The 60,948-nt window shown below is 43.3% G+C and overlaps 1 protein-coding gene and 1 pseudogene across 1 annotated transcript; both read left to right on the top strand.

Annotated features, from left to right (window-relative positions):
* Positions 1–7,711: 7,711 nt before the first annotated feature.
* Positions 7,712–9,617, top strand: LOC148477904 (uncharacterized; annotated as a pseudogene).
* Positions 9,618–11,994: 2,377 nt separating this feature from the next.
* Positions 11,995–35,685, top strand: CD3E (CD3 epsilon subunit of T-cell receptor complex). Its single transcript, XM_088456002.1, has 6 exons — positions 11,995–12,156; positions 19,225–19,251; positions 29,915–30,133; positions 32,710–32,871; positions 33,121–33,164; positions 35,543–35,685. The coding sequence occupies exons 1-6, from the start codon at positions 12,108–12,110 to the stop codon at positions 35,594–35,596; spliced, it is 555 nt and encodes a 184-aa protein (XP_088312128.1). The 5' UTR covers positions 11,995–12,107; the 3' UTR covers positions 35,597–35,685.
* The last annotated feature ends 25,263 nt before the right edge of the window (positions 35,686–60,948 follow it).

Here is a 60,948-nt window from a genome sequence, read left to right as displayed (position 1 = left end):
AGTTCACTATACCTGCCTATTATGTGGAATGGGACTGCAGTATATCTTTTTGTACATACATAAAAAAAAAAAAATATTGGGGGACCCCTATTTGGGAACAAACTTGGGGGTACCACATATGGCTGTTATAATATGTCATTGTTTATATTGTTCTTTATTTACTATGTTGGGGCTCTGGACCCCACAAGGGTAACCTAGAGTCAATAGGGAAAGAAAGGAGTGAATAAAGCAGTGGGGAACCAGCAGCAGGTCACATGACAGAACCGGCTGCAGCCAGCAGCTGGTGGCTTAGTTGGACTCATACCGACATTAATATGCACAATTGCGCTGTTAACTAGTCGCATATTAGCGAATGCATAAGACTTTGTATGAAACCGCTGTTTTTATTAAGCTTTGTGCGCACGCATCTGCCCCAAGTTAACTAGCATCCTTATATCAAACCCCGCATACTCACACACTACATATTCACATATAAGGTTTAATAAGCTTTAAAGTATAAGATTTAAGTTGGTTCAGTTAGTTTAAATGCTGTGAAATAAAGATATTTGATAACTAAGGTTTTATACATGCTAAGAAAGCCGTGTTTGGGTTCGTACTGATGCATACTCTTTCAACAGAATTCCGGTACTATCGGTGTGGAGATTGCATCATGCATTCTCAACTTATGGACCGCAGAATCTACAAGCAACAAAATGTATATTTTATGAACAACTGTTAGGATGCAGCATGGGGGGGTGGGAGGGAAAAGACCACCAGTTGTTAGAGGCTGGGTGAGTCTATTTGAACCAGCCTGTTAAACGCTCTGTAACAGATGCTTCTCCCCTGGGAACCAATGGCATAAGCAAGAAACTTCTCTATTGTCCTGTCTATTCTGGGGGGTTAAAAACATGTGTGCTCAAACACTGGGTCTTTAGTCTTCTTGCTGAATGCTGATTGATGGAGGTTTTCTTTCTGAATGCCGGGATCTCATCCAGAGGCCCTGCGTATGTATACTGTACTTGGGTCTGTATAATTCCTTTGTGCTAAATTGTACACAGATCATAGCATGTAACTGACTGTACTTTTACTTGAATAATACTTTGTGCTTTAGAACCACATGCTCTAAGTCTGGAGTCTCTATTTACTGTATGACTGCATACGCAAATTATGCGTCATCCTTAGAGGTTTATAGGTAGGATTTTAGAAGGTACAGGCAGGGGTATATAGAGGTTCAATTTTAATTTCGTCAGATGGGGGCTCATCGAGTGAAGTAACTTATCTACTCACATGGCACATACGGCTATCGATATCTCAGCAAAGGGTGGAGTGACTACATACAGGGTTTTCCTGTAACCGCTTTGTGCTGAAAAATCGCTATCCGTTTTCATGTGAGCAAAGGAAGCTGACTAGAATCCAGGGCCAAGAAAGGAAAAAGTTTGCTTTCCTTTGTTGATAGAACCTAACGTTTAAAAGGGGTGCCGCAGTATTGAGTACGCGGCTGAGTCTCAGTTTTGTGCACAGTAAAAGACGCACTTTTGCATACGCAGCTAAACAGTCATTATACGGTTGTGTGGTAGTCGCATTATTTTGTATGTGGCTGGTCTCACAATAGAGTATACGTACTTCCGGTTGTGCTGCCATGGTGTTTAAACAAAGCCATTGAGGTTTACATTTTTCAATTGTTAGCAATATCTGGGTTAACGTTTATTTTTCTGCGCAGGAAAAAGTGTGTAACAGTGAGTATGTGTTGGACAGTTAAGGGTATCGTGTGATCCTTAAGGGCTAGGTGCAAGGGTTAGTCTAGCCACTCGGTAAGTAGCTTTACCGTTCTATACACAGTAGCAGGTGTACATGTTGTCTTTGTTGCAGAGAGGTGCGTGGGAGTGGCCGACATATAAACTCCCATAGGTGTGGAAGTTGCCTTACTAAATCTTATCCCGGTGTGGAAGTTGCCTTTTTCAAATCTTATCCAGGTGTGTGGGCGCCGCCGACTTAAATCGTCCACAGGTAAGTGAAAGTATCTTGATTGTCTTTCACCAGTTTAAATCTTTATTGAAAAACGTAGGATTTTGTCTCAGTATGGGAGCCATGCAAACAGTAGAGATGTTAGACAATGATGTGCTGCTAATGGAGGCGCCGATCGGATCGGCCCGTCGTATTATGCATACTAAGTTCGGTACTTATGCAATAAGGTATTGTGATGTATGGTTTAAAATGACGATGAAGAGTGTTAGACCGTTTCCCAGAATTGGTAGTTTTGATAAGGATGTATTAGATAATGTCCGGGATCACATCAGTTTGATGCGCTCCCGAGAGAAAAAGGTCAAATATTGTGACTGTTTAAAATTGTGGCAGCATGAAGGGGATGCGTGGCTTAAAAATGTGCAAACGACGCAAACTAGCATCGCAAGCGCATTGCCAGCAAATACATCCGCGACGCTAAATTGCAATACGGGCGAGCCGCAAAATGGCGCGCATGTGCGGTAAGGTAGCATTGTGGAGAGTATTGCTAGCAGTTCACGCTCACCTCCCCACCTTATGTGGATGGAGGTGCAAGTACAGTTACCAAAAATACTCATAAAAATGTAACAAGCAATTTGTACCCTCTCTTAAGCAACCATAAAGAAAATGTTTATGATGTGGATGATGAGCCTGTTGTAATGTCTGCCATTTCCCATGCTGTGCAAATGATAGATGCTGCATCACCACAATCACGGGTGGTGCCGCCATCTTCATCGGTAACAGCAAGGGAAGTGTTAACACACGCTGCACCCGTAGAGGAAGTTGTTAATACCATATGTAGCAGCAGCAGATTAAACCCCCAGCCAGGTAACCAGGTCAGAGGTAGCAACGCTACCGGTCTGCATTCCATTCGGACGATAACTGTTCCGAATCGAAATGCAGATGCGAATGGTGTAGTGCCCACAAGGGAAATGGTATGCATTGTCCTTGGACAAGAGCAGAACTAAATTCCATCATAAATGCTTTCCCCGATCCAAAAAAGGAACTAGCCAAATGTCAAAGATTTTTGAGAAATTTGTGTAGTTCACATGAGCCAACTAATAAAGATTGGCGTGTGGTGTTAAGGGCCTGTCTGCCACGCAATACCGACGTGACAAAATTTATCACGGATTGTGTATTGGATGGTGACGTTCCCTTAACAGACCAAGTAAACCAAGGTAACATTTCCCGGATTGTAACTTAATTGGGTATATATTTTCCAGTAGTAGTTAACTGGAACAAAATTTTCACAATTAAGCAAAAGGAGAGTGAATCTGCAGAGGATTATTGCGATCGGGCTCTGCAGGCTATCACCCAGTACACTGGGATAGAAGATATTAAAGATAGCACTCACCACAGGGGAATGATAGTCACGGTACTCATGGACGGTCTGAAAGACGACTCAAAAGACTCGGGTTCAGACCTCACAACCTGGCAGGAGGGGAGTCACAATAGATAACCTCATAGAGTCTGCCATAGAACATGATAAAAATATCACAAAGAAGAGAGAGACCCAGAGCGAAAAACTAATGGTTGTCAGTATCCAAGCTCTGGAAGGAATGACAATAACATCACAGCCAACCGACATACCTGCTCCCACACACACACCTGCACCTGAACAATTACACGTCCTCACCAATCCCACACCACAGCAAACACATCCTTACCCCACATACCATACACAACTACAGGCCTTATACTACCCACAAACTTCATACCTCCCACAATACCCTTATCCTTCACATCCTTACCCATACCCACCATCTTTCCCTCTTGCTCAAATCCCACAACAATCTTTTCATCCACCCCGTTCAAAATTATGTTTTAACTGTCACCAAGTGGGACACATAAGTAAGAACTGCAAAGTGAAGAACACCACACAGGAACACGAGTTTCCCATGGGTTCACAGGTAACCCCAGTATCTTCTCCCAGGCCTTATATGACTGTTTACAATCTTTTCAACCTATCAATGGATCTGTTCTAATGTAAAATGTGGACGATTTATTGTTGTATTTTAGGTCATGTTTAAATGATATTAAACTGCTGTGCTTTATCTCCCACTCATAGGACACAAGGTTGCTAAGGATAAACGGCAGCCATGCCAGGCTAAGGTCGACTACTCGGAATACTATCCAACCCAGTGGCACAGGCATTATTTAGAGCAGTAGCTATTAATAACAAGATTTAATTGCAAGAACCTGTATGCAGATACTATATTCCTAGAATTATTAAAAATGATAGGGGGACTTATTTTACAGGTGACGTTTCCAAGAACATGTGTAAGGTCATGGGTAACAACACTAAGATTATCCCAGACTGTCTTTACCATTATTTGCCCCCCTTTGAGATACTGTTCAAACAGGCAGCCTCATGTGAAAATATGATAATGAGGTTACTGTGCAGGGTCTCACGAAGATGAATGAGAATAACCAAAATTGAAAGTGTTATTAACTAACATGTCTAATGCAAACTGTCATGATGTCAAATCTGGAGAATTTGTTATGATCCAAATTTTTTTTAGCTCAGGTTATGTGACTGATCGGTGGAAAGGTCCGTATCTGACGATACAACATCCTCAAAGGGTGGCCGAGGAAGATACGTGGGTCCATTCCACTCACTATAGGGAGGTTAACCAACCGGTGGAGATACAAGGCGGAGACAAGGCCGATAACGTGGACCTGTCGATTGCGAGCATGTGCCAGAAGGATTAAAAAGGTGATGGTGAGATATCTGAGCTAAAGAAATGTGTAGATCAGTGCTTCCAGCAATGGAGTGGTCTGCTGTGGTCATCCTAGTTCTTTTTTTTTCCAGAGTTTTTGTCGTGATGATCTGTTTGGGGATACTCAGTGTCTGTGATGGAGGACCGATTGAGGAAATGGGCGCTGATGGCAGTGCTGATGGTGATGGAGTGGAGTCAGGAGGAGTGCAATGCCAATCAGGGGAGTGTCTGACCAATTTTAGTATTGTAATTGTTATGTTATTTGGGAAGAATACTTCCAGAAGTTATGACCCTCACACATGTTGAAATGCTTGGTATACATAAAAACACACCATCACCATATCTTCACACGCAATATGAACACAGAGGCAAGAGATATATGATACCTGGTGATGTGCATAAAGCCACTCAGTTAATTAGTGAGACAACTGGCTTTCAAGTTTTAGTCGCACTGGATCCCACCAGAATTGCTCGGGGTACATTAAATTTTAGATATATTCAGGAACTTGCTAAATTGATAGATAATATCACCGAGATGTACGATGACACATTCAGGTAAACAGGGAGATAATTGCAAGCGTACAAGAAAGAACTGGTGCAACACAGGCTAGTGTTGAATTATTTAACTGCTGTTACTGGAGGGTATTGCGTAACATTAGCCACCCAATTTGGAGTAAAATGTTGCTCCTATGTCACCAATGATACCAGCGACCCTAAGAAGGTGATAGATCGGAGGATGGATGAAATTCTGCAGCTAAAATGGGAGTTTCGTAAGAACCATAATGCTTCAGTGGCTGAAGTAGGGGAAAAGACAGAAGGATGGGTCCAGGAAGTGATCGCCAGCATAGGCAAATTCTTAATCCTTATACTGATTGTCATCATAAAAATTGGCATATGTGTCCGGTGTGTTCCTATTGTGTTGAAGTGTGGAAAATTTAAAAATAGAGTAAAACGAAAGAATGAAATCATGATGGTGGCCAGTATGAATACCGAGGTAAATACAGAACTGCATTACAACCCTTAGCTAGGAAATACCATAATTTAATGTATTATATTTAGCCATGCATAAAAATGTATTATTGAAATGTTACTTTTAAAACACCTCGGATAATGTAAAGTCTAAATTCCCCTTGAAGACTGCTTTTATAAGACTGGTGCATCCCCATACCTTTCACATGATCTTCCAAGATCCGCGGTGTGCGTATAATAGTAGTTTTATGTCCCCACTCAGAGACACATTATTGACGGATTAAGAACCACCTTGCGCCATCCCATAATAACACTAAATAATATATAAATGTAAGCCTAAATTAAATTTTAAGATCAGATTGTGATAGCATGTTGTTTGCTATCAAAGGGTGGACTGTCAAAACTGGATTATTGGCTGAGACAAGATCAGTTTAAAATTGAATCGCAGAGACACCATCTTGCGACTGGCCGCAAGACACCATTTTGCGAAATGGCCGCCTAAGCGACATTTTAGATAAATTCACACTTTAGTACATGTGGCGATAATACTATTAGCATCATGCGAATGCATCTGTGACCATCACCATAGGTTACGGTGATTCACCAAAAGCCTATTTCATTACTTTACGTATTATAAAGGATATATATTTCAGAAATGGCTTTACAGTATGCCAAAATTGCATTAGCTGAATAGAGCAAATGGCCAAGTGACAACTAGCTTGTGTAGATAAGCTTCCTGGAATAACGTCTGCTCCCACTCCAGGTGGTCCGGCTAGAATACACACCTTACATTAGCAGGCTTCCTGCAATGACATGATTTCAAAGACTAGAGTGTCATCTTAGGTCTGTCTCTTGTAACTGGGCTATTTGCATTCACACAAGAGACTGGGAGAAGAAAGAGTTTTTCTTTTAAAGCCTGGGACAGGTGGGGGGCTGCTGACAGAGGGGGCATGTGGAACTATCAGGCTCAGCATGTCACACTGCTGGATGTTCACTTAGCGAGATTTAAGTGCATCATTCCTCATACACACATTAATACGCATAATTGCGCTGTTAACTAGTCACATATCAGCGAATGCAATAGACTTTGTATGAAACCACTGTTTTTATTAAGCTTTGTGCGCACGCATCTGCCCCAAGTTAACTAGCGTCCTTATATAAAACCCCGCATACTCACACACTACATATTCACACATAAGGTTTAATAAGCTTTAAAGTATAAGATTTAAGTTGGTTCAGTTAGTTTAAATGCTGTGAAATAAAGATATTTGATAACTAAGGTTTCATACATGCTAAGAAAGCCGTGTTTGGGTTCGTACTGATGCATACTCTTTCAACAGAATTCTGGTACTATCGGTGTGGAGATCGCATCATGCATTCTCAACTTATGGACCGCAGAAACTACAAGCAACAAAATGTATATTTTATGAACAACTGTTAGGATGCAGCATGGGGGGCGGGAGGGAAAAGACCACCAGTTGTTAGAGGCTGGGTGAGTCTATTTGAACCAGCCTGTTAAACGCTCTGTAACAGATGCTTCTCCCCTGGGAACCAATGGCATAAGCAAGAAACTTCTCTATTGTCCTGTCTATTCTGGGGGGGTATAAACATGTGTGCTCAAACACTGGGTCTTTAGTCTTCTTGCTGAATGCTGATTGATGGAGGTTTTCTTTCTGAATGCCAGGATCTGGTCCAGAGGCGCTGCATATGTATACTGTACTTGGGTCTGTATAATTCCTCTGCGCTAAATTGTACACAGATCATAGCGTGTAACTGACTGTACTTTTACTTGAATAATACTTTGTGCTTTGGAACCACATGTTCTAAGTCTGGAGTCTCTATTTACTGTATGACTGCGTACGCAAATTAAGCGTCATCCTTAGAGGTTTATAGGTAGGATTTTAGAAGGTACAGGTAGGGGTATATAGAGGTTCAATTTTAATATTGTCAACTTGTTATATAGAGGTAGCAAAGTTTAATAGAAGAGGAAGCTAATGTGTCTGAAACTACAATTTAAAATATTATCCCGGGCAACGGACAAGATGTCACAGGATCAGCACACTTTGGGAGACTCAACCCATCAGAGTACCGTCGTGACTCAATTAAATCCCATAACCCTACCTTACAACTTTGGGGCTCCATGGCTCCCAATATATACAGGAGATGATCAAGATTCGGACGGAAACTCCTTGAGCGAATTCAAGAATAAAATGAGAAGTATGTTTCGCTTGTATCCACTGACAGAAAATCAACAGGTGGAGATTCTCATTGGACAGTTAAAAGGGTCAGCCCTACGAGAAGTCACCTTCTGGCCTCAGGAAAAACGGCAAAACATCAATCAGATCTTGCAACGGCTAGCTGATACATTTGACATCAGTACTGTGTCCGAACTGAAGATTAAGTTCTATGCCAGAAAGCAACAACCGGGAGAATCCTTACGTAACTACGCTTTAAGTCTTCAAGAGGCCTTGCAGAGGATACAGGCCATAGATACGGCTGAAGTAAGAAACATAGATGAAATGTTAATTAATCAATTTATTGAAGGGTCTAAAAGAGAAAGCATTAAGAGCCAGTTACGTCTATTAAGGCTGCAGCTTTCTAGGAGTCCTTTTCTGGATTTTAAGGAGGCGGCCATCAAGGTGGAAGGTTCTCATTGGAATAATGAAGTGACGTTCCCTGAGATGCCCGGTTTTCAGGAGGAGAATCGAGACTCCAAGATGGGAAATCCCTCTAGTATGAAAGAAATGGCTACCCAAACTAATTCAGCATCAGCCCCTGACCCCTTACAAAAATTTAAAATACAAGTGGAAGAATTGACCCTGGAGTTGGCGGAAATGTGTAAGGTATTTAAGAATTTCACCAAAAATGCCACAGAACCAAGAGAAGTTACCTGGCGAACAGAAAGAACAATGGCCCCTAATGACTGGTGGGAACCTCCTCAGAGGAATGGGAGGAGAGTGACTGATCATTTTGATTCACAACCATCTGCAGCCAATGTTAAATCAGCCATCGCAAGAAGAATTTCAGGCAAAGTCATATGGTTCCATGTGCGACGAGGCTATGGATTTGTAAAAAGGAATGTTACCAAGGAAGATGTGTTTGTACATTATACGGCTATCAAGAAAAACAACCCTAGGAAGTACCTCTGTAGTCTGGAAGATGGAGAGACTGTAGAATTTGATATCGTCAATGAGGAGAAAGGTCTACAGGCAGCAAATGTTACTGGTTCTGGTGGTATTCCAGTTCAAGGCAGCAGATATGCAGCAGATCGGATGTGTTATTGGCGCTATTCAAGTTGCAGAGGTTCTCCACATAATTACCAGCATAACTACCAATTCCACGGATATGGAAAGGAGCCTGAAGAAGCGGAAAGTGTGGCAAAAAGAATAAATTCACAACAGCCTCATCAGACACATCGCTACCCACCATATTATTTACAGAGGCCATATGGATGCAGACTACAAAATCTTGATAACCAAGTGAAGAGTGAACTATTAGAAAGAACAGATGAACAAATTGTGGAAGAACGGAGTGAGAAAGCGCAGCAGAGCCAGCAGGATGTACTCAGGCCACAACTTCCTCCAGAGTCAGTATATGAGAGTAAGCCTGTAGTGGAGAACATTGATTCCAGTAAGGCCTATCTCAATCAGGCAGATTCAAATGCCGTTGATTGGGAAAGAGACACTGAAGAAGAGATTCACGCGCTTGTGGCAGAAAGGATTGGGACTCCCTAAACCCAATTGCCCAGTTTCAGTTATATTGAAGTCCAAATCTAACATTCCTGCAGATACCCCTAGTGTAGCTAAAGCGGCCGTGACGTATCTTTTTCCAGAGTGGCATCGCCCAGACTGTGAGTACACAACAGTAGACTCTAAAAAGGTAGTCTCAATTTTGCAACAGGCATTGAGAAAATCTGGAAAGAGGAATAAGGGTGCTAAAGTTTTCTAAACTATCCTGGTAATTGTAACTAATTGTGATCTACTTTGTGCAATGGAAGAATGTACTTAAAGTATGTGTAACAATGTAAAGTCTAAAATGTTGAAGCAATTACTAGAGGTTTAAGATGCGTGAGGACACGCATGTTTTAGTGGGGAGGTATGTGGTACCCCAGATACTAGGAGTACCACTTATAGTAGTGTGCCCTTGTATAGATGTTAAAACATATATTAGAATTGTATATACTGTAAGTACGGTACTATGGCTGTTATAATATGTCATTGTTTATATTGTTCTTTATTTACTATGTTGGGGCTCTGGACCCCACAAGGGTAACCTAGAGCCAATAGGGAAAGAGAGGAGTGAATAAAGCAGTGGGGAACCAGCAGCAGGTCACATGACAAAACCGGCTGGAGCCAGCAGCAGGTGGCTGAGGTGGACAGTTAGGGCAGTTACAGGGGGTCCTGAGGAGGCTGTCAGATGGAGAGGGGCTGCGCAGCTTTACTTACCACTGTCCAGTAATCGCTGATCGTGACCGGGACGCAGAGTAACGCTAATAATTGGTATGGTGATCTGAAATCTTTGGACCAGTGACCCAGACTGACGGTCTTTTGCTGCGGATGCTGAGAGGTGGAGGCAGATCGAGGCGGCTACCATCAGACAACGCCTTGCACACTACCCAGTGTACCCAAACATACCCGGAGACCGAGGGTGGTTCCCGGTGAGCAACACTGAAGGAGATGGGTAAGCAGGAGGAGTATCTCCCTGATCCCTCACCGAGACATACATACCCATTATAGTACTCTGAGGAAAAGTAATTACCCTATCAGACGGCACAGGAATAACGCTATCTACATATAGATAATTACTGTACAATATAGCTGCTGCCAGTTACAGAGACTAGTCATCTTATCTTATATGGAGCTAACCAGTACATTGTGTTCAGGAGAGAAGTGGGGTTCTTCATATGCCTTAGAAAAGGATATATTCACTAAGCAGCGGTAACCCCATAGATGCAAGGAGGAAGGAGATCCACCACAGATACATTATATACTAATTGAACTTTGGAGTAACAGTTCAAGAGTCATTTGGTTGCTAATGTCACTATCTTACCTAAAGTATCCAGTTGTATTACTAAATGGACAAAATGTTGCAGAACTTGTTATATAGAGGTAGCAAAGTTTAATAGAAGAGGAAGCTAATGTGTCTGAAACTACAATTTAAAATATTATCCCGGGCAATGGAAAATAACTATAGTACAAGAATAATTGACTTAAAATCAGGATATAATTCCAGAAAGTGCACCGCCTCTAAAGAATTAACTGGCCAGCAACGTGTGTAATGTTTTGACTTGAACCAGTATACTGTACATTGTTTAGGTAGATTATATGTTACAGAGAGCAGGATCTGGTCTGATGTGTTTGAATCGTATTGTATGCCCTGACCTAACCATTTTTGGCTCCACAGCCCAGAGAGGAGATTGTTCCAGAATAATAGAACTTCAGTTATGTTGTGTATTTTATGTGCCAAACTGTGATTGAATGTATTGATCTAATTCATATGTTTAGAAAAGTATACACACATGTGTTCAAACCTTATCTTGTTATCAAGATAATTGTTAATAAAAGAAATGTGTTAAAGTACCAATTGACTTGTTACATTGGGAGAAAAATGTGAGACCGCATACATCATCGAAAAGTAACTTTTAGCAACATTACCATTAGGTGTAGCTGAGAGGAGAATTGTCAAATTATCAGAAGCTTCGTAATACTCCACAGTTTTGGGGTATTACAGATAGGTAGGAGGTTACTCCCACACGGCACTGACCACACCCATACAGCACTGGCCACACCTTCTCCACAATAGTCCCTTGACCATTTTCAGCCATAGGCCCATGTGTCCCTTAATCTGGCCTTGTCCGGTATTCGCTGACTGCTAACACCATCTCAGAATTGCTCAGTTGCCCTAAGGACTGTTTTTTTGCTGTAAGGAATATAATATAAAACTACATTACAGAGAGGTCTACTATATAGACCCCATGGCGAGGTAATCAAGTAAGTAATGGTAAAAATATCTAAAGCGCTGCTCAAGTTGTTTACGCAGAGTTTTTTTTTTGGTCCGGAAAGACCTATTTTTGAAATTAAGATCGGAAAATCTGTGTGGTTGTAACTGTGGGTTCGCTTTTGCGCATTTCTGAGTACTTCATCGCCTCTGTGAAAAGCAGCAGGTGACACTGCTTGGCAATGTGACTTATGCAGACGGGTTCAGTGACAGATCGAGGGGGGAAGGGGTGTCTGAGAGAGAAAGAAAAAAGTTAGAAAGGAAAACCAGAGACAAGGAGGCAGGCACATCAAACAGAGTCAGTTGATCAAACAGTAAGTTGAATATGATGAGAAATTGAGAGCGAGTTGTAAAGAAGAAAGAAGAGGACCATAGAAAAGTATAGTTATAGATTGGAAAAATACAGAAGTTTCCGAGGACTGACATTTTTGCCAGTGGATAATGAAGCCACGGATCCTTCTGTCTTTTCTGGTGGCTGGGCTGTTTTTTGGTGAGTAAAGAACATGGAGTGACTTGTCGAGATCTAGAATACATATCAAAGGGAGGATAAACTACACTTTTTCTTAAAGATTTATATTTATCATAGACATAGACGTGTACATGTAATGGACACAATTTAAATGTGTAGGGGAGCTAAGCATTCATTTTAGTGGCATCTAATGGGCAATATATTTATATTTTTCTTACATGTGTAGGATATATGGACATTTAACTATATATATATATATATATATATATAGATATAGATATATATATATAGTATCCTCATTGCGAGGTTCATATGCATTAGTAGCATAGTTATATTTTATAGACTTTCTCTTCATTAGAGGGTCATAAAACTTAATTTACTTTAACCATATATACTTCCTGTAGAGCTGCAGTTCCTATTTTTTTTTGCATATTATATCTTAGAAAAACTACTTTGTATAAGAATCTAGCAGTCATGGAAGAGACTAGCAGTGTTTCTAAATAATCAACAAATACTTAAACCTTCTTTAAGTTGCAAAAAAAGCAATTTGGGATCCAGTCATTTTAGAACAATAGAACATTTTAGAACAGTAGAATTTACAAATGTGTGCGATAAAGCATTTTGTTGTATTTGGCAGGCAAATATTTAAATTCAGTCGCATGAACCACATAAATCTAGGCGCCACACTGGCAAATATAAATAAACTATTATTAACTTTCAAAAACACATAAGTAAACATTCCCAAATTTATCAGAATAGATGTAATCCAGGGTAAGGCTTTAAGGGGTCTATGTACTAAGCATTGGAGAGAGATAAAGTGGATGGAAATAAAGCACCAACCAAACAGCTCCTAACTGTCATTTTTCAAACACAGCCTGTAAAGTTATAGTTAGGAGCTGACTGGTTGGTACTTTATTTCCGTCCACTTTATCTCTCCAAGGCTTAGTACATAGACCCCCTAACTGTTGACGGAAGACCTTGTATTCTATGAACCATATACTCTTTGCCACTAATCCTATCAGACACTGCCTGAGACTGCATGGAACCTTCCGTTGACTAATATGGCTGACACAGAGAAAAGCTGGATGATAAGGATTCTTAAGGTTTCTTCTGTAATCTTATACAGAACCATGGAATTTGTCTGTGGCCTGAAAGTGAATGACACTAATAATAATTCAAATATTGTCAACTGTTTTGCCCCCTCATTGTATGGTATTTTATGCATTTAACATTTTCATCAATATAACGCCTATTAATTAATATCAATTTAACGCCTATTAATTAATCATATTATACATGAACAATTTATGGAAAATAAGAAGAGGAGTAAAACAAATAAAACAAATTATAAAATAATTTTTAACTCATCCACCATATTTGACGAAATTTTCTCTGGTGAAAGTTAGATTTGTGGCATGTAAATGACAATATCTCAGAATTAACTTAAATGTTGTGTCATTGTTTTAAAAAAAGGTCATATACCCAGTGCTGTACCAATAATAATATCATGACTTAATTTTACAATTGTCTACACAGCATAAAACACACAAATGTGGAGCGCTAATGCCTTTAGTGGAGGAAAACTTAAAATATCACCATAAATAATGCTAAATAAAAACAATTACTAAAGATAAATATATATCCGTGTGTAAAAATGACAATTTTATTGATACATTTTAAAACCGGTATACCAGTAGAGCTAAGAGCAATATATTACAACACTGATCCAATAGTTTGCATAGATAGCAAATGGTGACCCCACCATAGGTGCTAACAGAGAAGTATATATTATAAACAGCTGTAAGAGGAGGGTGTAAACCTCCAAGCTCAAAACCAATAATAAGCACAATAAAAGGAGAAATAGCAATAAATTATTCAGGGTCTATATAAATAGAAATATTTCACATACGGCTTGATACTAAAATATGAATATGTAATATTATTATTATTATTATCATTTATTTATATGGCGCCACAAGTGTTCCGCAGCGCCTTACAAAGTACATAGACAAATAAGTAACCATTGACTTACAATACAATACAATACAATACAGGACATGGATAAACATTGCTATATTAGCGACCTTTACGCCCGCATAAGTAGCCAGGTGTTAGTTGCCCTAGTGGGGAGTAAGAGATAAATTAAATTACAGTAGGGAGAAGCACAAGAGGGTAGAGGGCCCTGCTCGAAAGAGCTTACATTCTTTAATGGAGGGGAAGACAAACAGGAGTGACACAGGGTAGGCGGGGAGGATGGAAGATGTAGCAGCAAGTTAGGATGAGAGCTGGAAGGCTTTAATGAAGTAGTGGGTCTTAAGAGCTCATTTGAAAGATTGTAGAGAGGTGCAGAGTCTGATAGGGAGAGGGAGGGAGTTCCAAAGGTGAGGAGCAGCACGGGCAAAATCTTGGAGGTGGGAGTGGGAGGAAGTAATCAATTGGCATGAAAGGCGGCGTGTATTAAGTGAACGAAGAGAGCGGACAGAAGAGTGAAGGGAGATGAGATCAGAGATGTAAATGTATTACAAAATACAATAGTTTGTAAAAAGTAATAGGTAAAATAGTTTAAAAAAATACAATACCCTACAGCTCTAAACAAAAGTATAAAACTGAACTGCCAATTCCCTGAGTGTATGGAGGCTCCATAACTGCAAAAGAGTGGATGTGTAACTGTTCCTATGGAACTCGTGTGAGTCCCTCTATAAATACACCACCTCAGAGATGATAGTATTGCAGCAGGTTCACTATGTCCAGATAATTAGACAGCCTATCCACAGACAGCTTATTCAGTATTAGCCACAGCACAGAGGTCTTGTGAGTCCTGGTATATATATTTACTAAAAGATGATTTTTGACATTTTTTTTTTTAAACAGTGTCAAAAAATCATCTCTATAAGTATATGTGTGATTTAGACCCTGAAACACTTTTGGGTCCTAAATAAGGTAAAATGCCTATTTCTACTTGTCCTGTTACGTATTATGAGTTAAAGATGAGAAAAGACGCTGTTATTATATTTTATTCATAATTAACAAACTGTTGACATTGCGACTGTGGACAAAGCATACACATTCCTCCCTGACTATATGTTTTACATTACACACCCATTAAAAAAAATTTAACATTTAGGGGGCCATTAATATTCATTTACATTTTTATAGTATAATTATATGCAGTAAATGGGCACTGTTTGATATATTCATATCCAGGATCACTGGTATACTGTAGCTTTACGCCACATTGTGTATATGTTAATTATCTTAATGCACATACATAGGGGCCTATATATCATTAAATATTTGCATGATATACCCCAAAAACAGCCATTTTCTGGGGGTACTCAAAAATATTAAGGGCGGTATTTAATTAGTTTCACATCGGCGAGAAAGTTTCGCCTGCCCAACTTTTCACCTACATCGCGTGTTTTGGATGCGAAAACTTATCGTGCGTGTCCCCGCTTATCACCCTATTCTATTACTAACCAGGCAAAAACAGAAAGCGGCGAATGCAGAACAGGTGGAAAGTACTGTCAGAATAGGGGAAATGAGGGCCTGATTCAGAGCCGGACGCTATTTGCGGACGCTCACTCAGGAAAAGGGGCTAGCTATTTAAATGAAGTGCTCGCTCTTTGCGGTCTGTTGACGCCTCTATGTCTGAGCGAGCGAACAAAACATGCGGCCGCTATTTTGAGAAAAACGCCCCCTGGCCGCTCGCATCATACGTCATGTCCGCTATTTATTAGATTAATCGAGTACATCGAAAGGCGTATGAACTGCTCGCTATTCTTGTGGTAACATTTTCCTACCGCAATCATGCGAGCAGTTCTGGCTAAAAGACAACCAAGTGACGTGGACGATGACGCTGCTTTGTTAATTATGCACACCCTTAAAACGCCCGTTTTGACTGTTTGGCACGCCTGCGTTCGGATCTCCACTCCCCGTTTTCAAGCACCTTCCCCTGTTATCACCCACAAATGCCTCATTCTGTCACTCAAATTAGCAGGCATTCGTTATTTTGCCGAGCACACAAATTTCGACCGCACTGACTGGTTCGCGCATGCGTATTACAACCCGTACGCATGCGCAGATGTGCGAACATCGCTCGGAACGAACGAGCGGCCGCTTACGAGCGGCTCTGAATGAGGTCCTCAGTCTGAACCCCCCAAAAAGATGCACTAACATTGGAGATCAATGTAAAAGTGTTCCAATAGCCCTCATAAAACTATTTGGGGGTACTGAAGTTGTTTAAAATCCTTGTTATTAGCATCCTTGTTAAAGTGGTGAAGAATGGCATAAAGCAGTATGTTTTGGTGAAAATAAGTAGATCAGTCAAATTTGGGGTACCTGAAAATGGGTGCTAGCATATTTTTATGTCTCTAAAGTGAAGTTTAAAAAACTTGAAAAACACACCTGTTGCATGCACCTGCAATCCCAAAAACACCTGGCCCATCCTTGCAGACCCCTAAGAAGGCTATTTCGCTAGTTTTTATGCATGTCCCCCCACTTTGTACTTTTTTGCCCCCAAAATGAAAGTACTTTTTTGGGGTGTTCTTATGTTTTCCACAGATTTTTTGACACAGTTGTCCTTTGGGGGACTGTTCCAAGGGTTCCTCACGTTTGCCCCCCAAAATATAAATGTGGCACTTCTATTCTCCTGCTATTCTTAGGTGAATCTTTTTCGCCTATTACATTATATTGACTTTCTGCGTAGGCGAAAACCGGATGGAATTGAATTTGGAGATCTGACCACGCGAAAAGCTGCAATCCGCAATTCTTTTCCGCGGAAAATGGCTTCTCGCTTCTAATTGAATACGGCCCTTAATTTCCGTCAGATGTGCTATGGAGGGATCACAGCATATATATATATATATATATATATATAATTATATATATATATATATATATATCTAATATCTGCAGGGCCGGATTAAGCACCACATGGGCCTGGAGCTGAAAATGTTCAAGGGCCTATTTTGAGAAGGGGAGGAGCTGTGACCAGTTGCTGTGTGGGTGTAGCCAGAGCCAAGTGGGCGTGTACACTCCCTACACTATCAGCCCAATATCTCCCTAAATACTTAAAAATAGAAAATTTGCATAATTTTGTGAGAAAACTAGAAAAAATATTTAATGCTTATGATTTATGGTCGACTGTGTGGCCATGATGAGAACACTAGAAATACAATTTGAAAACTTATGATGATGGGCCTATTTTTATGTGGAGGCCTGGAGCTCCATCCTCCCTTTTGTTAATCTGGCCCTGAATATCTGCCGCGGTCCCCCCATTTTCACCTGCAAATGCAGCCCCCATGGGCTTGGCCCCAATAGGATAACGTATGGTAGCCCATGGGTTACTCATTTGCATACCAATGTGCCCGCCCATGCGCATTGGCTGCAGGGGACCTAAGCCTGGAAGCATTGGGCTAGCATAACGCTATCACACTGCTTCCAGCTTCTCACCAAGACGAGCTCTTATCGGAACCTGTCTCCTGGCAAGAAAGTGATATAAATTTGTGTGAATATATTCATTTTCAAATTGCGAATTGGGGTAAAAATTATTTCTCACATCCACATATACGGATTGTGATAAATATGCCCCATAATTGTTTTGCTTGTTTTTTTGCTACATTATGCTAATGTGAGTAACCACCCAACTGTGCCAAATATCCATCTGTTTTCATGCGGATGGCAGAGCCGCCCAATGTTTTTCCATTGGCAGCCATCATCATTCCTATGGGCACTTACATCCACTCTATGCTTGGTGCAAACGATCCGCCTAATACAGACACTCTACCAGCAAGCACAGAAGACTCTCCAACATGACAGATAAGATCCCCGGGCCTGCATGGTTGCATCCCCATCATCCTTAAACGGATAGATCATTCTATCTGCACTTTAAACGCCGTCGGTGTGAGTAGGCACAATGGGTGATTTATTTATATGGCGCATGCACATTTTGCAGATATCCTCAAGCTCTGCCCACAATAGGGTTTTACAGCAAGGCTCTATGGGGTCTATGTACTAAGCAATGATAAAAGACAGAGTGAAAAGTGATAAGGAAGTAATAAGGTTCCAGCCAGTCAGCTCCCAACTGTCATTTTTCAAACACAGCCTGTGAGATGGCAGTTGGGAGCTGATTGGCTGGCACCTTATCACTGACTTATCACTTTTCACTCTGTCTCTAATCACTGCTTAGTACATAGACCCCTTTGTGAAGGATTTACAAAGAACAACAACTTCTTGGAAGGTTTCAGATGCAAATTTAAACTGTCGCTCAAATTAGGAAGTGCTGCTTTAAAGTTTCACTTGAAACCTGCCGAGAAGTGGCGATTTATAAAAGCCGCCACTTCGTAAATATAGCCCGTAGGCCTGTTTGTAATATCCTGTGAGTTGCAGGAACTGCTCAATTCTGGCGATTGTTGCATACTGTGCATGCATCACAATGTGCATGCAAGAACTAGCCATTGCGATCAGGACTGCGATTGCAGTGACTAGGCAGAGCCATTGCAAAGTGTTTGCCAGGAAGTGCCATTTGGGGGTGGTGACGGGGGTGGTCGGGCGAACCAGGTACGCCAGTGCGTTTCAACGCCATTGCAGGGGCATCCATAAATTATCCACTATGATGGCATACACAGACCGAGGCCTGATAGCGTGCGTGGAAGTTAGCAATTTCTGAGTAAGGTCAGGGCTTGTGCAAGTGTGCATGAGGTTGCGATGGTACTCGATTGTACCGATGGTTTTGCAGTCTTGCTAACCATTATAGATGTGTAAGGTAAGGTGGGCATACTTAGATAGTGCTGCGGATGGCATTGCGTTCGCAATGGATTAGCATACTATCACAGTTGAATTGCGTGCATAATCGCTATTGCATTCGCAGTTGCGTTCCGTAATGAATCAGGCCTTTAGTTTATAGATTTTAAGTGTCAATAATTTAAAAGCCCCCACTTTGTAAATATAGCCATAAGTCTTCAAAATTTGAAAAAATGCTTTATTCATAGAATAACACAAACACAGTATTGCAATGATCAACTCCAGGTCCATTAAGGTTTTAATGTACTATTACATGTAGTTATACATTTACATTTTTGTCTATTTCAGATTTGTTATCTGCAGAAGATCAGCCAGGTAGGTCTTGCGCAATGAATTTCTCTTAATCTCTCTTTTCTAACTGGTCCTTTGTATGTTTCTTCTCAGCTTCCTCCTTGGTGGTCTTGCACAGATACTGTACATCTGAATCTGAATTCTAGTTAGAGCCATTTGTTGTACTCATATTACTTAAAGGGCATAGGACCTCATTCAGACCCGCTCGCAAGCGCTGAGTGCTCACAAGCGGGTCGATGTTTAGGCCCCGCACGCACAGTGGCCGCACTGCGCGTGCGCAAGCCCCGGAGCTAGAGAAAAATTCTCTCGCTCTGGAGCTCACTACAAAAGGGGTGGCTGTCGATATTGATCAATAGCTTGCCCCATTTTGTAGGCGTGGCGGGGGGGTGGTTTCACAAATGGAGGCGTTCCTTAAGGAACGCCTGCCGTTTTGTGGGCGGCCGCACTGACATCAGCAGTGATGTCAGTGGGGAGCTTCCTGCTCGATCAGAGCAGGAAGCTCCCTGGGGCTTGCGGTTGCTGAGACCCAACCTTAGGGTCTCATCGCAAGCCCCGAGGGTCGCGATGGTCTTGACCATCGCCACCATCAACCTGGTCGGTCGCTAAAGCTGTAGGTGGTAACCCACAGCTTAGCTAGCGACCAGGAGGCCGCACTTCAAAACCCAAGCGGCCGCCCTCATTCAGAGCGACCGCTTGCATTTTGCAAGTGCCTCTGAATGAGGGCCATAATCCTTCCAGTGCACGGTTACGACTCTCGTGTGTTCCATATCAGGGAAACTTTAGGGTACTTTTGTGACAAGTTCAGAGGCCACATTGCTGATCCCCTGTCCAATATGTTTATATCTATATCTATATTATATATAGTTTTTTCTACTGTACCAATGTTTTGCACATAAAAGTATTACTTGTGCACAAAGCCGCTACTAGTACCCATTTACTCACAGCATGTAATGTAATGATAAACCAGAACAAGCAATATTTTGATCAGGGTTTCAGCCCGTCACTGTTTTTTCGGACAGTCCTAGTTTTTAGTTTTGAACCTATTTACTTCAAATGTATTTTCACTATTAATCAGATACTTCATAGTAATAATACAGTATACATTTCATGTAATATTAGTTTGTTGGTTTTAAGTTTTACACTTTTTTTGAAAGCTTTAAAATGTATTAACTTTTCTTGCATATCAAAAACATCCATGGTCAGGGCATTTGTTCACAGTTGGCTCCTTTTTTGTTCCATGTATTATTATTATTATTATTATTATTATTATTATTAATAGTAATAATAATAATTGACATACAGTATAAGTTTACAACCCAACCACACAAGCTGAGATTAGTGTGATTTGTTACTTTTAGATGTGACTTTTTTAACTTAAAAAACAACAACAATTTATTGAAAAAAGTGCAATACAAATCATGCAAAATCATTACACAAATAATTAGCAACCTTTATCAGGTATAGAGAAGAACTCGGGGGAGAAGGGAAGAGAAGGGAAATGAATACCAGAAATGGGAGATGTGAGAGAAGAGCAGAGACACGTGAAACCTCCTTACACTCTAGTCAAAGGGTTTAATACCCACTCACAGAGATCAAGAGTTGTCTAGGTTGATCGGGTTAAGGAGGCACAGGTCTGTTGGATGTAGTGTGGTAGGTAGCATAGAAATTATGCCAGAGACTCCATTTTACAGAAGGGGATGAAGGACATGAGGAATATCTAAATCCCATTGTCTCCTTCTCATAGCTACGTTGAACGTATCGAATAATTTTGAGGGTGGAAGGCGAGTCAGGCCTTTTCCAATATTGGGCTAAGGCTGCTCTTGTGGCTATAAGACTATGGCCAATAACGTATTTGCTATAAGATTGTACAGAGGGAGGAATATGATGTAATAAAGGTATTTCAGGTTGGTGAGGGAGAGACTCTACCGTAACCTGAGATATGAGATTGAAAATTGCGAGCCACAAGGGTTGGTAGCTCCAAAATATATGTAACGAGGAACCAACCATTCTACAGTTTCTACAACACATCTTGGAAGAACTAGGCCAGATTTTATGTAATGTGTCTGGGTGAGGTATGTTCTATGTACAATCTTGAACAGCATTTCAGAGTGATTAATACATTTAGACATTTTAAATATATTTATAAACAGCAGTTCACAATCATCATCAGACAATGACATTTTCAAGAGCTACTTCCCATTTGGTTTGAATGGCTAGTTTGCTTTTCTCAAGGAAGGACAAACATTTTCTATACCACAAAGTTATTCCACCTTTAAGGCACCTTTAAGATGAGACGTATCATATAGGTAATTCGTCGTCAGGATACCCTGGGTAACCCAGTAAGTTAAATCAAGGTCTGGGATCAACTTAGATACTGCTAGTGTAGATATGTTGACCAAAGGAAGAGAGAATCCACATGAAACTTGATCAATATATACCATGCTATAAGAGAAGTTGGCTCCTTCTGAATCCAGAGACAATTCTGTACATAAAATACAACATAAATGTCACTTTTTTATTTTAACTCCTAACTCTATTGCGGGTCACTTATATAATTACCATTAGCTATATATTGAATACAGGTATCTCTTATCTGGATGCCCGTTATCCAGGTAGTAGTGGAAAACCACAAAAGGCCTGATTCTGAGATTGGTGAAGTTGAGCTATTTTCGGGGGTCCGCGCATGCATCTAAGTCACACTGCGCAAGCATCAATTTCCATTACCGTTGTTGCTCGCAACATGGCTAACACAACCACAAAACACACTTACATACATTAAGGCCCGCCCCTTCACTGCAAAATATTGTGATTCTCGATCAGTCGGAAGAGGGCGGCCAAAATGACTCCATTCTAATGGATTTGCGTCATTGGCTCCACCCCCTCTCTATTGACATGCGAATCATGGCATTTTCCTGCAAGGGGTTGGGGCTTAATAATGTAGTGCCCACAATCACGTTTGTCAGGGGGGTTTCTAGGTACTCAGAAACCCCCTTGCTTGCGTTACTGTGTGTCTCAGTCCCGTCGACCATTCTGCATGACCATAGAGTTACTCAGCAGTCCGATAAATCAACTGATCTGCAACTGAGCTGCATCTTTGTACACAATCATTTGAATTTGCGGACCCGCTGGTTGGCACCTTAATTCAAATCCAGGGGGCTGCGACATTTGCACTATTGCTTATTCTCACTCAGCTGCTGCGTACAAACTCACAACTGCGGTACTACCATGATTCTGTGGACCAGGACATAATATATGTCATTTACCAGTATGGAGCAGACTGACTGAATAATGGTGTGACAGTAACACGGAGCGTCAAACCAGGTTCTGACTACTTAATACCACATGTGGAATTGTTATACTTAATAGAACAAAGAGCCCAATTTGACAATGAATCTTAATACCAGCAAAATATTTTGTTTAGTATCGCAGCGATGCTAACAAATATGCCACTAATATTTATCATTACTTACCCATCCCACAATGTCCCCCTCCTCGGCGGCATCCTCCTCTCTGCTGCTGGCAGCCTACCGCTGTCAGTGGCGGATTGCTGTGTCATGCACACGTGCGACGCCCAGTCTGCGCATGACACTTTCACCCAGCGGGGACACAGCAAAGGAAGGCTTTGCCATTCTCAGCAATGGGGACCGTATCACTCTCGCCACCTACAGATGGCATAAGCAATACAGTGGCAAACAGCGGTAATCGAGTGGTAAAGTGGTTATGTCTTGTTGATAAATGGGGACCATAATATTGATTCAGTCAGTCTGTTCCATGGTGGCAGATCCATCAGAGCAGTCAGCGCCAGATTAAGGTTTGTGTGGGGCCCCAGGGCAACTAACTTGTGGGAGCCCCTACCAATAAATATCGATATGATGTTCTGGTTCAAGTATACTTTGTAAATACTACCAGCACCACAAATGAGTTAAATCCACTGTATCGCCCCTAGTTCACATTATGCCACAAGTCCCATCCTATGCTGGTGATGTAGCTATGTCTGGGGGCTGCCTGTGTGTGGGCTGCCCTGTTGTGATCCTGCACTGAGATCAATCATTTATTATCTTCACGATGCAGCATATTTATTCAGTAGAGGGTACGGTACCTCTTCTTATCAATGCCTGCCTTGGAAACGCATCAATAGCACTCCCATATCATGGTTGGACAGGGACATATTTTCATTTTGCCTGATTACTAAGGGGTGAATTTACTAATCCTTGGATGGAGGGATCTGATTGGCTGGTACCTTATCTACATTCACTTTATCTCCATCTAAGGGCCTTATTCAATTAGCTGCGAAAAGTCGGCAAAATTTCGCCTCCCGGACTTTCCGCCTACATCGCGTGTTTTTGGAGAAAAGTTTTTTCGTGCGTGCGACCGCTTTTTGCCCAATTCATTTCCAAAGGATGCGAAAACGGGATCTGGTAAAACTCAAACAGGCAAAGTGCTGTCAGTTTGGGGAAATCAGCCTAACACCCCCCAAAAGATGCACAAACATTGGGGATCACTATAGCTGCTATTTAGCGTCTTTGCATAAGTGGTGAAGAATAGCGTTTTGCATTATTTATTGGAGAAAAGCAGTACTCCCAGGAAAATTGGGGTACATGAAAATGGGAGCTAGCATATTTTTAAGTTGTTAAAGTGATGTTTTATAAAAAGTATAAAATCCACCTGCCGCAAGCACCTGCTATCAAAAAAACACCTGGGGCATACCTGGGGACCCCCTGGAGTCTATTTCGCTAGTTTTTAACTTTGTCCCCCAACTTTGTTTTTTTTTTCACCCCTAAAACGAAAGTACTTTTTTGGGGTGTTCTAAAGTATTTTAAGGGCCACATTTTAAGGGCCTATTCAATTAGACGCAACAAGCCATTTTTGGCGAAAAGTTTTCGTCGGTGACGTCATTTTGCCAGGCGAAAACTTTTCCCCTTATTCAATTCCAAAGACTTTTCGCCTACGTGGAAAGTCATTGGTATGAACTAGGGGTGAGCGGGTTCGGATTTCTGACCGAACCCCCCCGAGCCCCCCCGATCCAAGGCAGATCCGAGTCAGGCTCGACTTTTCCCGCCTGACTCGGATCTGAAATCGAGGCAAAACGTCATCATCCCGCCTTCCAGGTCTCGCGGGTTTTGGATTCTATATAAGGTACCCACGTCGGCGCCATTTTCTCACTCGGCTGTGGACAGTGAAGAGGGAGGGTGGGAGTTAGGGCTGGCTGGGCTGTGTAGTGTAGTGTAGTGCAGTGTAGTGTTATGCTGTGCTGTGCTGCGCTGTGCTGCTGTTGTCCATAGGGGCTGTGTCCATTCCTCCAAAGTCCATAGGGGCTGGCTGTGTTGTGCTGTGCTGCTGTTGTCCATAGGGGCTGTGTCCACTCCTCCAAAATCCATAGGGGCTGGCTGGACTGTGTTGTGCAGTCAGTTGTCCATAAGGGCTGTGTCCACTCCAAAGTCCTGTGCAGTGTCCCAGTCCTAAAGGGGTGCTGTAGTGATGTCCAGGGGGTGCTCTGTCCATCAGGGGTGCTCCCCCCAAGTGCAAAAAAAATTGTGTGCGCAGTAGCCGCACGTGCATCAACAAAGTAGCGCCAAGCGTGCGCCTGTGTCATAAGCAAAGGGCCGGCTGGCTTGACCGTTAAAGGGTGCTGTAACCCCCAAAGTGCACTCCAAACCAAATAAAAAAATATTTTCTGTGTTTGTGAATTGTGTGCACTGTGGCTGCACGTGCATCAACAAAGGAGCAGCGCCAAGCGTGCGCCTGTGTTCCATAAGTAAAGAGCCGGCTAGCTCATTTCTTAAAGGGTGGTGTAACCCATAAAGTGCACTAGTCTCCAACAAAAATAAAAAATAATTTTCTGTGTTTGAGTGCGCCTTATCCGCACATATATCAATATAACATAAATGGAGGACCAAACTTTCTCCGATAAAAATAAAATAGGGAAAGATCAAGAACCACTTCCTCCTAGTGCTGAAGCTGCTGCCACTAGTCATGACATAGACGATAACATGCCATCAACGTCGTCTGCCAAGGCCGATGCCCAATGTCATAGTAGAGGGCACATACAATCCCAAATGACAAAGTTCAGGAAAATGACCTTAAAAAAAACATTTAAATCATCTGAGGAGAAACGTAAACTTGCCAATATGCCATTTACGACACGGAGTGGCAAGGAACGGCTAAGGTCTTTCCCTATGTTCATGACTAGTGGTTCAGCTTCACATGACGATGGAAGCCCTCCTCCCGCTAAAAAAATCAAACGAGTTAAGCTGGCAAAAGCACAGCGACGAACTGTGCGTTCTAAGAAGGTATCACAAATCCCCAAGGAGAGTCCAAGTGTGGTGGCGGTTGCGATGCCTGATCTTCCCAGCACTGAACGGGAAGAGGTGGCTCTTTCCACCATTTGCACGCATCCTGCAAGTGCTGAAAGGAGCACCCACAGTCCACTTGCTGATATGCAAATTGAAGATGTCACTGTTGAAGTACAACAGGATGAGGATACTGGTGTAGCTGGCGCTGAGGAGGAAGTTGGCAAGGAGGATTCTGATGGTGATGTGGTTTGTTTAAATCAGGCTATGGGGGAGACAGTTGTTGTCCGTGGGATGAAAAAGCCCATCACGGTCATGCCTGGGCAGAAGACCAAACATTCCACCTCTTTGGTCTGGCAATATTTCTATCCAAATCCGGACAACAACTGTCTTGCCATATGTACCATATGTAAAGGTGAAATAAGTAGGAGTAGGGACGTTAACCACCTAGGAACATCCTCCCTTATACGGCACCTGCAGCGCGTTCATAAAAAGTTACTGTCAAGTTCAGAAACTTTGGGTAAGACCGTAAGCAGTCCAGGGACACCTAAATCCCGTTGTCCTGTTGTATCCAAGCGCCTGCAAACCACACCGTCAACTCCCTCCTCGTCAATTTCCTCCTTAGTCAGGATCGGAAGTAGTCCTGCAGGCCATGTCACTGGCATGACTGACTCTCCTATCCGGGATTCCTCCGGAAGATCCTGCATTGCTACGCCTACTGCTGCCGCTGCTGCTGTTGCTGCTGCTGGGAGTCGTTCATCATCCCAGAGAGGAAGTAGGAACACCACTACTTTTACTAAACAACTGACCCTCCAACAGTCCTTAGCGAGGAGGATGAAGTACGACAGCAGTCATCCTGAAGCAAAATGTATAACTGAGGCCTTGACTGCTATGTTGGTGTTAGACGTGCATCCGGTATCCGCCATTAGTGCAGTGGGATTTAGACAATTGTTGGAGGTAGTGTGTCCCCGGTTCCAAATCCCGTCTAGATTCCACTTCACTAGGCAGGCGATACCGAGACTGTACAGAAACGTCAGAAAAAGTGTCCTCAGTGTCCTGAAAAATGCAGTTGTACCCAATGTCCACTTAACCACGGACATGTGGACAAGTGGAACAGGGCAGACTAAGGACTATATGACTGTGACAGCCCACTGGGTAGATGTAACACCTTATGCAGCAACAACAGCAGCGTCACCAGTAGCAGCATCTCAGAAATGCCAGCTCGTTCCAAGACAGGCTACGCTGTGTATCACCGGTTTCAGTAAGAGGCACACCGCCGACAACCTCTTAGAGAAACTAAGGGAAATCATCGCCCAGTGGCTTACCCCACTTAGACTCTCCTGGGGATTTGTGATATCTGACAACGCCACCAATATTGTGCGGGCATTACATCTGGGCAAATTCCAGCACGTCCCATGTTTTGCTCACACAATAAACTTGGTGGTGCAGAATTTTCTGAAAAGCGTCAGGGGCATGCAGGAGACGCTTTGGGTGGCCCGAAAAATTTCTGGCCACTTTCGCCATTCAGCGATTGCGTGCCGAAGACTGGAGCGCCAGCAAACACTCTTGAACCTGCCCCGCCATCACCTGAAGCAAGAGGTTGTGACACAGTGGAACTCAACCCTCTATATGCTTCAGAGGATGGAGGAGCAGCAAAAGGCCATTCAAGCCTATACATCCACCTATGACATAGGCAAAGGAGGGGGTATGCACCTGACTCAAGTGCAGTGGAGAATGATTTCCGTGTTGTGCAAGGTTCTCCAGCCCTTCGAACTTGCCACACGTGAAGTCAGTTCAGACACTGCCAGCTTGAGTCAGGTCATTCCCCTCATCAGGCTTTTGCAGAAGCAGCTGGAGAAAGTGAAGGAGGAGCTAAGACGGAGCGATTCCGCTCGGCATGTGGAACTTGTGGATGAAGCCCTTCATTCGCTTTGCCAGGATTCCAGGGTGGTCAATCTGGTGAAATCAGACCACTACATTTTGGCCACCGTGCTCAATCCTAGGTTTAAAGCCTATGTGGTGTCTCTCTTTATGGCCGACACAAGCCTGCAGAGGTGCAAAGACCTGCTGGTGAAAACACTGTCAGCTGAAGCGGAACGTGACACGTCAACAGCTCCTTCTTCATTTTCTCCCGCAACTGGGGCTGCCAGGAAACAACTTAGGTATCCTAAGCAACCCGCTGGCGGTGATGCAGGGCAGGCAGGACCAAGTTTGGACATCTGGTCTGGACTGAAGGACCTGGCAACAATTTCTGACATGTCTACTGTCACTGCATATGATACTGTCACCATTGACAGAATGGTGGAGGATTACATCGGTGACAGCATCCAAGTAGGCATGTCAGACAGTCCGTACCTGTACTGGCAGGAAAAAGAGGCAATTTGGAGGCCCCTGTACAAACTGGCTCTATTTTACCTGAGTTGCCCCCCCTCCAGTGTGTACTCCGAAAGAGTGTTTAGTGCAGCCGGGAACCTTGTCAGCGAAAGGCATAGTAGGTTGCTTCCACAAAATGTGGAGAAGATGATGTTCATAAAAATGAATTATCAACTCTTCCAGGGAGACCAGCCTCCAGAACGTACAGAGGGACCTGTGGTGGTGGATTCCAGCGGGGACGAATTAATACTCTGTGAGGATGAGGATGTACACAACACTGAAGAGGGTGAGGAATCGGTGGATGAGGAGGATGAGGACGACATCTTGGCTCCGTAGAGCCAGTTTGTGCAGGGACAGATTAATTGCCAGCTTGTTTTGTGGGGGCCCAAACGAACCAATCATTTTAGCCACAGTCGTGTGGCAGACCCTGGCGCTGAAATGATTGGTTTGTTAAAGTGTGCATGTCCTGTTTATACAACATAAGGGTGGGTGCCCAAGGACAATTCCATCTTGCACCTCTTTTTTTCTTTGCATTATATACTGTTTGGGGCCTAGTTTTTCAAACTGCCATCCTGTCTTCCACTGCAGTGTCACTCCTAGATGGGCCACATGTTTGTGCCGCCCACTCGTGTCGCTTAGCATAGTCATCCAGCTACCTCGGTGCAACCTTTTGGACATAAAAACACTATTGTGAGGTGTTCAGAATAAACTGGAAATTAGTGGAAATTAAGGTTATTGAGGTTAATAATATCATAGGAGCAGAAAAACCCACAAATTCTGTGCTTTTAGCAGTTTTTATGCTTTTTAAAAAAAAAATACAGATCCAAAACACAAAACCCAGAACCCAAAACACAGAAGGGTGGTTTTGGCAAAACCAATCCAGATCCAAAACACGAAGAAAGGTCCAGATCCAAAACCAAAACACAAAACACGAAAAGTGGCCGGTGCATACCCCTAGTATGAACCCGGCGAAAAAGATTTTCCTATGATTAAGGGTTGAAAAAAGTGCTGAATTTTAGTTTTGGGGTGCACACTTCTGAAAACCTTCCTGCACCCTTGGGACAGTAAACTGCATACATTTTTTTTTTAAAAAAAGTACTTTCGTTTTGGGGGAGAAAAAAACAAAGTTGGGAGGCAAAGTTAAAAACTAGTGAAATAGACTCCAGGGGGGTCCCCAAGTATGACCCAGGTGTTTTATTTCGATAGGTGCTTGCTGCAGGTAGATTTTTTACATTTTATAAAACTTCACTTTAACAACTTAAAAATATGCTGAGACTACTACTTCTCACCAAAAAATTATGCAAAATGCTATTCTTCACCACTTAAGCAGCTATTGAGATCATTTAAGTACCCTAAATACCTTCAGCAGAGCTATTCGGGGGTCTCTATAGTGATCCCCCATGTCAGTGCATCTTTTGGGATGTGTCAGGCTGATTTCCCAAAACTAACAGCACTTTTCGCCTGTTTGAGTTTCGCCAGGTCCTGTTTTTGCATCCTTTGGAATTGAATTGGGCGAAAAGTGGTTTCGCACATGAAAAGACTTTTCTCCAAAAACATGCGATGTAGGCGGAAAGTCCGGGAGGCGAAACTTAGCCGACTTTTCGCGGCTAATTGATTTTGGCCCTTAGGCTTAGTAAATAGACCCCACTGTCAGCCCTGGTTCCATAAGAAGTTAATAAACTTCCCGCATTTTTGTCCGACAAATAAATTGATACCATTTGGCCAATAGTTATTCAGTATCAGTATGAATAGTTTGCTCTAATCCCTTTCATTATATGAATGTGTGTAAACTACACTTTATGTTTCCAATTGATTTCTTTTACATTTTAATTCTTTAATTTCTCCCTACGTGATAAAATAAAATAAAAAAAATTAAACTATACTTTTATTAACTGTTACAAAACTGCAACCATCCCTGTGGACCAGAGGTTTAATGTCAGTATACATATGTCATGTTCCATTCTCTCAGGTCTCTCTTTTTCCTGTGACTTAATGGACACTCTCCCCTTCTCCCTGTGTTATAGCATCCTCATATCAAGATCACCAATTCAAGGTTTATATCTCCGGTCTATCGGTCACAGTCACCTGTCCTAAAGTTCCTAATAGTCCTAATGCAGAAACTACAACTCTGACAAAGGAAGATAAAGCCATAAGCTCAAACAAAGAAGAACATGTTCTGCAACCTTTTTCGAATAATGGAGTATATGTGTGTGAAAAAAAGTCTATCTACCTGCATGCCTATGGTAAGGAGCGAGAGAATGAGAAATACTGTATGATACCAGTACAGGAACACGTCTTACAGCTCAGTATTGGGTCTGGCATATATTTTATTACGTAAGACTCCATTAACTCATCATATTAGGTGGTATAGCTATTACCAGTACGTAAAGCTATTACTAGTCAGAGGCATTGAGATGGGGGTACAGATTACACAGGCTGGGCCTATCTTGGGAGCACAGGTCAGCTTGAGAGGTAGAGCAAAGGCCCCTGTTTCATGCTTCAGGGGGTATTCTATGCATTGAGGGGAGTAGCCACCATTCCACATTTGGCCACAGCTCCCTCTCTACCTGGGCAAAGCCAGGACCGTATTAAGACTTGTGGGGGTCCCAATCAATAAAATTGCCTCACGCACCAAGTACTGTTCCCTTAAGCCGGGTACACACTAGACGATATGACATCCGATCCAGCGGATTGGATGACATATCATCCACATCGGGCAGTGTGAACACGCTATGTCGCTGACATCAGCGACATCGCCCGTCGGACCTGCATGTAGATCCAACGGACAAAATTGTCAGCAGGGCCATGCTGCTGAATGCTCTCTCTTGCACAGGGCACCAAAAAGTCTAGTTACGGCTCTGAGAGCGAGCGCTAGGTGGGAAGGACAGGGGCTCCCGGCCAGAATACGGTCGCGTGGCCAAAGAAGTGAGGGGTATAAATAGAGCGGCAATAGTGCTGGCCGCTCAGTCTGGCGTTCCCCTCCTTGAGTGCCCACCTCCCTGTGATCCAGGCAGCGGAGTCACAGCTGGGCGCAGGGGAGTGGAGCCGGTGAGGAAGCAGCAGCATTGGCTGTCAGCAGCAGAGCGGTGTAAGCTTACCGGAGCAGCAGGGGTGGTCCAGGCGGCGGAGCAGAGCAGGGAGACCCGCAGTGACTAAAGGCATTACCTGCAGGAGGAGGCAGCTGCAGGGTGCTCTGCAGTGGCTGTGGTTAGACAGCTGATCGGCTGTCAGCAGGGGGTCAGTCAGTCTATCAGGGCCAGAAGTGTGAGACAGTCAGCTAAACAGAGGATCCAGTCCAGTGATTCAAGGAGGTGGTGAGAAATCTTTTAATGGAGCAGACAATTCAGCATACACTTAACAACGGCAGTTACTCTGTAGCTTACCCCACATTGACTAGATAATGTGTATAATGGGAACCAGCTCTGCAACAGCTGAAAGGCTGTGATAAGGACATGTGCAGCTGCTAAGGAGAGAGGGATGACCTGGGCTCCGCCAGTGTGAGGATAATCCTTCAGGTTGGAGTTCCTGAGGCAGGTAGTGTATTCTGACAGCAGTGAGTAATTAACCCACACTGCACCACCACACCATGAATGGCCAGCTACTACCGTACAGAGAAAACAGGAGGGCACATAGGTGTCTGAGGGATCTGTCTGTTGGGACAGTTATAACATACCCCCTCGTTACAAAGTACTTTCATCAGGCTACAGCTATATTTGAAGCTTGGAGGAGCATGTCCTATATTTTATTTTCAGTGATGTCGTTATCGCTGGCTGATCGTACCGTGTGTACATAGGTTTGCAAAGTCTAAACTATACTGCAGTAATAATCATCCCTTTCAGCAGGAGATACAGTGTTACATCAGTTCTGAATTGAAACAAATTTGCTGCCAATATAAGGAGATACTTTTCAGGAGGAGCAAAAGCTAAAAGTAATCTATTTCAGCTGCAGCCAGATTAGGAGTTTTTCTATGCTATGTCAAAGTTAATAGCCCAATACTCTGGTTTTTGCATGGCTGACCATATGAGATATTTACAAGTCATTCAGGAGCTATTGCTATTTTTAGGAACAGAATATCTGGGTTTATACATCAGTTAGGAAATATTAGATTACAGCAGGAACATAGCCTTAAACTGGCCACACATCTACAGATTATCTGTCCACCCTGCCAACTAGTTGATTGGTTGGAATGAAAATCTGGTAACATATGAAAGCAAATGACAATCAGCAATTTGCTCCCAAATGCCGGAAAATGGACAAAAACTGTTGTTTGAACAAATTGTTTAGATCAAACATTTAACAAACTTGTCTGACCGACCATTTTCATCTGTTTTCTGGCATGTATTAGCAATTTGCTGATCATCATTTACTCCCATACATTACCAGATTTTCATTCCAACCAATCAACTAGTTGGCTGGTTGGATGTAAGTTGGTCTAGTGTGTGGCCAGCTTTAGTCTATGGCTTTTGGCCTAACCCTAAACCCAACTTTCACGCAGCCTAACCCTAATCCCCCCCCACCACAGCCTAACCCTCCCCCCCTGCAGCCTAACCCTCCCCCCTAGTGCCTAACCCTAATACTTACCGTCGGTATGCAGGTGGTCAGGATTCCGTCGCCAGTATTCTTAGCACCGACATCCCGACCACTGGGATGCCAACTACATCCTCATTACAAAGTAGTGGTATCCTGATATGTGTCATTCCTTATAGCTGCATATTACAGCAAAATGTAGTGATTATATTGTATCCCTGCACTCCAAACTCTATGCTTGTCTTGAGAAGGGTGTAACCTTTGTTGTATTTCTTTCCACTGTCTCCTACAGTTTGTGAAACCTGCACAGATGTCTCTATTACTATGGTGGCCATTATCCTGATTGCTGACTGCCTGGTCACCATTGGCGTGTCCTTCATCATTTATTTTGGCTGCAGGAGAAAATCTGGACGTGCCAGAGAAGGTGGATTTGGAAACGGAGGACATAAAAAAGGTGACACATTTATGGAGCATAAGGAATAGAACTAGTGAGCAAGCATGAATTCTTATCAATGAAAGATGGGTACATGCCTCAGGGGACACGGTAGCTGGGTAATCTTGAAGTATAATGTAAAAGTATTTAACACTTCTCAACTAAGCCTGGCTAATGTAATGTCTGATAACATGGGATAGGAGGATCCACAACTGCTGTAGATGCTAGCTATACCTTTGCCCTTTTCATCCAACTTCTTTTCTTCAACAGGCAACAAGGAAGTTCCCCCGCCTGTTCCTAATCCTGATTACGAGGTAAATTGAATAGAGTGTTCTGAGGGTGCTCTTTGTTATAGCCCATGTGTGACAAGTTGTTACAAAGCCATTAAGAGAGACAATTTGTGTACAATAAAGGAAACCTAGTGACACCCAAGCATATGTCAAACAGCAGCTATGACATAGGAGGTTTTATTGGACACATTGGACCTTAGTCAGCCAGATGGAAGTGCAGTCTCAATTTGCATTTTATATAAAAGTCGCATCTCTGTGACCTATTCTGAGCTGGTCTCGTCTGTAAATCTGGTGCTGTCACAATCTCCACTTGGCTGTGACTCCCTTCCCTTGTCGTACCTGGCTGAGATGAGACTGGATTGTGACTGGAGGCGTGCTTACACTGACAGTATTAAATAATGCTAACAATTGCAGAACACAATGGAAATGTCTTGGTTAATGGCCAGACAGTGCACCTAATAAGTACCCCAGTGACTTGGAGCATCTGAATTGCTCGCAAAGCATTGGTTGGTACTTTAACTCTCTCCACTTTATCTCTCCCAAGGTTTGATACATCTCCTCCTGATTGCGAAAAAGCTGTGCATGCGCAATGCGAGAAGTAGCAACATGAGACCAGAGAAAATGGCAAATTGCATTTCATACTAGCAGTGAATAGGACTCATTGTCGCATTGTGGGAACAATTGCCTAACAATAGATAGGTTCACCAAAAAGTAAACTTGAGAAGCCGCACAGGATTAATGCTGCTATTAGAATGCTGTTTGCTTCTCTGGTTGGGTCATTAGGGAGATACAATTCTAGCCCACTTGCCTTAGGAGCTGCTACTCTCAGACCTAGGGGCCTATTCATCAAACGATAAATGGCCGGTAACCATGCGGAAATGCTAGTTTCCGTATATTTAAGTTACAGCGCCATTCATCATCAGGGGTCCAATAGGTCCACCTGATATTCAGCAAACTCTGAAAACAAAGTTTTCGGAGTTTGCTGCTGAGAACAAGCGCCATCTTCAGACAGCGCTTGCTCTCGTAGCCCTGCTTCTTCCTATGGGAAGAAGTTCCGGGGATGTGAAGAGGGATCCGAGCAGATCCCTCTGCCGCCTACTCACTACTTCCCCGGCGGTTGAGTGCATGCGTGACCTTGGGTCACGCATGCATAGCCGGGCCGACGGGGAGGAGGTAAGTAACGCAGCTGCATCTGTAGCTGCGATACTCACCGAGGGGACAGCTGCTTTTCGGAGCAGTTGTCCCCTCACTGGAGCAATGATGAATTACTACGGTGTCACTTTTCCCCCGCTGTGAGTTGGATACTTAACTATCCCTCGAAACTCGTTCAATACTTCATCATCGGCGGCCATACGGCCTTCGATGATGAATGGGCCCCCTAGAATTATATACCACACAATGGGCCTGATTCAGAAATGGACAATAATGTCGCCGCAACTGTGACTTTTTGCAGCAGCGATAATATGAAAATGCTAATATCTCTTGTGTACTAGCGTGCACCGGACGTTCAAGCCCTGCAACGTCCACTTTCAATGCCCGTGGATGGTGCAACTCCGCTGGTGGTTCCTAACACTCCACCATCGGCGCACCATGGTGTTCACCATCAACACGTGCCCTGGCCTATGAAATTCCACTGAACATCTGGGAACACAGCCTTGTTCACTGACATGCCTGGGACCCTCCCATAACACACCCCTTGGATGCCATTTTTTTGTAGACCACCTGCCAGTCATAACTCAGGAAGGTCCATGGTATTGCCTCATTGTTTCTAATGTCTGCGACTTCATATGCAACAGTGCAAAGAGCCGAACACTCAGGGTGACCTTACCATAAATGAGAGGTGATTCCAGCTTTAGGTTGGGCAGAAAATATTGAAGCACCACAGGTTTGGACAGTTAGGCCAGGCTTGCCTACCCTCCCGATTTGGCCAGGAGCCTCCCGAATATCGGGTGCTGCTCCCGCCCCCCCAGAAAGGCAGGCAAGATACCCCCCGCCCCCACCCCCACACTAATGATAGAAACCCCCACAGCGGGGGGGGCGGTGATGCAATTTGTGCTGAAACGCGTCATCATGACCCCGCCCCCTGCTTCACAATGCCTTAATTTTAGGCATTGTGAAGAGGGGGCAAGGCCACAATGATGCAATCGAGTGGCCCCGCCCCCAATACAGTGTAATTGCGCAGCCACACCCCCCGCTGCATACAGGCTAGAAGGAGGGAGCTGAATGTTGGCAAGTATGAGTTAGGCTGGTGATTTGCGCTACTTACCTTTCAGTTGTGGCGTACAGTACGGCCTTGAATTTTTATTCACTATTGATGAAAAGCTAACCATTAATAACTAACCATGTATTAAATGAAGTTGACTGCAATTATTGTTTTTCTTTTTTTGTATTTGTCATTACAGCTAATCTCGCGAGGAAGACGGGAATTGTACGATGGATTGAAACCAAACTTTTAACTGACCTAGTGGACCTGCATTTACTGTACCTTATTTTTTCCCTATTTTATATGTATAATGACCCCACTGCAGTTGTTTAAAGAGCAATTAAAGCCACTATTAGACATTAATATGTGTCAAAGGCTGTGTTACTGAGCTGAAGTATATATACAATAAAAAACATGTCTGCATTCCCAGCTCTTATGTATAATGAGGTCACGGGGGGGTCCGTGTTCTGGGTTAGAAACTTAGGAATGTTAGGGACACACCTGAAGAGGTCACTGTGACATGGAAGGTGGGCTTGCATTTTTGGTCACATATATGCTAAGTACCTCATTTGTACTTTTTAAATTGAAGAGTTTATCATAATTGTTCTGATTAATGATTACACAGGTATTTAAGGTATTAAAAGCTTTTTTAATAATACTTTTATATTCTTAATTATACTCCTGTAAACATCAAGAAATAGTATATTAAAAAAAATTACCACATCACATTTACCTATAACTATAAGGGAGTTACATAAATTTTTAAGAATTTTAATTCCTTTTGACATATTTATTGTGAAATACGAAGAAGTGTAGATTATATCACTGTGTTTTTGTCTTAATTACATAATAATATAACAATAAAATCAAACAATAATAGACACAAAACCATAATTATTGAAAAAATCATTAATATCTTTGTCTTCAAACTTCGTTTTGTCGCTTTTCGCTTATAAGCTTTTTCTGTGTCATCTCTGTGTATCATCCAGCAGTAGTCAGCCATCATGCTGACGTCCCAACGACCCTGGTATCTTCTTTCTACATCTTTAACGTCTTGGTGGAACTGTTCACCCTGTTCACCCTGTTCTTCACTGTAGTCTCTGAGATTATTCAGGAAATGCTCTATATGGGAATTCAAAAAATTTACCTTTTTACTCATATTACAGCCAAGGTTTCTGTAACTATTAAGCATTTCCCTGACAATTTCTTTGTAGTTTGGATCCTTGACATTGCCTAAAAATTTTGAAATCACTTGTTTGAACGAAGTCCACCCCGGAAGTTCCACAATATTCATTACACGCTCTGACCGGACGGCTTTCGCCTAGGCCATCCCTGGTCACAGGTTAGCGCTTTTGGACTCCCACTCACCGTCAGTGACCGCCTGTCACTGACTCCGCCCACTGCGCCGTGGGCGTTTACGATGCTGCCACCACCAAACTCTACCATCGGCGTTTGGAACCGCTTTTTACGTACAGTCAGGCTCCTACGTTGGCACCTGGAACCGCTTCTGCTGCGTATGCGTCGACTAACTGCGGACACACCTCCTGTTTGGTGTCGGCTGTTCCCACCTGATCCCTCGCAATGGACCAGGTCTGCATGGTAGCTTGGCAGAGGGCTTGAACTTGGAGACATGGAGCTCTTACCCAGAACAGCAGGAGAACGGAATAGCGTTTTGGCGCAATTCTGTTGGTCGCAGGATTGAGTCAATTGAAGTAAAGGCACACGGTGTTTATTTGCTCAATGTCTTAAAGAAGACCCTCCCTTCCGTCTGAAGGGGAATATCACACAGAAATCAAACAGCAATTCTCCACAAAGGATTTTCAAAGATGTACCACATATAGGAATCTTATCAGCTGCTCTTCTCCTCAAAGAAGTTACAGGGTTGTACCACATACAGGGCTCACAGTCCCTCTTTTTACAGTCAGAACATATAATACAGCATGGTGAAATCCACCCACAGTTGGTCTTGTAACCCAATCAGACCATCTATCCCAAATGTACGGTAATTACAACTCACATTCCACAGGAACTGGTAATTTACTTTCATCCTTTGATACATTTATCACACAGTGACAAAATATCTATGTAGGATAACCAGCAATACTATTCGCTTTCGTCTCCTGCAATATTCAGGAAATCATAAATTAATCAAACACTTTTCTCCCCAAAAGTGCAAACACAGAAGAGACAATCTCAGGGACATATCACAGGAAGACTTGGCCATTTGACTGTCTTCACACCTTCACACAGAAAGCTTTCAGCCAGAGTTCACTGACCATAACAGGTCTTTCTTTTCATCAGACCTCCTGCTAGGCAATCACAATTAGCATCTGGTTTCCTACATTCACAAGCTGGTCATGTCTTATACAGGCATATTCAAGAAGTGCATTAAAACCATTTTACATTTAAAATAATACATTTTAAATACATGTCCTGGCTCAGTGCTGCACATACCATCTTGAATACGTTTTTATGTTTAAACACTCGGCGCCTAGCACCGGTAATACATTTAAACATGGCGCCAAGCACCCTTTGTCTCTTTAAATATGACACCGCAGCACAGGGGGTTAACCCTTTCAGCGCGTGGCAAACATTTTAAGCACGTGTGGTCTGCCTCCGGCCACACACGCCCAAAATGTTCATCTTTTATTAGCTTTCTAATGTCAGGGCCTGTAAAAATGCCTTCCTTCAGTTTAGCAGTTTAGTTTATGATGGCTACTTGATGAGTAGCATCAATTAGTGTGTATACTGTACTGTATGAGTGGAGTGTACTGTATATGTACTGTGTGTGTGTAGTAGGGATGTGCAGGCTCGGTTCTACTCGGTTCCGTTCGGTTTTTTTTACCGAATCTTATTGGCTATCCAAAACGCGTGACAGCTGAAACCCAATAAGATTCGGGAAAAAAAAACGAACGGAACCGAGTAGAACCGAGCCTGCACATCCCTAGTGTGTAGTGTGTACTATGTGTGTGTATGTGGTGGTAGGCAGGGGATAAAATGAGCCGCTACAGGGCAAAACTGTGTTGCATCTGTTGTATTTGGTTCCACCTTCGCCAGCTCACCTTGTAGTTGTAGTTGTTGTGTGTTCCTTTAGACAATATGGGGTTTAGGCCGTTTGTAAATTTCAGCTCCAGGCCAATGTGGACATTAATCTGGCACTGGGCTGGGGCAAGTTATATGACGAGAACTGAATTGCAACGTTCTATACTACCGACTGAATTCATTTAAGACAATGTTTTATAATAAATGTAGGGAGAATACATTTATTACATTAAAGAATATGAAAAAAATTACTTGTTCATAAATACACGTTTTGCAGAAAAATGTGATGTGATATGCACAATCGGGAGTCATTTTCGTTTTCAGAAGCCAAAAATCTATAAGTATCACATAAATTTGTTAAAAAAGCTTTTTCATCGCAGACCTGTGTTATCAGTATTCTTAGTGCTTACAGTGTGCACCTGCATTTCCCTTTTTTTATCTGTGTGGCACTACTCTCAGAAGTATATCAGACTGCATCACTACTGTACTCACTTTTTCTGCAACTTATTCATCTCTCCACAACCTAGCATCTAACTGGCCTTCCCCTTTCTGCCTTATTTGCCTTCACGTATATCTCCTGAAATAGTAGCTCCCAGATTTATTTAATCCTTGGTTGCTATATTAGTGCCATTAAGATTAAGGGATCTATTTACTAAGCAGTGATAGGGCTAGGGGACAGAGTGAAAAGTGATAAGAAAGTGCTAAGGTGCCAGCCAATCAGCTCCCAACTGTCATTTTTCAAACACAGCCTGTGAGATGACAGTTGGGAGCTGATTGGCTGGCACCTTAGCACTTTCTTATCACTTTTCAATCTGTCTCCTAACACTGCTTAGTAAATAAACCCCTAATACTTCATACAGTTTTGGGCTTTTTGCTACAGCTATGTAATGTCTGTCTTAGTTCACTCTGGGCTCTATTTATTACAATCCGCATATTGAATGCGGATTGTAGTGTGATATTACCGAGTGAATTTGCATTGCAAATTCAGGCAATATCACAGTGATTTACTGTAAATCCCTTGCAGGGACAGAGCTTGCGATAAAGCTCTGTCCTTGCAGATCCCATCCGCACTCTAGTCGCGGTATTTTCTGAAAAAATACCGCGACTAAGAGCCCGCGCATGCGCCTACCGACCACCGCTACTACCCCCCCACCGGCGCTAACCTCCAGGTGGCGTTATTATCACAGGGCTTCCCCCGGTATTTTTTTACAATTTATTTTTAGTAACTGTGGTCGGATCACATTTCCCATTACAATTATGGGAAATGCGATCTGCTTTACTAAAAATAAGTGATACTGGGGGTTGGAGTAGAATTTTACTAATTCTACTCTAATTGCCCTGTAATAACTACAGGTGAAACTAAAATAATGTGAAAAGGGTGTGAAAACACCCTTTTTCACTTTATTTTAGTAAAAATAATGTTAATAAATAGAGCCCTCTGTCTGAAGTCTACTGTATCTGAATGCACTCCATTTACTGCAACTCTCTGTCTATCCGAATGCACTCCATTTACTGCAACTCTCTGTCTATCTGAATGCACTCTATTTACTGCAACTCTATGTCTATCTGAATGCACTCTATTTACTGCAACTCTATGTCTATCTGAATGCACTCTATTTACTGCAACTCTATGTCTATCTGAATGCACTCTATTTACTGCAACTCTCTAGCTGAATCCACTCCATTTACTGCAACTCTCTGTCTATCCGAATGCACTCTATCTACTGCAACTCTCTGTTGTCTATCTGAATGCACTCCATTTACTGCAACTCTCTGTTGTCTATCTGAATGCACTCCATGTACTGCAACTCTCTGTTGCCTATCTGAATGCACTCCATTTACTGCAACTCTCTGTTGTCTATCTGAATGCACTCCATTTACTGCAACTCTCTGTTGTCTATCTGAATGCACTCGATTTACTGCAACTCTCTGTCTATCTGAGCGCACTCCATTTACTGCAACTCTCTGTTGTCTATCTGAATGCACTCCATTTACTGCAACTCTCTGTTGTCTATCTGAATGCACTCCATTTACTGCAACTCTCTGTTGTCTATCTGAATGCACTCCATTTACTGCTACTCTCTGTTGTCTATCTGAATGCACTCCATTTACTGCTACTCTCTGTTGTCTATTTATTTAACAGTTTCTTATATAGCGCAGCAAATTCCGTTGCGCTGTACAATTTGAATCAACATTAACATTTTACTGGGTTGTAAAAGACATACATACATAAAAGACATACATACATACATAAAAGACATACATACATAAAAGACATACATACATACATAAAAGACATACATACATAAAAGACATACATAAGGGTAAGAGGGCTCTGCTCGCAAGCTTACAATCTATAGGGAAATAGATGTTGATACACAAGGATAGGTGCTACATATTGCAAATAGGTCCAGCCTGATTGCAGATGTTCTTGGTGGGCTGTATAATCCAATCACACTGGAAAGTTGGCCTAGGGTTAGGAGGATGTTATATTGAAGAAAGAGAAGATGTGATAGATGTTTACTATAAGAAGAGAGTTAGATAGGAAGCTATAAAAGGTTTTGTGGGCGGTCCTGGAATCTGATAAGCTTGTCTGAAGAGGTGAGTTTTCAGAGAACGCTTGTATGTTTGGAAACTAGTGGAAAGTCTTATTGTGCGTGGGAGGGCATTCCAAAGGGTGGGTGGAGCCCGAAAAAAGTCCTGTAACCGTGCATGGGAACAAGTAATGCGTGGGGATGAGAGACGCAGATCTTGTGCAGAGCGGAGATGTTGTGTTAGAAGATATTTTGAGATAAGTGAATGGTGGGAGTCAGTGGCGTAACTAGGGTATTTGGAGCCCAGGGCAAATTTGAAAATGGAGCCCCCTCCCCACCCAACACCCAAATGGGCGTGGTCACTTAAAAATGGGGCGTGTCAACATGACACACCCCTTTATTTTCACGCTGAACATTCCTATCCATATGCACCTTAACCCCAGTAGTACCCCTTATACAGTACCCCCAGTATGCAGTTGTGGTCCCTCTTATGCAGGCCCATAGTAGTGCCCCTTATACAGTATCCCCAGTAGTGGTCCCCCGTATACAGCCCCCAATTAGTTCCCCTTAGTGCCCCCAGTAGTGGTCCCCCCAAATGCAGTGCTCTATGTAGTGTTCCCCCTTATGCAGTGGCCTGATTAGCAGTCCCCACAATGCAGTGCGCCCAGTAGTGGTATCCCTCCATGCAGTGCCCTTTATATAGTGCTCCCAGCAGTAGTCCCCCCATGCAGTTTTCCCAGTAGTGGTCCCCCTTACTCAGGCACCCAGTAGTGATCCCCCCCTATCTAGTGCCCCCTGTAGTGGTCCCCCCAGTGCAGTACCCCTAGCAATAAGCCCCTTATATAGTGCCCACAGCAGTAGTACCCCCCCTTCCAATGCAGTGCCCCCAGTAGTGGTCCCACTCATGCAGGCCCCCAGTAGTGACCCCCCTATCCAGTGCCCCCTGTAGTGGTCCTTCCTATTATTGCCCACAGTTGTGGTCCCCCCAGTGCAGTGCGCCTAGTAGTAGGCCTCTTTTATAATGCCCCCAGTAGTAGTTCCCCACCCAAGTAGTGGTCCCCAGTTGAGGTTCCCCCTCCCAATTAAGTGCCCCCAGTAATAGCCCCCCCCCAGTAGAGGTCCTCCCAATAATGGTGCCCCCAGTAATAGCCCCCCCAGTAGAGGTCCTCCCAATAATGGTGCCCCCAGTAGTACCGTTGTGCCCCCACCCCCAGTAGAGGCCCCCCCAGTAGTAGCCACCCCCCTCCCCCGTTGTGCCCCCAGTACTGCAGGCAGGTTTTAAAAAAAATAAAATAAAAATATACTTACCTGAATCCACGCTGATACTCCGGACCGCGACACCGCTCCCGCCGCCTGCCAGTCCTCCCGGGCTGGCGCGCTCAGCATTATGGGAGAGACGTCATGATGTCATGACGTCTGTCCCATTACCCACTGCAGGAGCCGGACGGAAGTCCGGCTCTTGCAGTGGGTGCTGCAGCAGTCAATGAGAGTCTATCTGACTCTCATTGGCTGCTGTTTAACACACGCATCGCTGCCAGTGCTGGCGGTGATACGTGTGTTATGCACAGCCTGAGCCTGCCTCCTGGCGCTATTGGGAAAGTGCTCAGGGGGAGGGAACGGGCTCAGGTGTGCAGCACAGGACCGGCGCTGGAAACCTAGCGCCGGTCCTTTGTAAATGTGTAGTGCTGACCGCACTCACTGCGGTCGGCGCTACACTGGTGGCTAACTAACTAGGGCGGGCCGGACCGTGGACGGCGACGCCCCCCCTGCGCCGCCGGTCCCATGGCGCCCAGGGCACGTACCCTGCCCGACCCCCCCTAGTTACGCCACTGGTGGGCTTGTATGGTGAGAATGCTTGTATGTTTGGAAACTAGTGGTTACTTATTGTGCATGGGAGGGCATTCCGAAGGGTGGGTGCAGCCCGAAAAAAGTTCTGTAACCGTGCATGGGAACAAGTAATGCATGGGGATGAGAGACGCAGATCTTGTGCAGAGCGGAGATGTCGTGTTAGAAGATATTTTGAGATAAGTGAAGAGATGTATGTTGGTGTGGTTTGGTTAATAGCTTTTTTATGTGTGAGTGTAAGTATTTTAAATTGAATACGGTAGAAGACAGGCAGCCAATGGAGGGACTGACAGAGTGGATCAGCAGACACTGAACGTTTGGTGAGAAACATCAACCTCGCAGCTGCATTCAAAATTAATTGTAGTGGGGAGAGCCTGTTTTTGGGAAGAACAATAAGGAGACTATTGCAATAGTCAAGGCGGGAAATAATGAGTGCATGTATTAGAGTTTTTGCAGTGTAAGATATGGTCAAATTTTGGCTATGTTTTTCAGATGTATGTAACAGGATTTAGAGATAGATTGAATGTGGGGAACAAAAGACAGTTCAAAGTCAAGGATGACACCTAGGCAGCGAACTTGTGGGGTGGGGTTGATTGTCGAGTTGAAAACAGTAATAGAGATATCAGGGTGGTAACTACTATTGGCCGGAGGAAATATAATTAAGTCTGTTTTAGATATATTAAGTTTGAGGTGGCGAGATGCCATTCAAGATGAATTGGCAGAGAGACATTCAGTAACACGGACCAGCACAGATGGTGACAAATCTGGGGAGGATAGGTAAATTTGAGTATCGTCCGCATACAGATGATATTGAAAAGCAAAAGAGCTGATTAGTTTGCCAAGAAAGGTGGTATAGATTGAGAAAAGCAGAGGACCTAATACTGAGCCTTGTGGTATTCCAACTGATAGAGGTAGCGAAGTGGAGGTAGAATCAGAAAAGCGAACAGTGAAAGAGCAATTAGATAGGCAGGAAGAGAACCAAGAAGGAGCTGTGTCCTTAAGACCTAGGGATTGTACTGTTTGTATGAAAAGATAGTGGTCAACAGTGTCAAAGGCTGCAGATAGATTTAGAAGAATTAGAAGTGAATAATGGCCATTAGTCTTGGCAGTGACCAGATAATTTACTACCTTAGTCAGTGTGTCTCAGTGGAGTGTTGGGAACGAAAGCCAGACTGAAGTGGGTCCAATAAGTTGTGGGTGCTAAGAAAGTGTGTGAGGCAAGTGTAGGCAAGTCTCTCCAGTAGCTTGGAGGGGCATGGGAGCTGGGAGATAGGACGGTAAGGGCCAGAATTTAGTTTTTTCAAAATGGGAGTGATCACTGCATGCTTGAGCAGTGATGGAAAGATACCAGTAGAGAAAGAGAGATTACAGATTTTAGTTAATTGTGGGATGAGCACAGGAGACAGAGCTTTACTGATTTGTTAGGGTATAGGATCAAGATGAGAGGTAGTAGAGTAGGAGGATGAGAAGAGTGTGATAGATCATCTTCATTAGTGGGGTCAAATGATGAGAACGTGCCACTGGGTTCAGTGGCACGTTCAGTATCTGAATGAACTCCATTTACTGCAACTCTCTGTCTATCTGAATGCACTCCATTTACTGCAACTCTCTGTCTATCTGAATGCACTATATTTACTGCAACTCTCTGTCTATCTGAATGCACTCTATTTACTGCAACTCACTGTTGTATATCTGAATGCACTCCATTTACTGCAACTCTCTGTTGTCTATCTGAATGCACTCCATTTACTGCTACTCTCTGTTGTCTATCTGAATGCACTCCATTTACTGCAACTCTCTGTTGTCTATCTGAATGCACTCCATTTACTGCAACTCTCTGTTGTCTATCTGAATGCACTCCATTTACTGCTACTCTCTGTTGTCTATCTGAATGCACTCCATTTACTGCAACTCTCTGTTGTCTATCTGAATGCACTCCATTTACTACAACTCTCTGTTGTCTATCTGAATGCACTCCATTTACTGCAACTCTCTGTTGTCTATCTGAATGCACTCCATTTGCTGCAACTCTCTGTTGCCTATATGAATGCACTCCATTTACTGCAACTCTCTGTTGTCTAGCTGAATGCACTCCATTTACTGCAACTCTCTGTTGTCTATATGAATGCACTCCATTTACTGCAACTCTCTGTTGCCTAGCTGAATGCACTCCATTTACTGCAACTCTCTGTTGTCTATATGAATGCACTCCATTTACTGCAACTCTCTGTTGCCTATCTGAATGCACTCCATTTACTACAACTCTCTGTTGTCTATCTGAATGCACTCCATTTACTGCAGCTCTCTGTTGCCTATATGAATGCACTCCATTTACTGCAACTCTCTGTTGTCTATCTGAATGCACTCCATTTACTGCAGCTCTTTGTTGTCTATCTGAATGCACTCCATTTACTGCAGCTCTCTGTTGTCTATCTGAATGCACTCCATTTACTGCAGCTCTCTGTTGTCTATCTGAATGCACTCCATTTACTGCAATTCTCTGTTGTCTATCTGAATGCACTCCATTTACTGCAGCTCTCTGTTGTCTATCTGAATGCACTCCATTTACTGCAGCTCTCTGTTGCCTATATGAATGCACTCCATTTACTGCAACTCTCTGTTGTCTATCTGAATGCACTCCATTTACTGCAGCTCTCTGTTGTCTATCTGAATGCACTCCATTTACTGCAACTCTCTTTTGCCTATATGAATGCACTCCATTTACTGCAACTCTCTGTTGTCTGTCTGAATGCACTCCATTTACTGCAGCTCTCTGTTGCCCATCTGAATCCACTCCATTTACTGCAACTCTCTGTTGTCTGTCTGAATGCACTCCATTTACTGCAGCTCTCTGTTGCCTATATGAATGCACTCCATTTACTGCAACTCTCTGTTGTCTATCTGAATGCACTCCATTTACTGCAACTCTCTGTTGTCTATCTGAATGCACTCCATTTACTGCAGCTCTCTGTTGTCTATCTGAATGCACTCCATTTACTGCTACTCTCTGTTGTCTATCTGAATGCACTCCATTTACTGCTACTCTCTGTTGTCTATCTGAATGCACTCCATTTACTGCAACTCTCTGTTGTCTATCTGAATGCACTCCATTTACTGCAACTCTCTGTTGTCTATCTGAATGCACTCCATTTACTGCAACTCTCTGTTGTCTATCTGAATGCACTCCATTTACTGCAACTCTCTGTTGTCTATCTGAATGCACTCCATTTACTGCAACTCTCTGTTGTCTATCTGAATGCTCTCCATTTACTGCAACTCTCTGTTGTCTATCTGAATGCACTCCATTTACTGCAACTCTCTGTTGTCTATCTGAATGCACTCCATTTACTGCAACTCTCTGTTGTCTATCTGAATGCACTCCATTTACTGCAGCTCTCTGTTGCCTATATGAATGCACTCCATTTACTGCAACTCTCTGTTGTCTATATTAATGCACTCCATTTACTGCAACTCTCTGTTGTCTATCTGAATGCACTCCATTTACTGCAACTCTCTGTTGTCTATCTGAATGCACTCCATTTACTGCAACTCTCTGTTGTCTATCTGAATGCACTCCATTTACTGCAACTCTCTCTTGCCTATATGAATGCACTCCATTTACTTCTGGTGGAATTGCCCAATCATGTCGACATCGGTTACAGTAGATTAAAGTCTTCTATGATTATCTCATCTACGTTATGTGGCACTTTAATGATGACCTCCATTAGGAGTTGCCCAATTCCTTTTCTATGCTGGAGGTCTGTAGATCACTCCAATATTTTGTAAAAGCCATCGCTTTCTGACGTGCTTAACCCCAACATTTAAAAGGGCAATGCTTTAAAAAGCAAAACACACTGGGCCTAATTAAGAGGAGCACACAGTGTCGATGTCGCATCCAGTTGGCCAGTGTTTCCAGTTTGGGCAGTAACGTTGACACAGGACGCCATGTTCAGACAGAGAAACCCAGCCTGCCATAGAGATGATGCAAGCTTTGAAGGTGCATCTAAAGACGCACCCAGACGGATTAGCGATGTTGCAAGTGGGCATCTCTGTATGATCAGACTCATCTGCATCCACCTTTAAGTCAGACCCACCATTATTGTTATTAAAAGCCTTGCCCTTTTAAATTGTGGTGTTTAAGACACCGGAAAGCATGGTAAATAAACCACTGTGATACCAACTATCAAACATGGAAAAGGAATAGTGATGATCTGGGGCTCTTTTGCTGGATCCCGAGTCGGAGACTTGCACAGAGTTCACATCCTAAAGCAAATTGCTACCACAGCATTTTGCACCGCCATACAGGGGCGGACTGGGATGAAAAACCAGCCCGGGAAATTGATTGAAGCAGCCCAGAATGGGGGAGGGGGGGTCAGAGATTTGACAAGTGGTGAGGTCTGTGCATGGGGCGGGATTTGTCTTCTGGAAAGATGTATACTTTATACCAGTGGTTCCGAAACTGGGTGCTATGGGTTGATGGCCCAGAACCAAATAAAATTATTTATGGCCAATGTGATAGGCAAAACCAGTGTTGGGTCATGACTGGTAAGTGGCTATTCATGTGCATGTAGATGGTACTTCTTATGAACATGTTATCAGTGTCGTGGGTGTATCAATGAAGTGGCTGTGTACACAGACACTCAACATACATCACATTGGAGGCTATACTCGGATGGAGGCACTGCACCTACCATAGGGCTGGTGCAAGTTTCCATGGACCGATCAATGGTGGCGTCTAAAGAAGCACCACGTGGTATTACATCGTCTACAGATACTATAAATGGGTGTCCCTTTCCTTGCACATTTAAATGTATGGCTGTAGACCAGGGAAGGGCTATGTAATGTCATTTGCATAAAGTCGCAGGCAAGCGACCAGCAAAAGATGCAGACAAGGACGCAGCGGAGTCTGACTCAGAATCAGGCCCTAATTTCACCTCTACAATCTTCTTCTTATTAATATGATGCAAGTTGTATGTATGTACAGTGCACCATTGTTGATGCATCATTATGGATAAAAACACGCTTATAAGCAAATAGCTAGTCTAGAAGTACAAGTTCCAGCAAAGTGATTTCTGGAACCTAGTACAAAGCATGACATTGTTAATATTTAGTATAAGTAAATGCATATCATGTCCTCAACTACCAACTTTTTTTTTTTGCCACTGTGAACCCTCCTGTCACTCATTCAGAGATGGTCTGGCAGCAAAGCTGGATTAAGAGAAGACACTTGCTTGAGACCCCTGTGCGTGTAAGTGTGTGTATGTGTAATTGTGTCCACGGAACTCCAGATTATAATTGGGTATGTTATGGGTCTATTCACTAAGCCTTGATGAGAGATAAAGTACCAACCAATCAGCTCCTGTCATTTTTCAAGCACAGCCTGTAAAGTTGATTGGTTGGTACTTTATTTATCTCCACTTTTTCTCTCTCCAAGACTTAGTGAATAGACCCCTTATTCCGCTGCCCTCACAAAGAGAGTCCATGAGTCCATGATAGTATACATCAAGCTCGGCACTCAGGTACTTCAAGTAAATGAACAGCAGACTACCTTTACATTAAAGTTTCTATGTAATACATTGTCATCAGGGATACAATAAAACACCAAAAAAATCTTACCTTATATCCCCATACACCCAGTAAATTATCTTGTGTCATCCGGCGTCTCTTCCAGTATGCAAACGCTTCCAGATGACGTCAAAATTACAAAAACATACTATCGGACTGGAATTGACATCAAAATACATGACTTAATTCATGTAATTAACATATGAGAAATATCAAATACATATATAGTGTATGAAAAATGCCATAATATAATAAACTACGGCTCAATGGAGAGACTGTTACCGTGGTAACATCCAGATAGTGTTATATATAACCATGTATAATACAGAGCAGGATTATAGAGATTAGGAGATATAAATAAATAAAAAAATATATATATATATATATATCTCAATCTAGATGGTGTGTGTGTGTGGGGGGGTAATATTAATACACTCTTACATGATATCACTACACAAACTTCAATGTACCTCTCTGATAACACTAAAGTGCTCCCATGATATTAATACACTCCCAATCCACCTACAAGTTGCTTTAATAGACCCTTCCCCTTCCATATACTGACCTCAGCTGGCTGAAGGCTCCCTTGTCTCTGCTCACTGTGTGGAGACAGCTTGCCTGAGCCCAGGACTGGAGAAGAGGGCCAGGGCCAGGCACTTGTGTAAGGAGAGAGAATGGGGCGGGGCCTCAGGGAGAGGAAAATTATAGAGATAGGTTAAAAAAAGGAATGGGGCGGAGCCTTAGAGAAGAAAAAGAGGCAGAGTCTCGGTGTGGAATAATAATGTAATTGACATTGGGGGATACTCTCACTGACACTGACTCAGCAGTGCACTTCAGCAGACTGAGCACATCCAGAGCAGCACGTCACAGTTATAAGAGGGTGGTCTTGTCAGACGAGCACCCGGGGAATTTGGTGTCCCTATGCTCGACCTGCACAAACAACGCAGTGTCAGGAGTTCTGGAGCACTTCTCTAAGTCTGCACTGAAAACCTTTAACACAGAAGAGGGGGCGGAGCCAGCCAAGTGGCAATTTTATAGTGTCAGACTCATCCCCAGCTAAGAGGTGGAGCCGCACTGTCACAGACAGTGAGTGCAGGTCAGACTTGTTGGCAGTCAGCATGACAAAACCGCAGCCCTGCTCCGCCTCTGTTCCAATCGGCAATACTGCTGATTGCAGGAGAAGGATAAAGCTAGCCTGCCCACGGAAACTGCTCGCTCCCTGCCTCTTCTCAGCCCGCGGATCGGGCCAAAAGTGCCAAAAACAGTCACACTGCATCCCTGGACCCTTGTCGGAGGGGGGGCCAGGGCACTTCTGAACCGGCTCAGCGGGAAGTGTCCCGGTTTACCGGCGGCCCAATCCACCCCTGCCGCCATACAATGCCTTCTGGTCTACGCCTAGTTGGTGGAGGGTTCAGCCTACGGCAAGATAATGACCTAAAACCTACCTCCAGGCTATGCCTTAACTACCTTTGCGAACAAGACAGTAGGCTTCAAATCAGGAACTGGTCAGCACAGTCTCCAGACGTAAACCCCGTTGAGCTGGTTTGGGATGAGCTGGCCAGAAGGGTGAAAGCAAAGCCGATTCACACGTGTAACACATTTGTGTAACTTCTGCAACAGTGTTTAGAAGAACTTCACAAACAATAATAATTTTCCATTGTAGAAAGAATACCAGGAGGGTGTTCGGCAGTTATTTCTGCAAACGGTGGCTACTGTGATGGCTCCAAAAAATTGGTTAAACTTTGTACAAAAAAATAAAATAAATGATTCTATGTTTTTCTTTTTTATCTCCAATTGTTTGTGTTGTATGATTTCATTTCAGAGTATACTGAGTAACTAAACTGCATAAATTTCACCAAAAACTGGAAAAATGGGGTGCTCGAAAACGTTTGGCTGGTAGTGTATCAGCTCAATGAATATTTTTACTAATGCTGCCAGTGTTGTGCCTAATTTAATATTAATGGTATTATTCCATGGCCTCCTAGGCGAGCAGATATGAAAAGTAGGCAAGTATGGAGTTGTGTAGTAAGGGAATTTGTGTGTTCCGTCTTGTGCTATAACATCTGGTAATATATATAGGGCCTAATTCAGAGGTGGATGTAATGTCAATGATGGACGCAGTGGATCCATTTTTTTGCTACTGCTCATGTGCCAACGCAGCACTGCGCACATGCAGCCATTGGTTTGTTATGGCGGTCACACAGAGGAATTATTCACAAAGTGAGTGACAGGTACTGTAGTCAGCTTTTGGGGGAGGTAACGGAGGTGGCTAGAAAAATACAGGCGTGTTGGGACCGTGTTTTGGGGAGAATGCCCTAATGAGCCTCTGTGAATTTGGAGAGGCCTCGGCGTCTTGGGTGAGACGCTCATTCTGAGGCAGCATAGGCTTGCTCAGAGGTTCGTTGTGCCACCAATGTTTCTGCTATTGTACGTAAGTGGTGGATGTGAGACGCCGGCAGTGCGTCTCTGCACAAGACGGCGGCTGAGTCATTCGCGTATTTTCCCAATTCCGGTGCGTACAGGATGGCAGCAGCGACAGGCATTGTGTGCAACAGTGAATCAGGCCCATAGTTCTTATTCAGCATGACCAGGTACCAGTAATGTTATAAAATCACCCCTTCAGGCCAGACTAATGATCCTCCTGGTATTCACTTGTGTCAGCCCACAAACTGTCTAGCTGGCTCCGTTGTGAGCTATAGGTTCTACTTTATTTCCCTTAGTGTTTTCTATGTATAATAAGTGTTTTTGCTTGTGCTGTGGAATCTTGATCACAGACCTCAGCTCAGCCTGACCACCAACTGACATACAGGGGAACAGGGTGAATGCACACACCACCTGCTGAGGAGTCACATTACCCATCCACACATAATATAGAACCAAAGAAAAACTGCTAGCTCTAACACAGTCATATGCCAACATTACTGTACACTACCCATAAACAGATGCCACATCTTGCAAAGGGCATGAGATACCCATCCTTGTACCCCTGTCATAATTCATAAATATATATATGAATTGGTAACTTTTCCACACATTCGGTCTGTTTCAGAGCCGCAGGCAATGCTGATGTTCCCATAGTTGAGCGATTTTTAAAAACTCCTATGGTGCATGCATTACACAGGGCATACTCATGGAGGCGCTGTTGCGATATTGACACAGTTTCAGAAATGTCTTGGGATAGTGCTGCCCATTCCTGGGCGGTGACTGAGAGGTTGCTAAACAGATGCACGAAGATGGCTCTTCTCATAGGTGTGTTAGGGGCGTGTCATTGGGGTGTTGTGGACATGTCGCTAAAATGTTTTTGTACACAGACGTGCAGTTGTTCACTTTGGTGTGACCGATGGTGGTGTCTAAAAATGCATGTGAGGCAAAGGGCATTGTGGGAAAAGGGACGTGTTTTGCATTTGTCCCGTTGTGAAGTTTGCACAGTTGTAAAGATTTTTTTCTTTAGGCACACAGGTTTCTGCAGGTACATCATATTTGCCGACATCCTGGCTGCCCTCTTCGGAATACAGGAGCGCACCCGGGCACATTACACTGCATTTAGGGGCGGAGCTGGGGCCATGGCGTCATATTGGCCCCACCCCTGCTTCACAATGCCGAGATTTCCAGCATTTTGAAGCAGGGGGTGGGGTCATGATGACACGATTCAGAGCGAATCGCATCATCAGCCCCCCCGCTGCGGGTGTTTGTGGCTGCATTGCAGGGGAACGGGAGGGGCCAGGAGGCTTGCATACTTTTCCGGGGGGCCAGGAGCAGCACACGATTTTCGGAAGGCTCCTGGCCAAATCGAGAGAGTAGGCATGTATGAGGTACATACTTACCTTACAGGGAGTGGTTGTGCAGCTGTGTGGTCCAGGCTATTACCACAATTGTCTTATTGAATAACATGACATATAGATAGCGACGGATTATAACGTTGCTTCCCTGTCATCATATGCTAGCCTGTCTCTGACACATCTCTGATATGGTATACAGTGGACTTGTTGACATTCAGAATGTCGACAGGTACTGAATGTTGACAGAATGTAGACATCATCATTAGGTTGACAATAAATAGGAAAACATTCATTTAGGTCGGCATGGTTAAAATTACGACACATTAAGAATGTCAACATTTACCATTAAATGAAAAGAGAGCACTAAAAGATTTACAGAAAGATAATACAGTTGTGGTTAAACCAGCGGATAAGGGTGGGGGAGTGGTCATTATGGACAAAGTAAAATATGAAAATGAGGTAGAAAAACTATTGAAAGATCAAAAGACTTACAGGAAATTGAATAAAGACCCCACAGGAGATCTCCAAATAGAATTAATGAAGCATCTGGACGAAGGATTAGAAAAGGACATTCTATCAAAGAAAGAATATGATTACATTTACATCAAGAATCCGAGAATCCCTGTCTTCTATCAGTTGCCAAAGGTACATAAAGATATCCAGAACCCGCCAGGCAGACCCATAGTCTCGGGAATATCTTCAATTACATCTAATTTGTCCCATTACATCGACCAGTATCTGCAACCATTGGTATCAAAACAAAGAAGCTATATACGAGACACTGTGCAAGTAATACAAATTTTAAAGGATTTTGAATGGAAGAGTACATACAAACTCTGCACCAGTGATATAAAATCTTTATATACTTGTATTCAACATGATGTCGGCTGTGAAAATGTAAGATTTTATCTTTCTACTGCCACTGAAATACCAAATAGTCAAGTGAATTTTATTATGGCCAGTATTGAATACATATTAAAGCATAATTACTTTTGGTATAAGGGAGACTATTTCCTACAGGTGAACGGGACTGCGATGGGAACCCGTTTCGCACCAAGCTATGCGAATCTGGTAGTTGCAAGATGGGAAGACGAGACTATTTGGAACAACAACCCATTTGCAGGATTTATAAAATGCTGGCATCGGTACATAGACGATCTTCTGTTCATATGGGATGGACCGGAGGAACAATTGAATGCATTCACTAGATACATCAACAACAACAACATGAATTTAGAATTCACTACAGAGACCAGTAACACCATGGTAGTATACCTTGATTTGGTGATATATGTAGAAGATGGAGGGATTAAGACATGCACCCACCGCAAGAAGGTTGACTGCAATACGATCCTGGCAGCGAATAGTAATCACCACCAGAGATGGATCAGTAACATTCCAGGTGGACAATATAGAAGATTAAAACGGAACTGCACTGATGAAAATGTTTTAAAAAAAACAAAGTGAGGAGTTAACTGGACAATTTTTGGAAAAAGGATACAAAATAAAAGCACTAAAAGAGAGTCTACAGAAGATTGAAACAATAGAAAGAGAAGAATTGATTAAAGATAAAGATAAGAACGAAACCACAGACAATTTTGAACTCACATTCCTGACAAAATATAATGGCAACAACAAACGTATTGAAGAGATGTTATGTAGACTTTGGCATCTGTTGGAATTAGACGAAGATCTGAAAACCATCCTCCCAAAAAAACCTAGAATTATATACCGGAGAGCAGAAAATCTTAAACAAAAATTGACATCAAGTTTCATTCCTGTGGAAAAGGAGAGTAATACAGCCTTAAATAAGGGTTTCCACAGATGTTTGGACTGCAAAGGCTGTAAAAATTTAAAAAAAGAAGATCGCTCCACTTTACCCATTAAAACATTTACTGTGAATGGGCAAGAATTCCACATTTCAAGCCATATGAGTTGTAACACCGAAGGAGCCATTTACCTTCTGACATGCCCATGTGGGTTAAATTATATAGGCCAAACTAAAAGAAAAAAAAGAACCCGCATAGCAGAACATATAAATAATATCAGAAAAGGACTCAGCACACATAGCGTTTCTCAGCATTTCGCAGATGTGCACGGTAAAAATCCATTAGGACTGGAATTTTTTGGAATAGAAAAAGTTGAAATTAATTGATGGGGGGATGATATAGTGAAAGAGTTAAAAAAACATGAAAGCAAGTGGATTTTCTTACTAAAAACCCTAAAACTGCAGGGCCTTAATATAGACATCGAGTGGAATGTCTTTTTAGAATAAAGTATCTATTTTAAAGCATATCATTTCATTCCTCTGGAATACTTTTAGTTGCAATACTACATATAATTAACACTAATTGAAACCACGATTCTTGAAACTGTTAATCTGAAAGACACAAAGTGTCGTTTTAACCAATAAAGTTTTGTGAAAGAAAAAAAGAAGAAAGGAAACCATGGAGGAGGAACAAAAAGGCCCCCCAGGGAAGCAAGCGTCATCCTTGACAAAGTATGTATAGTACGAAACGCGTTGGTGACGAAGACAGAGTTTGCAGGCTGCACGACTGACCTCTCCACCCCACCAGAAGCAAGATGCTGCTGACCGCCGTGTAAGGAGGTACAGCACGCCAAAGCTGCAAGGGACGGTGGAGACATCGCGCACCGCATCTTTGAAAGAATACCGGAGGGACGGCAACCATAGGGTAAGAGTAGGGGCAGTGTGCTGTATCTATTAACATCTATGCTCCCGCATTCACCGGACGACCTTTAAGACATTCTACTCCATACCACTCTATTCCAAAAAGAGCTATAAACAGCGAGTGTGTATGGGAGGCTTTACTTGTGATTTTTAATTGAATCGTGGTTCACTTAATTTATTTATCTATTTATTTTTTGTATACAAAGTACATGTTCAAGCGCTCATTTTTAACATAACGCATTTACCATGCTGACACTAAAATGTTGACATATGGTTTTTTTGTTGATTTTTAGGTTTAGGATTAGGGGTTAGGGTTGAAATCAGTATGTAATGCCGGCAGCTGAATAGCCGTCGGATGAAATACCGATGCTGAAAGCCCGAAAGATGAAGATCCCGACTGGGGCAGATAAATACCCTAACCCTCCCCCGCTAACCCTAACCCTCCCTTAGTGGTGCCTAACCCTAACCTCCCCCCAGTGGTGCCTAACCCCCCTTCCCCTAGCCTAACCCTAACCCTCCATGGGGGGTGCTTACCCCTAATGTCCCCAGGGGTCCTTAATCCTAATCCCCCCCTCCTTCCTGTGGCTATGAGCTAAGAAACCCCGCTTACCTTCGTTTGGGATGCCGGGTGTCGGGATTTAGGCATGAGGCTAAAGACAAGGGATTACGATGCCTATCTTTAGTCCCAGGTCGGGCTTCCACTGTTGGGATTCCGATGGCCGGGGTAACCTGACTACATCCTGTTAGGGTTAGGCTGAAATAACAAAAACATCTTGTTGACATTTTGGGGTCAGCATGTTAAACAACGAAATTCTGAATATGTCAACATTTTAACCATGTCGGCCTAAATACATGTCTACAGATTGATTGTCGACCTAATGGTCATCTCGAACTTCTGACTGTCGACATTCAGAACCTGTCGACATTATGGTGTCGATCCTCTGGTTTACCTATCATGCAGTTATTAGCCAGACTAATCTGGAATTCGGGACTAAAGTTTCATAAACTTCCATCCAGCAATACAAAGTAAAGCAGATGATCATGACGTGGAACAATTTCTAACCAGAGCTGCAAGAAAATCTGCTGCAGACTTGCAAAGTTTCCAGGATGGCAATGATTACAGTGGAACAGGACGGTTTACTTCACATAAGTCTGTAGCTAAGAAAAAAAGTAAAGTCCTTCTGCAGCACACATTAAGGGGCCAATTTATAATATTCCGCATTTTAAATGTGGTGTGGATATGATAATATCTACTAAATTCGCATAGTGCAAATTAGTATTTTTATGCAAATGTAACATTCTTCTTTTGCCGGGACATGGACTATGATAAGCTTCCGGGTTCGGCATCGGCGCCTTTACTGTGCTAGTGCGGCTGTGGGCCTGCACATGCATCATCGGGGTCAGATAGAGAGGGATCCGGTAGATCCCTCTCTGTAAGAATGGTGATACAGTAGGCCACAGGTTCTCAAATTAGGCCCTCAGGACCCCAAACAACATGCTTGCCTACTTATGAAAAAGCATTTCAGGGAGATTGTGAAAGCAGCACCTATGAGCGTGGTGGTAAAGTAGACGGGTGCTGCTACATCTGAGAGGCGTGTCCTAACATTGATTTACACCCAAATGTAAACGAGCCCCAAAGCAGTTAGTAAGATCTATGTGTTGATGAAAACACACTGATACTTTTCTGAAAATGTATGTAGCCAAAGGGATCATTGTGCCAATGCAAGGAAATGAGACTAATTATCCCATTTGAATGTACAGTACATATCTCTGTTATTTCTTTTACATAGCAGCTTCATAATGGGGGTAAGGTACAATCAGGGAGATTGCTAGACTCTTCAGGGAGCCAGGGAGATTGCTACTATTTCAGGGAGTCTCCCTGACAATCAGGGAGAGTTGGCAAGTGTGCCAAACAGTGCATGTTTTCCATGTCTCCTCACAGAATAACAAGTGAGATCATTACAGTAGCTCCACCTGTGGATCTTCATTGAGTAATGACTACACCTGTGCATAGGGGCGTTTCTAGAGAGGAGGGGGCCCGTGTGCGGCCGGCAGCGCACTGAACTGTGAGCGGCCAGCGCCGGAGTTATAGACTCTGGGCACTAGAGTGCACCCAGAGTCTATAGAGTATGCACTGGTCACCGGGAAAATGGCTGTGGCAGCCATTTTCCCTGTACTGCGCATGCGCAAATGATGGGAAAATGGCCCATGCCGTGCTGTTACTGGCTGGAGGGAACATGTGACTCACCAGGATTGGCCAGCCGCATCACATGGCCAGAAGGCAAAATGGCGGCGCCCATGCCAAACGGAACGGAGACGCCGCCAGGCCTTACCAGCGCAGAGTGACAACAGGCCCGCACAACAACGCGCGCAGCCAAAACTCCCCGCCAGACACCAGCTCCGCCACCAGACAGCCCGCGCCACAACGACCTCACAGGTAACACCCGCCTAGCGCCATGCTGAAATACCCTGGCTGTGACAGTTTTGCACTCCAGAGCTTGGTAACTCAGACAGAATAGCAGCCTTAAATGTCTACATTATGAACAGATCAGGGTTAGGCTGCGGTTAGGGTTAGAGTTAGGGAATATGTCGATATGATGTCAGATTCTACAAAGTGAATGTCGACATGATAGCTGTCGACTTTAAACCCTGTTGACATTCATAATGTCGACATTCAGACCATGTTAAAATTCTCGTGTTGACATGCTGTGATTGTCAACCTGATATACCACACCTGTCAGAGAATATCAGAGGCACCACCAATTATTATAACAACAGAGTATTCCCAGATACTACTTTCTTTTTTATCTTGCTGTTTAGAAAACTGTCCCTAGGGGCTCTGGGCCTGATTTAGCAGTGAACGCAAGTTCACTGCTGATCGCAGATTCCCGATTATCAGGAATCTGTGCGTGCACAGGACCCATTCTGTGAGTGTGCTGAATGGATTCTGCGTAGTCGCACACAAACCCTTGAATACCTTTAGCTGTTTGACAGGCAGAAGCATTTAAGGGGTGGTGTGGGAAAGGCCGCCATTCCCTGGAAACAGGGGGTTTATAGCCCTGTTTTCCGGGAATGGCTAGCCCAGGATCTGCGTTGATCAACAGATATCTCCTGCTTACCTTTCTCTCCCGATGTGGCCCGATGTCCCCATACACTAGTATCACAGATATCTCCTGCTTACCTTTCTCTCCCGATGTGGCCCGATGTCCCCATACACTAGTATCACAGATATCTCCTGCTTACCTTTCTCTCCCGATGTGGCCCAATGTTCCCATACACTAGTATCACAGATATCTCCTGCTTACCTTTCTCTCCCGATGTGGCCCGATGTCCCCATACACTAGTATCACAGATATCTCCTGCTTACCTTTCTCTCCCGATGTGGCCCGATGTCCCCATACACTAGTATCACAGATATCTCCTGCTTACCTTTCTCTCCCAAGGTGACCTGCTCCCCATACACTAGTATCACAGATATCTCCTGCTTACCTTTCTCTCCCAATGTGGCTCGCTGTACCCATACACCAGTATCACAGATATCTCCTGCTTACCTTTCTCTCCCGATGTGGCCCGATGTCCCCATACACTAGTATCACAGATATCTCCTGCTTACCTTTCTCTCCCGATGTGGCCTCCTGTCCCCATACACTAGTATCACAGATATCTCCTGCTTACCTTTATCTCCCAATGTGGCCTCCTGTCCCCATACACTAGTATCACAGATATCTCCTGCTTACCTTTCTCTCCTGATGTGGCCTTCTGTCCCCATACACTAGTAACACAGATATCTCCTGCTTACCTTTATCTCCCAATGTGGCCCGCTGTCCCCATACACTAGTATCACAGATATCTCCTGCTTACCTTTCTCTCCCGATGTGACCTGCTGTCCCCATACACTAGTATCACAGATATCTCCTGCTTACCATTCTCACCCGATGTGGCCCGCTGTCCCCATAGCAGGGCCGGATTAAGGTCTGTGGGGGCCCCTGGGCAACAAACATGTGGGGGCCCCTATCAATAAAAGTTGAAAATTATAATATATATATATATATATATATATATATATATATATATATATATATATGGAAAGTGGGGTGGAAAGGGCATGCGCCAAATAGTATATTAAATTTAAACGGTGTATTTGTGCTCAAAATAGATATGTGCGTACCAGAAGTAAATTCTTTAATGCTTATCTGAGTGATCTCGTCGACCGGATACGGTTATGGCTTTATCCAGATATCTGGTGCTGCACACAGGACCTTTAATAAAGGAGTCTCATAGTAGAGCCAAATAGAAAAAGGGTAAATATAGTGTAGTAAGTCCAGTACACAATATATGGCTAATAATGATTATGCGTACCAATTAAAATCTTGCATAGAAGTATGAAGGTAGATTTCTTTAACTCGTTTGTCCTCCTGTGCTCCTCTCACCCCAAATTTTTCCACGTTTTTATGGATGGTGGTCTTTTAAATCAAAAAAGGACCCATCATCAGTGGTATATTAAAACAGGGGGCTTTATTCAAGGAGAATAGACAAGGGATACACATAGACAAGGTTAATAAAGAATAAAAAGGTTATGCTTATCTGCAAGGGTAGTAGTCAGGGTTCACATAGATAGGCTGGCAGTTCCCAATGCGTTTCGTCCTTTGGACTTCCTCAGGAAGGTCCTGTGTGCAGCACCAGATATCCGGATAAAGCCATAGCCGTATCCGGTCGACGAGATCACTCAGATAAGCATTAAAGAATTTACTTCTGGTACGCACATATCTATTTTGAGCACAAATACACCATTTAAATTTAATACACTATTTGGCGCATGCCCTTTCCACCCCACTTTCCAGATCCCATTCCGTCTGACGGCCAACCAGATACACGGAAAGGACAGCTGCCTCCTTCTATTTAAGGATCTTAGTGTTGGAACTTCAATACCCAAAAAAAACACTTACACCATATAAAGAATAATCCAGGGTAACATACGGAGCGCCATTCGGGAACCATCACATCTATATATATATATATATATATATATATATATATATAACAAGTCCCATTAGGTCGGCACTCCCTTAGATAGAGTTAAAAAGACCGTGGTGCCAGCAACTCAAATTCCAATCAACACATATCCATTTGCATATATTGATATATATATATATATATATATTAGGGGTGAGCGGGTTCGGATTTCTGAAATCCGAACCCCCCGAGCCCCCCCGATCCGAGTCCGATCCGAGTCAGGCTCGACTTTTCCCGCCTGACTCGGATCTGACATCGAGGCAAAACGTCATCATCCCGCCTTCCGAGTCTCGCGGGTTTTGGATCCTATATAAGGTACCCGCGTCGGCGCCATTTTCTCACTCGGCTGTGGACAGTGAAGAGGGAGGGTGGGAGTTAGTGCTGTGTAGTGTAGTGTAGTGTAGTGCTGCTGTTGTCCACTACTTCAAAGTCCATAGGGGCTGGCTGTGTTGTGCTGTGCTGCTGTTGTTAATAGGGGCTGTGTCCACTACTTCAAAGTCCATAGGGGCTGGCTGGACTGTGTTGTGCAGTCAGTTCCAAAGTCCTGTGCAGTGTCCCAGTCCTAAAGGGGTGCTGTAGTGTTGTCCAGGGGGTGCTCTGTCCATCAGGGGTGCTCCCCCCAAGTGCTAAAAAAATAATATATTTTCTGTGTTTGTGAATTGTGTGCGCAGTAGCCGCACGTGCATCAACAAAGTAGTGCCAAGCGTGCGCCTGTGTCATAAGTAAAGGGCCGGCTGGCTTGACCGTTAAGGGTGCTGTAACCCCCGAAAGTACACTCCAGTCCAAACCAAAAAAAAATTTATTTTCTGTGTTTGTGAATTGTGTGCGCAGTAGCCGCACGTGCATCAACAAAGTAGTGCCAAGCGTGCGCCTGTGTCATAAGTAAAGGGCCGGCTGGCTTGACCGTTAAGGGTGCTGTAACCCCCGAAAGTACACTCCAGTCCAAACCTAAAAAAAAATTATTTTCTGTGTTTGTGAATTGTGTGCGCAGTAGCCGCACGTGCATCAACAAAGTAGTGCCAAGCGTGCGCCTGTGTCATAAGTAAAGGGCCGGCTGGCTTGACCGTTAAAGGGTGCTGTAACCCCCGAAAGTACACTCCAGTCCAAACCAAAAAAAAATTATTTTCTGTGTTTGTGA

Source organism: Taudactylus pleione, unplaced genomic scaffold (genome assembly GCF_031769625.1).
Source record: "Taudactylus pleione unplaced genomic scaffold, aTauple2 ptg000683l, whole genome shotgun sequence".
Lineage (NCBI taxonomy): Eukaryota > Metazoa > Chordata > Amphibia > Anura > Myobatrachidae > Taudactylus > Taudactylus pleione.
The sequence above is the reverse complement of the archived record's forward strand: the minus strand, read 5'-3'. Positions and strand labels throughout refer to the sequence as shown.

Excerpts from the sequence above, each read along its gene's own strand:
- CD3E (XM_088456002.1), top strand. The coding sequence starts at position 12,108 with ATGAAGCCACGGATCCTTCTGTCTTTTCTGGTGGCTGGGCTGTTTTTT. Across the intron at positions 30,134-32,709 it reads TATCTACCTGCATGCCTATG|TTTGTGAAACCTGCACAGAT; the intron begins GTAAGGAGCGAG and ends TGTCTCCTACAG. Across the intron at positions 32,872-33,120 it reads AAACGGAGGACATAAAAAAG|GCAACAAGGAAGTTCCCCCG; the intron begins GTGACACATTTA and ends TTTCTTCAACAG.